The sequence below is a fragment of the Urtica dioica genome, chromosome 2, assembly GCF_054948205.1.
Source record: "Urtica dioica subsp. dioica isolate 48M chromosome 2, U.dioica_male_clone48M_v1_H2, whole genome shotgun sequence".
Taxonomy (NCBI): Eukaryota; Viridiplantae; Streptophyta; class Magnoliopsida; order Rosales; family Urticaceae; genus Urtica; species Urtica dioica.
The window spans coordinates 40,928,670-40,991,514 of record NC_142757.1 but is presented as its reverse complement, the minus strand read 5'-3'; the positions used below and the strand labels follow the sequence as shown (position 1 = coordinate 40,991,514).

Below are 62,845 nucleotides of genomic sequence, written 5' to 3'. Positions count from 1 at the left end.
ATACGAAAGTTCTTATCCGCCTTTATCAGAGCCGAATCGGGGACTATGGACCTAGTAATAGAAGCTTAACAAATCCGATGAAAAAGACGAAATAGTCATTTCTCTTTTTCCATCGATTCGTTTAATCTTGGTCAAATACTCCACCTTGTAAGCCAAGACTGAACTCTCTTTTATACTAGAATTATATTTACTCATCGTGACGAGTGTCCACTGATATAGTCAGTTTGTGATCAAGATCCTCCAGGTTCAACCCGTGTCAAGAGAAGTCAATTTTTCCGTTATACTTCTCTTGATACATATCAGCCCTAAGCATTGTTGCTTCCCCAGCGAAAGATTCTTTCGAACGTTACTTACTTCGAAAGTGCGCGCAATCTATCGGTTCTGGAATCAACCCTTAGGTGAGAGAACATTAACCTTCTTTCAGGAAGGCTGGATTCCGTATCTGTAAATCATTTCCCACTCGAATTATGCTCTGAGAAAACTCCCAAGACATAAGCTGTGATTAGCATGAATAGCCTTTTAGCAAATGAGTCAAAGAGCTCAGTAACATAACCCAGTGTCCATGATCACTTCAGGATTTAGATCAAGTCTCACTGTGACCATCATAGTGGCCTCGGTTAGTGTGTCGTAACGGTCCTTAAACGATACATCTACACCAGGACCTGTCCGGGTCGTACACTTACCACAAGTGTAGAATGCTCCCACATAGTGATCAGCTTTCACCCATGTGTTCCACATATATGACTTTAGATATAGTTTTCCAGGTGTATATCAATCATCGACCATGTTTTAGCACACCGCCCGAACTCAGGTGCCCAACACGTGACTCAGTTAGATACGGAGGCTATGGAATAATGAATGTTTAATAAATCTCATTAAATAAGAAATAACGCTTTCAATTCAAATAGATAATAAATGCCAAACTTTATTTTATTAATAATTTCAACGAGAATTTACATAAGTATCTTCTCGTTGGCAAGAATTTCTAACACTTCAACTTCGTGATTCCAACCGAGCTGCTAACATCTGCCCTCATCGGCTTACAGTTGTTCGGTAGGGATGTGAGCAGAATGAGAGCTCGCACCTCATCATCAAAATCGACTCCAACAATATTGGAATAGATCTAGGGTTAAGAAAAGTTTTATCGCTTCTAGCAAGCGGCGGAATATAAAAAATTTCTTTAAAACACGTAAAACGTTTTACAACCTAGACAAAGCGCATGAACATATAATTTAAAATTTTAAAACTACATTTAGTTTTTACTCAGTACCAACCTCGAATGGAGCTTGAACGTTGAGAAGCCTTTGGAAGGTTGAAATGTTCGTCTCCCCACGCAGCTCGCCTCTCCCACTAGTATTCTTGAACCTGTTAAGCAACCACGAAAGTTTCTACCACTAGAGTCTTAAGAGAATGGTTGGATTTAGTGTGTAGACACTTTTAAACACGATGACTCAAGAACAAGTCTTTGAGCCAAAGAGCTAAATAAATGCTAGGTCTAATGAGGACCTTGGTGCCAAAACAAAGAACAAGAAGGGATTCTAGAGAGAGAGAGGGGGGGCGGCCAACTTAGAGAAATAGGCTCTCAATCTCAAAATTGTGTGTTGTGAGTTGTGAATGAGGTGAGGTATTTATAGGAGGAAGATTACCTTCAAAAGGTAGTTTCCTCTTTTCTATTGAATATCACATATTCATGAGCAAATATTTTCTTCCCCTTTTCCTCATGTCACACGTCCAAATTGAGCTTCTAGAAGCCAATTTGTTTCCTCTTTTGATTGTCTTTCTCCTTGCCTTGGTTGCCGCTCATATCCTTTCCCACTACTACAAATACAGTTATTCGGTGCGGATGACTTTTGGGTGCGACTTTTCGCACCTAAAAGTCGCACCAAAAATTACTTTCGGGTGCGATTTTTCGAACCCAAATGTCACTGAAGAAACCAAAAAATTTCGCTGATTTTTTTTAAAATTTGGGTGCGAAAAGTCGCACCCAAAAGCTCATCATACCTTTGGGTGCGACTGTGTTGCACCCAAAAGTCCAACATCATACCTATGGGTGCGACAAAGTCGCACCCAAAAGTCCAAAATATTTGATCTTTTTTTAGCGGGATTTTGTTCCCTCTTATTTCACTTCTAAAATTTTGTTGCCTCTTTTGCCAAATTCTATGCGATTAGAAGAAGAAGAGAAAAGAAAAGAAGAAGAGAAAAGAAAAGAAGAAGAAGGGGGTTGAGCGGCCGAGAGAGAGAAAGAGAGATTGAGGGGGAGCGAGAGAGCGAGACTGAGAAGGAGAGCGACCGAGGGAGAGGACGCGCGGCCGACAGCAGCCACCGAGACCGAGCATCACCTCGCGCGCGCGGCCGAGAAGGAGTGAGCGCCGCCGCGAGCACGCCGAGGACGCCGGGAAAAGAGGGAGACGGCGCCGAGGAGACTGGATTTCGGGAAGCAAGGTAAAGAAAATCTTCTTCCCCACTTCTTAATTCGGATTCTAGGGTTCGTTTTAAGAATTTGGGGTTTTTTTTTTTTTGGTGGTTCATCTGTCTGTAACCCTTTTTTGGTTTGATTGGTGTAACTTGTAACCCTTTTTTTTTCTTTTTTTTTTTACAGGCGGCGAGCACTGCAGAGAAAAGCACAGGAGTCTCAGATATCTGCTGAGGAACAAGAGCAGATGATGAGGAATCTAGAGCGCAGAGAAACTGAGTATATGAGACTGCAAAGGCGTAAAATTGGAATTGATGACTTTGAGCAGTTAACTGTGATTGGCAAAGGTGCTTTTGGCGAGGTATGAGAAAAAGTTGATTCATTACGTGAACATTTTTGGTGGTCAAACTTGCTGTGTTAGAGAGCTAATGACTATATCTTGTTTTAAATGGGATGTAACTCTCTTGTGGTCCAGCACCCTTGTGTTTGAATTTTCTACAATAATTGTTGATCATAGAATTTATATATTGATCTTTTTAATTATGAGATTTATTCATTTCATGCTGTGATTCAGGTAAGGCTTTGTCGTGCGAAAGGGACAGGAGAGATTTTTGCAATGAAGAAATTAAAGAAATTAGAGATGCTTAGCCGTGGACAGGTAACACAGAGATGCCTTTTTATTTATTTGGTAAAGCAGTTAAAACTATAATTTAAATTTTTTTCATGCTGTAGTTTCAGTTTGTAATCAAAATAACGCGGTATCTCTGGCCGAAATGTTATTAGAATCTTAGCGAAATTATTTTGTTCTTGTTTAGCATTCAGACAAAAAAGATCAAGACCTTAAAATCAATGTGAAGCATCATATTATGTAGAGCAATTAATTACTAAATGGTAGTGGAACAAGTCTGACTGGTATCTTTCATTCTTCGTTTATCTTCTGGTTCATTTTCTTATTTCAATTAGGTTGAGCACGTTCGGTCAGAGAGGAACTTGCTTGCAGAGGTTGATACCTTATTATGGAGTATTTACCTGGTGGTGACATCATGACGCTATTGATGAGAGAAGACGTTATCTCTGAGGAAGTTGCACGTTTTTACATTGCGGAAAGTATCCTAGCTATTCATTCCATTCATCAACACAACTACATTCATAGGTATGAGTATCGTCTGTTGTTAACACCCAATCTCCCAATAGTTCGGATCTAATAACTATGTATGTGGTCGATTTGAAGATAGGAGAAGTATTGGATTCTACCTCCCCGAACATCCTGATCTGTTTTTCTGCCAAATCGGGATTATTTACTTGGATGCCTGTACATAAGTTGTCTTAACTGCATGATTGAAGTGGACATTAGTTACTTACATGTGAGTTTGGTTAGGGTAGTAGAATGGTCAAGAACTTTTAAATAGATGAAGAGCAGTAAGAGGCGTTTCATTTATCACCTTGAACTTGATCTTATGTCCATTTTATCATAAAAACTCTTTCTCCACATGCCTTGCCAAAAAAAATTAAGCAAGTGTCTTTATTTCTTTGAAGTTTAAGGTTGTTGACAAATCTTAGCTATTTGCTCTATATGAACTTCCACACGTATGCCATGAAAAATATATTTTTTAAGAGCATTAAGTACTCGCTGGCTCACTCTCTAGTATTCTTCTTTCAGGGACATAAAACCAGATAACCTGATCTTGGACAAAAACGGCCATTTAAAACTTTCTGATTTTGGATTGTGTAAACCTCTTGATGACAAGTATTCAACAATGCTGTTGGAGAATGAAGATTTGGAAACTCAGGAATCCATTTCTGAAAATGAAGGACAATCTGCCGCTGATAGACCCCCTTGGATGATGCCAAAAGAAAAATTGCTGCAATGGAAGCGTAATCGCCGTTCATTTCTCACAAAATCAAAATCTATGGTGTCATCATTTGTCTTTACCAGATTAAGTTTCATCAATTTTTCACTCAACTTGAAATGGTGTCATCAGTTTTTCGCTAATTAATTGTTATTCCTATGCTGTAAAGCTATGTATGTAAGCTTGCGGTTTGATCTGAAATTCAAACTCTCTTTTTTTCAAAGTTTGAGGCTGAATGTATTTAATTGCTTTTTATTTTTATAAATAAATTAAGAATCGAAGTCACTTTTAAATCAGGTGACAACTAAAGCATTGATAATAATTACATTTTTCCAAAGATTTAAAGTCACTTTATAATCAGATGACGTCTAAAGTACTATTTCTTGTCATGGCGGGAAAGTATCGGGTGCGACTTTAAAGTATCGGGTGCGACTTTGTTGCACCCAATGCTCTTTGACCAGCCTTTTCCACGGATTTTGGTGACATTTTAGGTGCGACTTTAGGTGCGGAAAATCGCACCTAAATGTCGCACCCGAAAGTCAAGACTTTTGGGTGCGACTTTTCGCACCCAAGACTTTTAGGTGCGGACTTTCGGGTGCGAAAATGTCGCACCCAAAGTCGCACCTAAAAGTATCTTTGGGTGCGAAAATTGACTTTTGGGTGCGAAAAAAGTCGCACCCAAAGGTCTTTTTTGTACTAGTGTCCTCATAGAGGAAATTTGTTTCCTCTTTTTCTTTTGGCAAGTATATTCATACATCAATGCACAAAATAATCTCTTTTCTCTTGCTATGTTGGACGAGTAAGGCATTCTAGAAGGAGCTTCTAGATGTTTCTTCATTTGTTCATGACAACATAAGAAAAGCTCATTAAAAATTTTCAAATAAAATTCCATGAAATGAAATTCAATCCTCAAGACCCAATTAATACATTATGGCTGAGTGACATGAATTTATTGACATTCATTCAATCTTATGTCCAAAAAGACAAAATTACCCTTTAGACAATTTTCGTAAAACTTGTCTAGTTCTTGTTTTGACTTAGCTTCTAATTTCACTAATCCTAGAAGTTTCTTCATTTGTTCATGACAACATAAGAAAAGCCCATTAAGAATTTTCACATAAATTCCATGAAATGAAATTCAATCCTCAAGGCCCAATTAATACATTATGGCCGAGTGACATGAATTTATTGTCATCATATAACAATGGAAAAAAATGTATTTATTGACATTCATTCCATCATATGTCCAAAAAGACAGAATTACTCTTTAGACAATTTTCGTAAAACTTGTCTAGTTCTTGTTTTGACTTAGCTTCTAGTTTAACTAATCCTACTATAATGACTTGTGGTAGTGACCTCATGAATCCAAATGAACAAAGCTTGAGCTAGCATACTTGGACTCAAAAGTTCACAAACCTTTTCCAAGTTCTAGCTTAATGTCAACTGACTCCACTAAAAAGTTGACACTGAAATCTCTCGGTTCAAATGAATTTATTTTCTACTCAAGAATACAACTTAATTGTGATGAGTGGATCCACTGAATATTATCTGTGTTTACCCTTCATAAATATCATCTACTAGATGAGATTTACAAAATTACCATTTTATCTTTCTAGCTGTTATTTCCTCAACTCCTTTGTCGCTTGTGAATAAGTTAGAAACAATGTATTGACGAGGAGTTAACAAGTCACATTGATTCATCCAAAAGAGTCATGACTCAATTTGGACAATTGCCACTTCATTTATTCACATTCCAAGGAACAAAGCATGAGGTGATATACATTGCATTTCAGCAATCTTGTACATGAATTCCATATCTATAAGATCTTCACAAACTTACTCATGACATCTTCATAACTTAGTACTTCACCAATAGGTCTTGTCTATATCACATAGTGAATCTAGAACTCTGACTTTCTCAAATGAGAATACGTAAGCTATGAAATGACATGTCTCATTTCTGGTTGAGGTAAGCACGATGCAATTCATACGTGGTGACTTCGAGACATAAGAGGTTAAATGATTTGTTCTTATTCTGTCTCTAGAAGTGCACTGGTCAATTCAGTACCTTCAGAAGATACCTAGAAGAACTATAGAGTCTCCAACTCTCAATGTCCCATAACCAGACATCATAGATTCTCCTAACAATCATACTGGGATCAATAGCCCTTTGACCCTTAGATTGCGAATATACTGTTTTAAGCAAACCATGAAGAGTTTGTTCATGCAAATCTATATTTGACTCGTCATTTGTTGTTAGGTTTGTTTATGGACTAAAGACTATAGTTTATCATAAAGCTTTAAACAGACAAGGAAGAATGAGTGAACGTTTCAACTTTTATTAATAATTCAGCAGTTATAAGCAAGAGTTTTCGTGAGACTTTATTACATCAAATGTACATAAGTAAAGACTACTACTCTTCTTGTAGGCACCATTGACAACAAACATATGACAATTGGTTGACGATCGTGTTGAACTCGTTCACTTGTGTGGCCACCCTAGCTACATCCTCCATCTTCAAGCGGAAAATTTTATTCATGAGAAAGATCTTATTGTTCGCCGAAGGTTTCTCATACGTGTTGAACAAAACCTTCATTATGCCCGCCATGGTCCTCTTATGATCATTCTCCACGTTGTGGGTGATGTTCTTTGACAACATCAGCCGCATGACTCCGAGCACCTGTCTATCAAGGAGAGTCCACTCTGCATCATCCATCTTCTCCGACTTCACGCTAGAGGTTGATGAAGTTTTCTCCCATACAGATAATCTTCTATATGCATTCTTCAGAATGCATAGTCCGACCCGTCGAGCTTCCCGATCCCATGCGTCGTGCCTTCTTCGCCTCACATCTTCTTCGCCACGATTGAACTTTAGAAGCTCTGATATCGATTATTGGGATTTAGTTGCCGAAACCTCTCTCACAATCAGAAAACTATGTTCACTTTGCCGCTACAAATTCAGTATAAACCCAATCGAGAAAGGTGTTTACAAAACTTGTTCTCTCTTTCTCTATGTACCGATTCTCTCTTTTTTTTCCACGCACACAAAAGTGACGGCTACAAACTATTTATAGATAAACATCTAGGGCAACAGACAAACCTGAAATACTCTTGACCTAATTTCCTGACCAAAACGTCATACACACTATTGTCTGATCTGCAGCTCGATGCGGTCTGCTCGGCGATCAATCTTAGCTCGGTGATCGAGCTCGATCTTCAGCATTCCAACTCGTCAGCTCAGCGTCGGTCTTCAGCTCGTCAACTCGACGACCAATTAGGCTACACACCTTCGACACAAATTCCACAATGAAATTAGAAAAATAAATTTTAAGGGAAATGTAGTTAATAATTCAAAATTAAGGAAATAATAAAATTAAAATTTACAAGACCAAATTATTAAAACTCAGAAGTTCAAATTGGAATGTATTAATTGAAGAATTAACTTGCATCTTGGTTTTTCAAACTTAATGTGTAAAATACCAACAAAAAAATTGAATTCCATAAAATATGGATTGTAGTTTTTCTCACAATTTGGCTTCTTACAGTTTTTTTTTTTTTTTTTTTTTCGTTTACCATTTCTTTATTAATATTACAGTTTACAACTTATTTTAGAATAAATGTTTCATATGTATGTGGGAAACTTTTTGGAATACGATAATCTTGGAATGAACGTATAAAGAATCCGTTTACCATTGAAATTCAGAAGTTCAATGATCATTTTTTAATGCATCAAACACAAGTTTTTAATGCCATCGCCAGATTATAATCGATTGGAAAATGATACGATGAAATATTTATAGTTGCTGTAAATATATACATGTATATATATAAATTGGAAAATGATATGAAGAAATATTTATAGTCGCTGTAAATATATACATACATATAGTATATATTTATAGTCGAATAATTCAGTAACCAAGTTTGCAACAAAACTCAGTTTTGAAATGGTTGGACTACTACTCAAAATTTCTTATTTCAAACCATAATCACAAGAAAAAACAACCATCATATGAACCAGAAAATCAAAGATCATCCACCAACAGAAACACAAACACTTGGATCGATCAACAACCTGACCTTCAAAGAACAAGAACCACAAGGAAGAACCACCGATGCTGGCAAAGCATCCACGATCCGAAAAGACACCATGCTCTCATTCTCATTCCTCGACAAAACATACCCCATTTTTTCCAGCTCGAGAGAATCGACGGAGAAGCAATCTCCGCACCGGCACTGATAGCAAAGCTCAACCCAGTCTCCGGCGTCTTCGACCCCCATATCTTCCAGCCCCAAGTCTTCTGAGGCAGCCATGTCTTCTCGCCTGGAAGCTCGGAGCTTGTGGTCATAGAGAGCCCGGGAATTCGGGTCCCCGAGTACTTCCCAAGCCCTCTGGACCCTAACGAATCTGTCGTCCGATCCGTTTTCGCAGAGTGAGTTGGGTCTTCGGAGCTTGTCGGGGTGAGAGTTTAGGATGGCAGATCGATAAGAGGCTCGGATTTCTTCGTGAGTTGCGTCCTCTTTTGCTGATAGGACTTCGTAGTGAGTTTCTCCGCTGTATCTTTTGCTGAGAATCATTTTTTTTTGTCAGCTGAAAAGTGAAAATATGGTCAGTTGTATTTCTTTCAAAATAAATCAAACTCGGGAAAGGAACACAATGTAGCTTCTGCATTATATCCGTATCGTTTTCGAAAATCTTTCAATTGCACAGTTATCGACGAGCATAATCCCCCATTGTTACTAACGTCAAACAATCTAAACAAATCTCATAAATAATTTTTAAAATAAAAACTGACCCAGAAATCCACCAGACACTAAGAAAACCTCGGGTTACCATTAACGTTCCCTTTTACTTCCAAACCAAAGTCATGCTATCACAAGAATCATTCACTAATGCACATATTATGCATGTGTGAAATTCAAATCATCTAAGCACATAAAGCGTTAGTGTTCTTTTGATAATGAGATTTGAAGTCTTATAATAAAACTTAAATAATCAGAGTCTCGCAGCCTTGAACACACATATATCCAGAAAGCTGACGGATTCGAACAGGATTTAGTTTTCAGAATTTGCTTACAGATTAGCAATTTCATGGAAAGGGTGATTAATTTTGGCTTACCGTTTGTAATGAACTAACAAGACTCATTTGACTCGCCAAATCTTTACCACTTAAATTTACACTCCCTTTTCCAAATCCACAATTCTATTAATCCTAAAATTTTTGCAAAGTCTCCACTATTTTTCTACAAATCAAAACAACTATTTGTCCCAGGAAAAAGTTACAAGCCACAACACAATCCAACAATGCTCAAATTTATCCAATCATTTTAATTTACGAAATTTGATTCCACGATTATCGATCTTGCAGTTTCATCGAATTTCCTCACACTGCTGACATTAAACAATTATAACAAGGTGAATACAAGTTCACCTACCAACTAGTTTGAACCGAGAATTCCCCTATTGGAAATTTTCAAACCACGCAGCTGAAAAATAAACTCCAAATAATTTATTAGAATTCTGTGGACTCACTTAGATTGTTGCCAAATCAAAGTTCGCGATATTCGCGGTCTGGTCTCTAAGGTTCCCGGCTATTTCGGGACCGTCTTTCGGTGGCGGCGATGATGACGGAGACGGTGAAGATGACGGTCACGGCGACGGCGACGGTGTGGATGGTCGGTGTTGGGATGTAGAGACAGAGAGCGAGAGATTGAGGGAGAACGAGGAAGGCTTTTTTTTTTTTTTTTTTTAGGGCCAAAGAAAATTGAACGAAAGGAATTTGTCGTTCTATAGCTGTTTACAGTTCACGACTTAAGTTATCCTTATTACAATCAAGTCCCTCCTAAATATCTAATTAAAATCCTTTCTGATAAGTTTAATTTATTAAAATCCATATTTTGCTATTTTGTTGTGAAAAAATTACAAGGTTCGCTTTACCGTGACCGTTATCGTTACTGTTATCGTACTGAAACTTCAATTTTGAGGGTAAACCGCTTATCGGAAAAGAAATCGATGGGTATTCGGATAAAAAAAATCGGCACTAGTAGAAAATCGCTTACTGTAGAAGAAACCGACAAAAAATGTGAGAAACCGAAGGATATTCAGACATATATTTTACAAAGATGATAAAGCATGGCGACTGTGAAGGATAGAGAAATTTGACCGGGAATTGAGCAAATCCCTTCTCGGAGAAACGAAATTCGTCAGCCAAGGGTTTCGTCAAAATGAGAAACGGGAAGCTAGGTTTTCCCAAAAATGAGATCAAATTAGTCTTTTCATAAAACGGAATCTGGTTCGGTTCGATCGGGTTCTCCCCGGTTTCTAGGAATGAAAATAGTTCTTGTGTCTATCCTCTCAGGTTCGCCAGTTTCCGTCCGGTTTCCGGCCGGTTTCTCCGGAAAGTCGATCCTTGAAAAATTAGTCCTACCTGTCATTGGAAAAAATATTTTTATTTTCAAGAATACCTCGCTTTTTTTTTTTTTGTCTTCTTATCAAGATGCCTTATTTTATTATGAAAATAATTAATTTTTATTACTTACACTTTTATCATATACAGTTTTAATTTAATTTATATTTACAGTTTACAGTTTCATTAAAAACATCAGGCAAAATTATTTGAAATAAAAACAAACGAAGTAATTATGAAATGTTGTAAAAGCCAAGGAATTACTATCTTCAAACAAGGTAGATATGGAATTTTCATGTGGACTAGGCTAATGAACCGTTTGGTCTCAGAATTGGGCCTAAACTTGAAACGAAGCCCAAACTGCTACCAAGTGAGTCTGACGCCACGTTCCCTTTCGCGCCACTACTCTCTGATTTTCCCTCCCAATTACAGCTTTGATTGCTTTACTGTTTAGGGCTTCAACGATTCTCTCGAGTATCTTTGACAACCGTGAGCTATGGAACTCGCTGACGGCGATGAGGAAGAATTCGGATTCTCAAGAAACTATTTTCTCGCCAAGGAATCCGCTGGCTCTGGAAAAAAATCAACCCACAAGCTCTCCGACATCGACCTCGTCGACGAACAGGTTCGTCCATGGATCTCGATTTTCTTTCAGTATCATTGATTATTTTTCTTTCCATTGAAATAAAAGGTTGAGGGATTCGTGTTTTGCAGGAACTGAGAGACGCTGTGGATAAACTTGAGCCCAAGCACGAGAAAGAAGCTCGAAAATTGATGAACAGCTACAAGAATTTGTACTCTAAGTGGGTCTTCGAGCTAAGGTACGTTACTTATTCCATTGATATTATTATAATCTTTCTCTTGTCTGCGTTCTACTATGTTTGGATCATGATGAGTTGAATCCTATTTTAACGTAATAGGTGCGGATTTGGCATTTTAATGTACGGATTTGGGTCTAAAAAGACTTTGATTGAAGATTTCGCTTCAACATCGTTGACCGAACATTCTGTCGTTGTGATCAATGGCTATCTTCAATTGATAAACATAAAACAGGTTTGTATCTCGATTGTAGACTCAAAATAGCTCCGATATTCTCGAGAAATGGCTCAAAGAGATAATATTCCTTTACTGAGAAACTTTCCCCTGTGTTAAGTGTAGGTTTTGGTGGCATTGGCCGAAGTTCTTTGTGAACAGTTAAAGAACAAAAGGAGAAATACTTTGGGGTCTTTGCCCAAGGGTCAGCTACCTTATAATTCTAAATCGACGGATGATCTCCTTGCATTTTTGAACGGCCGAGATTTGGACGAGAACGAGGACAGTTTTATATGCGTCGCAATTCACAACATCGACGGACCTGGATTGAGGGATTCCGAGACTCAACAAATTCTCTCGCGCCTAGCTTCTTGTTCAAATATCCGCATCGTTGCCTCTATTGATCACGTTAACGCACCTCTTTGTAAGTCCTTGACCATTCAATATATTTAGTTTGTTGTTGCATTTGTGGGAATGTCTTGTAGCCAGCTTACTAATTTCTCCTTATGGTTTCTGAAAGTACCCGTGTTTATCATTCTTCTAGAGACAACAAAAACTAATAATCTCTCAGAAAAGAACTGCAATCTTGTAATATCGAACGTGATAATGAAAGTGTTGCACCCTTAGGGGACGATTTATTTAAAAAAAAAAAAAAAACAATTGTTAGTTAGTAGTTGAAGGGCGAGATTATAATTATAATAATATTGTAGTCTGTAAATAGACAGGATTCATATAGATGAATGGACAGGAAAGAGTGAGTGGAACGTAGTGAGTGATTACTCGGGAGAGAACGGACCTCTCAACATTCTTGAAAATTCTACTTCCTATCATAGTGTTACGAGTTTTACATATAAGAGAATCGTGATAATGAGTAGATAAGATTTTTCTAATGGTGGAATGAACCTCTTGAAAGTCTGATATCGTATCCATAACTAGCGAGGTTCATGTCAGAAAAAGGTCGTGTGAGAGGAAAACAAATACCCAAAGTGAATTAACACTATCTTTTACCTGAACGTTGCAAGTGTGGGACAAGAAGATGGTTCACGCTCAGTTCAATTGGTGCTGGTATCACGTCCCTACGTTCGCGACTTACAAGGTCAAAGGAACGGTCTTTCCTATGGTTCTCGCCAACGGAAATGCTTCTCAGAGCGCCAAAACCGCCACCCTTGTTCTGCTGAGTTTGACGCCAAATGGCCAGAGCGTTTTCAGAGTCATTGCCGAGTATCAGTTATCTCATCCCAGCGAAGAAGGTCATTACAATATTTTCTTATTATTATTATAATTATGCTTTTGCTCATCGAGGTCACTTTTGCGAACCGGAAAATGCAAGGGAACTGAAATTGAAATTGTTACAATTTTTCTTGGCCTTGGCTGGATTAAGGAAAATTTCAGGGAGAACAAGGAAGAAAGTATGACTAAAACATGAATTTCATTTAAAAGAAATAATAGCGTGGAAAACCAAAATCTAAGTTAATTCTAATGTACCCGAGATTTTGATTTTCCCATCTCGCATACATGTGTTTTCTTTCTCTCTACTCTGACTTTTCCATATAATTTCCATCCAAAGGTTTCAAAGCTTCCAAAATACACAACAAAGAATTTCAATTCCTTTAAAGATTTCGTTATCTTTTTCAGGTATGCCATTTGATGAGTTATATGGGATTTGCCGGGAGCGCTTTCTGGCGAGCAACCAAGTGACACTGAACTCTCATCTCACTGAATTTAAAGATCACGAGCTGGTCAAGACTAGACGGCATTCTGATGGCCAGGACTGTTTGTACATTCCTCTTGCCGCCGAAGCGCTCCAAAAAGTCTTACTTGAGATAAGCTAATTGTACTTTGTGTCCTATTTTTTCTGCTACGAGTAATTTTCTAATTTATGCTTACGGACGAGAACGAAAATACATCTTGTGGGGTATCACATCTTATAACAGAATCAAGAAATATAGAGAGAAAAATAGAGTATCTGTTAAAAACTGAATAATCTTGACTTGTTTTGTATTAAACTATTAATGACTGATTTGAGTCAGGCCTTAATCACAGCCGTTCATTCATAACTAATAAATTAGCTTATAAAAGGTGCTGAATGCTGATATATTAACTCTTATGAAGGAGGCTCAGTGGAACGTATTGGCAAACAAATCCATGTTATAGATAAACTCTAAAACTCAAACATGGAAAAATGTGTCTATTGTTGGAACTTTAATAAATTCAACATCTATGACTGAGTCCATGACTATAGGAAACACGAGTCATGATTTTTATGTATTCTTTTTTAAAATTAAAATGGCCTTTGTATTAATATTTAAGAAATGTGTATTTGAACCAATGATCGAAATATTGTTACCGTTATCGTTTCGGAACTCGGATTTTACTGATATCCGAAGGTAAGTCAGGGGAATATCGTGGAATTCATAAAAAGAAAAGAAAAATTGTACCGTTGAGAATATTGTTATTGTCGATGAATATTGTCAAATAGCGTACTTACCGAGAGGAATATAGTGAATAAATATTTTAAAAAAAATTAATACATAACATAGGATAAAAATGGATAAAGTCAATAATAATAATTCAACAAAAATTCAACACAAACTTAATGACATAATTCAATACAATGTAAAAAATTAAAATAATTATAATATTCATGTTAAAAATCAATTAATTATACATAAAATTTTATATTATACAACTAATTTAATAAAATCCAAAAACACATTCAAAGCTCAACCATATTTTCTGATATAACAAAAAAATTGAAAAATATTGGATACAAACTCTAATTAAACATAATAATAAAGTTAGATACTAATAATTTGAACTAAATCATCAAAAACTAACGATAAATTTCGTGAAGAACATTAAATAACATCAGATTTTAAGAGTGCAATAGCAATCAGCCTAATAAAAAAGGAAATGACAAAAAGAGACAAATTGTATTGATTTATCTATCATTCAACAATACAAAATAGGAATAAATGAAAATAATAATGACAAAATAGTTGTTCAAGTTTACAAATATATATATAGAATGTATAAAGGTTCCCACGTCTTTTAACATGAGGCCTTCTCATCAACAAGCTAGTGATTGATTCTAATATATAAAATAAAACCACTATATGTTATTATATGTTAGACCAAGGAATAAACTACAAAATAAATTATGCATTGTGGTAAACTTTACCTACCTCATTCTCTGTTTTAGCATAGTACTCTTTTTTCTTCCTTTTTTTTTCATAAAATACAACAGGAGGCCTGTTGTTTGAGCGTCTACGCAATTGTTAGGTAAAATATAAAATGTGATCATAGTATTAATTAAAAATTATGGCGTGTTGAGAGAAATGTCATTAAATTAGTAGATAAGACTTCCGGTTTAACACGGGTGCCTACATTCTGCGATACTTTTGAATAATTTCGAAAAGAAAGTACTATGGTAAAACATAGAATGAGGTATGTAAAGTTTACCACAATGCATAATTTATTTTGTAGTTTATTCCTTGGTCTAACATATAATAACATATAGTGGTTTTATTTTATATATTAGAATCTATCACTACCTTGTTGATGAGTGCTCCATAATTTGATACTATGAACATTTCGTTTGTTAATAGAAATTCAGACCAAAATTTTAGGGAAATCCTGAAAATTAAATAAATAAATAAAGTTTCGAATAGAAAAAAAAAAAAAAAAAAAAAGCATGGAATCTTAGAAAAAGCTAAACAAAAATTATTTAACAAAGTTTCAATAATAAAGTTAATTAAGAAGTTATACAAAATTTTGGATGCATTTTTTTTTTGTATTTTATTATTTATATCATATAGCATACATAGTATGAGATGAGACATGAAATGCAGCTCCAAACTCCATGTATTGCATAAGACATGTTTCCATTAAATTGATCTTCTCCATTTAGCTCTCCAATCGTGTACCTCCTCGATCGAGAATGAGCATGACTGTTGCAAAAGAGACGTTTGAATGACCTACTAATATTGTTATATCACTAACCGAATGCCAAAATCTTAATGAACTGAAAATAAACAAAATCAACTAGCAATATTAACTACATGCAGAAGATTGTATACGGGCATAAAACGTTAGTGTAAGAAACTTGAAGAACACATAAAGAGTTATAGTAGTTCACCCGAAATAGACTAATACACTCACTACAACAAATAGAACAATTACCGACGATTTTTTTCGTCGGTAATAACCCCTTAATCATCGCTAATTTCGTCGGTAATAACTCCTTAATCGTCGCTAGATCTATTTAGCGACGATTTTAGCGACGATTATTATCGTCGCTAAATGTTCGTGCCTAAATATATTTACCGACGAAAAAGTCGTTGCTAAATATTTACCGACGAGATTAGCGACGATAATGTCGTCCCTAAATGTTTAAACGAACAGTTTTTTTTAATTTTGTGAAATATAATCAAGGACGATTTTATCGTCGCTAATTCACGCGGGAAAATTTAGCGGGCGAATTAGCGACGAAAAAGTCGTCGCTAATAACTCCAGTTTTTTAAGAATTAGCGACGACTTTGTCTTCGCTAATTAATAATTTTTTTTTTATATTTTTGAAATTATTAATTTTTTTCGTCGTTAATTATTAATTTTTTTGTTCGTTTATGAAATTATAAAATGAAAAATCAATTAAAAACCAAATTATATTATCCAAATCAAATTATATATAAAATCCGGTTACGATTTCTATTATCGAGAAATATGTAAATAATAATCTACTATACACAAAATATCTAATAAAACATTAGTCGCGACGTTTGCTTTGTCGTCCCGCCGCTCGTTTTCCTCCTCCTCGACGTGAAACGCTCTTCTGCTGGCGCTGAAACTCTGCAAGCTGTAGCGGAACAATGTGTTCATCAGTAGACTGACTTGAACCGTCGAGCGTCGTCTGCTGGCTAGCGTCGGGAGTCCTCTGCTGGCCGCCCGTCGGAGTGTGGACGCCGGCCGTCGGAGTCTGCTGGCTGTGGGATGACGGAGCCTACTGCGAACTCTACGGAAATTGGGGCATAAACGAGCTAAGGTTGAGGCCGGGCACCTGACTCTGTATTGCCTCGGCGAACGAGGCGATGGTCGACGTGAACACCTCCTGCGAGATATATCCTGGTTGCGACGTTCCAACCTCCAAACCGTAGACTTCGGCGACTTCAGTCGCCATCCATGCTCCCTGTGGCACCAAACGTCCGACGCCGGTCAAGTGATCAGTCCGCGAACCCATAATATCGCGGATCGCCTGCTGCTCTAGGACGAAAATATCAACGTCCGCTCCTTGTTGCTCAGCCTCTGCTCGCAACGTGTTGAACCTATCGACCAGTCGATCCTGAGATAATTAACTAGTTAGTATATATTAATCGAAAAATAAGACAAAAATAAATGTAAACTTACATAACGTGCGGAGGCTTCAGGAGTCAGCCATTCGGACTTGTCGGACTGATGTTGGCGCTTGTAGTTCGCAAACAAGCTCTCGAAAGCGCCTGTCTCGGCGCTCTTCTGCATGTAAACAAAATTTCAAGTGTTAGATAATTTTAACGATTTGATGTATCATATAAACATAAAACTTACGTTCTTCATGCGGTGGGTCAAGAATCCAATCGTCCCCTGTCGACTCTTCGTCTTCTTCTTCGCGCGATTCGCCTTGTTCTTCGTTTGTATGGCCTGAAATATAAGTAAACGTACACGTAAATAACAAATCGTATAATAAAAGAGTAAACACATATTTAATGTAAATGATTTGATTACCTTAAACTCATCGCTCGTATATCGTTGTATAAGCGTCTCTCATTCGGTGTCGAGCTTAACGGTCCTCGGTTTCATCGACCGCGCCAGCTGTACGCTGCTCTTGCAGTCGATGTCGAACAATGACCCCAAGGTATGCCTCCAATCGCGAAGACGAGTTTTCGCGTCTCGAATGATTGCCGCATCGACAATCGCCTTCTTCCTCCCGGTTGCGTCACCATCGACTCGAATGTCGTACTTGTCTCGAATCGCTGCTCGGATCTCGGCCTCCTTCGCCGGGCTCACGTTCGCATTCGTCCACCTTGGGACCGTAGGCGAGATCTTGCTTCGGACGACCAACCCGAGCGTGTTCGCGAACGTCGCGAGATCCGGATCCATCTCTCGCTCTGGCTGCAATAACGACTGAAACTCCTCGTTATAAATAACGACTTCCTTCACCCCGGGGCGCCGTGCACGCTCAGATCGAATCCCGAGCGTCGGCCCACGCACGGCCGGTTCGATATCCTCGTCTTCTTCTTCGACGCCATCGCGTACGGGCGCCGACTCGCAATAATTCGGGAGACGAGATAAGTAGTCATCCCCGCCTCCAGCTCATGTAGCTGCAGCCATATGAAATTCAAAATAAACTGTATTTAGTTATGCATTCGTAATAATTTAAATAAGTTAATTTAGTAAGTAAATGGAAAACGTTATATACTATCAATCATCGTCGTCTGACAAATCATCTTCTTCCATCAAATCTTCGTCCTCAGTTTCTTCGTCATCGATAAACTCTTCTTCTTCAATATTTTCCAAGTTTAGTCCTTCGTTGCTCACGGGCTCTGGTATCGCAGACTGATGACGCGTCGACAGTGAATCTAAATCTGACGGTTCTACCGACAACTGAACTGAAGACGAAGATTGACCAAGAATGAGGTCAATATCAGGAAGATCCCACACATTTCGATGATTACACTTTTCGACGATTCGCCAATCAGGACTATTCAAGTTATCTTCCAAGTAGAAAACTTGTTTCGCCTGAGTTGCCAAAATAAATGGCTCGTCTTTGTACCATTCTTTTGCCTCATACACGCTTGTCAAGTTGTTGTCGTTGTGTGTCCTTTTCCTCGGATCTTGGTCACCGAACCAACGACATTGAAATAAGACGATTATGACAATCGTTCTGATAAGTCAAGACAATGACGTTTTCTACTTGACCGTAGAAGTCGTGACCTCCTTCACTTGGTACACATACCCCGCTATTCTGAGTCGTTCTTCTGCTATCACGTTGACGGGAGATAAATTTAACTTCGTTCACTACACAACACGGATACGTCTGTGGTGCGAAATGTGGTCCCAATGCCAATGCATATAATTCGGAGGATACGGGTAATCCGTCTTGGCTCATGCGAAATACCTACATATAACCATTAACGAGTCGGTTAGTGTCGAAGCGAGTTTAATCATATTCTTTAAGTTAGTGAAATACCTTTTCCCAAAACCATTTTGGGAACTCAAGTCGATGCGCTTCTTCAACATTTGGCCGACCTTCTAATTCCATGAGATCTATGTGTTCACTGAAATAATATTCATGTTCATTTAATACATCATTTCGTATAAATAATTGAAGTTCATTTATTTCACTCATTTACCTCATGAAATCGTCAATTTCGGGACAATTTCGTAAAATGTACCACTCAGCGAGCAATCGTATATTCTCATCTAAGCGTATCGTGGTCATCTTCCCGTAAGGCCGACAACTTGATGACTGAAACACCGATAACTCCCTTCGACACCTTCGAAGTTAGACGCGACGTCTGTTCGTTGGGGCATGTTGAAACGATTCTCAACGCCTTCTAGATACCTTGAGCAGAATGTCAATGCTTCGTCTACAACATAGGCTTCGGCAATTGAACCCTCTGGTCTAGCTCGATTACACACAAAGTTCTTGAGCGTTCCAAGGTATCTCTCAAATGGATACATCCAACGCATATGAACTGGACCTCCGTTAATTACCTCATCCGGTAGATGCATTACCAAATGAACCATGATTATGAAGAAATCAGGCGGGAAAATTCGTTCCAACTTACACAATATAAGCTTCACATCCTCCTGCGCCTTTTCAATGTTTGAAATTACCAGCGTTCTTGAGCAAATAAGTCTGAAGAAGTTGCAGAGCTCTATTATGGCATCTCGAATGGTTCGATCCTGAAAAGGACGAATAGCAGGAGCCAATAGGCGCTGCATAATCACGTGACAATCGTTAGACTTCAAACCCGTCAACCTCCCGTCCGCGGTAACATTCTTCTTCAAATCCCCCGCAAAACCATCGGGAAATCTGACAGATCTCAAGAACTCAGTAATCCGCTTCCGTTCTGAAGGTGTCAGAGTGTATGACGAAGGCGGTTTCATCCATCTATCTCCTTCTTGGTACAAATGAAGCTCGTGCCTTATGTTCCAGTCCGCCAAAGTCAACCGCGCCTTATCTGTGTCTTTCGTCTTCCCCTCGATGTTCAGCAAGGTACCCAGAAGATTGTCGCATACATTCTTTTCTATATGCATTACATCGATGTTATGCTTCAGCGCAAGACTCGACCAATACGGCAACTCGAAGAAAATACTTTTCTTTGTCCAATTCAGCTCACTCACATCGCGCTTTCGTTTCTTCCCGCCGAAGTCAGGGTGCTTCCCCGGGGTTGCATCTCCCACTAATTGCAATTGTCGAAGTATGTCGCGCGCTGATTTTCGCACTGGTGGTGGTCGTTTCTCATTTCGTACCTTGTATAGTTTGCTCTTCCTCATCGGGTGTAACAACGGCAAGAATCGATGATGATCGCAGTAAATAATCTTGTTTCGAGCCTTGAAAGATGATGTGTCGTCGGACAAGCAAGGTACCCTTGACCACTCCATCCCGACAAACTGCTTCTCGCTGAAAAATCATTCACTGTCCATAGAAGTACGGAAAACAACATGAATAGCTCACCTGTCGAACCATCTCTCAACAAAACACCGGTTTCCCACAATTCCTTCAGCTCATCAATCAGCGGTTGTAAGAAAACATCCATGTCTTTTCCCGGCGCACTACGACCTGGTATAAGCAATGTTAACATCAAGTACGATGTTTTCATGCACAACCACGGCGGTAAGTTGTACGCAGTCAAGACTACCGGCCACATATTGTACGATAAACTCATGTCACCAAATGGGTTGAAACCATCGGCGGCAAGTCCAAGCCGGACGTTCCTCGGTTCTGCCGCAAACATGGGATATTTTCGGTCGATCTCCTTCCACGTTGCTCCGTCTGCAGGATGTCGCAGTACACCATCCTCCTTAATGCGTTCATTCTCGTGCCACTGCATCTCTAGAGCTGTGTGCCGACTCGCGTACAATCGCTTAAGCCGATCTTTCAGTGGAAAGTAGCGCAACACCTTATGCGTTACTTTTTTTTTCCACCGTCTTTCTTCAGCCACCGGCTCTCATTACAAACTGGACAGTCGTCTAGATTGGCGTTGTCCTTCCAAAACAACGCGCAATCGTGTTTGCAGACGTGAATCGACTCGTAACCCATACCAAATTGACGCAATTTCGCCTTTGCTTCATAGTGTGACTCTGGAATCGTGTTTCCGGTCGGATGAGACTTTTTCAGTACTTTCAGTAGCTGATCAAACGACTTATTCGTCCACTTTTTCATCACTTTCAAATGCATCAACGTGACAACAAAGGAGAGTGACGAATACTCCGTACAACCCGGCCATAATTCTGTGTTCAGGTCGTTGAAAAGGTCATCGAACTGTCCACTCTGGTATTCTGCATTCGGGTCAATACTGTCATCGTCACCGTCTACGTCGTTGTGATCTAAGATATTGTGTACAGCATCAAACATCCCACCTCCTATTCTGTAATCCGTCTGATACTGCATTACGTCATCTTCTTCCTCCCCGTGAAAGTTCCACCTCGTGTAATTCCTCTTAAATCCTCTGATAAAGAGATGATTCTCTATATCAGAATTTTTTTGCATCAACACGTTGTTACACCTCTTGCATTGACACTTAACTCGTCCTTCGATGTTTACGTGTTGTCGGGCCATGGCCATGAACTCTGTCATGCCAGCCGCAAACTCAACGCTTAAACGTTGGTCCTCGATTATCCAATTCCTATTTGAATAACTCATTTTACCTATAGATTAAACATTTCAAAATTTAGTAGTTTTCGGATTTTATTTTATAATTTCACGATCCTACCGAAATTTCGGCAGAACCTCCCCTATAAACTTAACAACCCGGCATCAAGCCTTTAACTTTAAAACCTGCATAGAAACATCCTAAAACTAACAATAAATCGAAGATCAGTGGTTCGATTATTAAAATACATAATCCATAACCACCTAATTAAATTCACATTGTTATTCATTTTTAAATCCGTAACCAACTAATTAATTTCACATTTTTATTCATTTCTAAATCCATAACCAACTAATTAATTTCACATTTTTAAATCCATGACCACCTAATTAATTTATTCATTTGTAACAAAAATTAAATACAATTTCAATTAATCCTAACAAAATTACATTTTTTAATTTAATAATCTCTAATTTACTAATCCAAACAAAATTTCATTTCATAATATAAATATTCATATCTCTAATCCTAATTTATATATATATAAATATATATATATATATATATATATAAATATAAATAATTATACCTAGCCTATACATAATTTAAACATTTATGAATATATGTAAGCGTTCCTCTTCCTCTTCCTCTTCATCGATTTGATTTTCATAATTTTTTAGTTGTTCGTGGTACACTTGGTATGGATCTTGATATGGTGGTTGGGGTTGGGAATAATAAGGTTGTTGTTGTAGGGTTGTTGTGGATATTGAAGTTGTGTATAATAGGTATATGGATAATATGGTGGTGGATTATTCGGAACATATGGAGATATTTGGTCGAATTGGCTTTCGGTTTGATAGAAACTTGGTTTTCATAATTAGGAAATTGAGATAAACCGAGCCAATTTTGAAGATATTGGCTCATGGGAGACTCGTGAGTCGGTTGTGGATCTTCGGGCGGTGGTGTATTTGAAGAACTTGCTTGTGAGAAATTTTGACGAGAAGAACTTTGATGATGAGATTCGGACATTTTAAAAAAATTTAAATTATATATAAAAATATATTTGAAAACTATACATAAAAAATATATATGAAAACTAATAACAAAAATAAATATTTGTGAAGATATTTTGAGATTTTGAGTAGTGGGAGAGAGTATGAGAAGATTGTGTTGTGAGGTGTGAAGAAATGTTGTGAATGTGAGTGATATTTATAGGAAAATGAAAAAGATGGGTTAAAAATTAAATAAAAAAAATTTATTCAGCCCAACGGATACATTTTTTACCGCTGCTAAACAGTCCTTCAACTAAACAGTCCTCCAACGTTACAATTTGCAATTTATTTTAAAATCATACGCTACTCAAACCAATTTATTTTTAATGGGTTTGTACCTGGATAAAACCCTAGAGGGTACAGAGTAACCTGTGGGTATTTTTTTACCCCTTTAATATTAAATTTATTAATAAAATAAAATATCTAAAAAAATACTTAAATTAATAAATAAGTGCACTAAAATTTACTTAGAATTCATAAATATAGTAATAATTTCAAGCGGGTAGGGTATGAGTATGATACTTAAAACCATACCCTACTGATACACATAATTTTTAACGCATTATTCATTTATTTGGATAAGACCATACCCGTAGCGAGTATGGTCTTGTCTTGCGGGTACGTGAATACATAATTAAAATTGTCATCTTTACGTAACATTATTTATCAAACACTAAATTTACTTCTACTAACTGCTACAGTTATTTTATAATAATTTCTCAAACATTTATTCGTTTTTTAAAATAACATTTTTTTAATAGCATAATTGTTTTAATGATCTATTAGGTAAACAATCATATTTACAATTTAACATTGCTAAATAACCAACGTTTCGTGAATCTTAGATAAATAATCAGTTTCATATATTTACATACATAAATCTTAAGTAGACCACTTTTATTTACTAGGCCACATCATCGATTATTTATCTAAGATTAACGAAACATTATTTATATAACAATTGCAACCGTTTTACTTAGTTATTTATCCAATTTATATATATATATATATATATATATGTATATATATATATATATATATATATATGTATATATATAATGGAGCTGGAGTCAGAGAAATAAATTATGTTTGGGTTTTTCTTGCGTAAATCGTAGTTGTTTTCTCCTAATCTATATACCTCGTCACGATTGAAGCTTTTTCCACGTTTCCGATTAAGGGGCACGCATGTCGAGGCAAAAGAGTATGACGTACCGTAATGAAAATCTGTACATGACCGCAGCGAACCAAAACCGCGAAAGGTGATCACACTCTCTCCATACATTAAAATAAAAAATAAAAAATGAAATAAGAGAAAGACATAAATAATTCAAGAAAACGAATATCCACGAACGAGACAAAAATATATAAATAAAATTAAAAACAACTAGTCTATCTCTTCTTCGATATATGCCCATTCTATTGATTCAATCCATTTTCGATTGGCCTCTGCGGATAGCTTTGATCAGATTCTGAGACATACAATCTGATCTGGTTCGTGAAGAGAAAAGGTTTGAATCGTTGGAAATAGAAGTGCTTTGAAGATGTGGGGGTTCGGAGGAAGATACTACTGGGGAAGGAAGGAGAGAGCTGGGAAAGTTGAAGGAATCGTCGTCGTCTTCGCATGGATGTCGAGCCATGAACGACACCTGAAGAGCTATGCCGACCTTTACTCGTCCCTCGGTTGGAATTCTCTCATTTGTCATTCTCAGTTCCTCAACATGTGAGTCTTTTACGGTTTGAATTTCTCGAAATTGCTTGTTTGTGAAGTGAAAGTAAAGGCCTTTGATATTGATCGATTATCGTGAGCTTGTGCTACTTTGTGCGGATACAATTAAGGAAATCGTTGATTGCGCTGAGATATTCTGTTGTGATTGTGAATGAGACAAATGAACGGAAAGTAATTTGGATTTAGAAAGGCACTTTCTAGTTCCAGAAATTAAGAACCATTCTAGTTTGAACACAATCTCAAAATTTTAGCAAACTACTTATTCTAATTTAACTATATTTTATGAATTGGTCGATGAAATTATATGATAATTGAAGAGCTTGACTTGGATCGCTTTGATGTTATTACTTGTTAGATTTGACTTAGGTTTCTGTATTTTTTTGGCGCAGGTTCTTTCCTGAGAAGGCGACATCACTGGCCACCGACATTTTGAATGAGCTTGTTCAGGTTGGTGACATTTTAGTATAGAAACATTTGATTTGAATTGAACCGGAATTTGTATTGTCATTGAACTAGGATCTAGGCTAACCAGAAACTGGGGTATGGTAATTTTGATGCTAGGAACTGAAAATTAAGCAGGTCCCGGTAGTGTTTGCATCGTTTTCCGGTGGCCCAAAAGCATGCATGGCAAAGGTTCTTCAGGTAAATATGTGATATTATAACACGTACCGAACTTCGAACGCGCTAATAACCCTTGTTTTTTTTCCTTCGCCAGATAATTGAGGGGGTTTGTGAAGAACCTACTAAGGTATGCCCTTTTCTCATTTCGGAGAAAATTGTTGCCTGTTATGCTGGCTAATCGATTTTCTTATGTGGCTGAAGAGTGATTATCGGCTCGTCAAGGACTGTATATGCGGTCACATCTACGATTCGAGTCCAGTGGATTTCACGAGTGATCTCGGGACTAGATTTGTTCTTCATCCGACTGTCATGAAAATGCCTAAACCGCCGAGGGTTGTGTCATGGTTAGTCAACGGAATCGCTTCTAGTCTCGATGCCCTTTTCCTCAGCAGGTTCGAACAACAGCGCGCAGATTATTGGCAGACTCTGTACTCCACCATCGTAAGTATATCAGCAAGTGTATAATCAGATTCTACTCTGGTCCTCGATGATGTTTCTGCACGGTTTTAATCCTTTTTTTTTTTTTTTTCCATTATCCACCATTGTGCTGTTCTCGCAGAGCTTTAAAGCCCCGTATCTTCTCTTATGCTCGGAAAACGATGATCTCGCCCCTTACCAAACAATCGTGAATTTCGCTCAACGACTTCAAGAACTCGGCGCTGATGTCAAACTGGTGAAATGGAACGGCTCTCCCCACGTGGGTGAGCGACGCGATCCTTGCAACTGTCTAACACGCTTGAAATGATCGAAAAATTTCATTTTCGTCTCTCTTTTTTATGGAAGGAGACACAGAGACATGATCTGTATTTCCTTTTTTTTTTTTTTTTTTCTTTTCTTTTCATAACTTAACTTTTACAAGTCTCTTGATATACAGAGCACTACAGGCATCACAAAGTCGAGTACGAGGCCGCGATAACAGAATTCCTTAGCAAAGCATTGGAGATCTATGGCCAAAGAACACGAGGGCTCAGCAGAGAGGGATCGAGTTTCACAGACGCTGCAAGTCGTGATGGGATAATCGAGCCTACAGAGGCGTCGCTGAGAAACCGAGCCGCGAGCTCGAATGGGTTCCAGGGAATGTCTTTGGCGACCGGCGACGAGTTGTTCTTGCCGAGCTCGACGTCACAGTACTACGAAGGAAGAGATTCGCAGAGAGAGGATATGATCCGCCGAATCTCGTACCCACCGCGCATCAACGCCCATGGCGTTCTCGGCCAAATCCTATTCGATATCTGCGTTCCAAAAGACGTCGAGGATTGGGACGTCGTTCACTCATCGGCCAATAGGAGAGGAGCCGGAAGGAGACACGTTGCCCACTTCAACCCCATCAAATGCATACGACGTTCCCGCCTCTAGACGAGAAAAAAAAAAAAAAAACGAGACGGAGGCTCTTTCCGTGTTTGACTTTGACATGTGAAATGTACAGCGAATTTATTTATTTATTTTATTATTATTAGTTTTTTTGAGGGGTGTTTTGTAAATGTGAATAAAGACTCTCTCTCCGGGTGTTGTACCGGGTGTTGTACGTGTAATTTATTATCACCATGGCAAAATCACAACAAGGTTTCATGGCCAAACTCCAAAGGACTTGCGTGTATGATATTATTATTTATTTTTTCTTCCAATCGAGATGCCTAATGTCTTAATTAAAAAGCTTTCTTGGACATCGATGCTTTGCTGTGAAAACCCATGACTTTGATAATCCGAATCAATGATATCATTTTCAAGTAACTTAGTACATAGCGCAGAGAGAGAGAGAGAGAGAGAATGAAGAAGAAGATAGTGTTGACCGGGGCGTCAGGTTACTTGGGCGGGAAGCTGTGCCGAGCTCTGGTGCGAGAGGGCCACACCGTACGCGCGCTGGTCCGACCCACAAGCGATCTCTCCTTCGTTCCTCCGCCCACTCCCAACGGCCCTTCCGTCGAGCTCGTCTTCGGCGACGTCACCGATTACGCCTCGCTCATCTCCGCCTTCTCCGGATGCCATGTCATCTTCCACGTCGCCGCGCTTGTCGAGCCTTGGCTTCCAGATCCTTCCAAGTTCTTCTCTGTAACGACTAAAGCTTACTTCTCGCTATTGTGATCGGCTATGATTTGATTTTTGTCGGTTTCTCTTAGGTCAACGTAGAAGGACTAAAGAATGTTCTACGAGCCGTTAGGGAGACGGAGACCGTAGAGAAGGTCGTTTATACGTCGTCGTTTTTCGCCCTCGGCTCCACGGATGGCTTCGTCGCCGACGAGACTCAAGTACGTGCTGTGTTTAGTCGATGTGACTTTTTTTTTTTTTTTTTTTTTTGCGGTGTTTGTTTCTGTTGAGGAATCGAAGTTCAATGGTCAGGTTCATCAAGAGAGGTTTTTCTGCACCGAGTACGAGAGATCGAAAGTGGAGGCCGATAAGATCGCGATGAGAGCCGCGGCGGAGGGTTTGCCACTTGTGGTTGTTTATCCCGGAGTTATCTACGGTTCCGGAAAAGTCACCGCCGGGAATTTAGTAGCTCGAATGGTATCAAATAAATCTATCTATGCATCTTCTTACTTTTTTGCCCCTCGTTTTGTTCCTAATTATTTGTGAAAAGGATTATTCTTTTAGTTGCTTTGCTGATCATTCCAAAAAAGAAAGATTTTAGTGTGCGTGTGTGGGTTTTTATTTCTATTTTTTTGAAGGAGTGAATGAATTCACAAGCACAGTTCTTCGTCAAGAATGAGATCTTCCCTTAATTTTTATTGGCTTGCTGTATCTGTAATGTGTCGTATTACTGTAATGGAATTTGTTTCGGTTCCAGCTCGTGGAGCGCTTCAACGGACGACTACCCGCGTACATAGGGCGGGGACTCGACCGGTGTTCATTCAGCCACGTGGACGACGTGGCACAAGGCCACATCGGAGCGATGAACAGAGGCCGATCGGGCGAAAGATATCTTCTGACCGGAGAAAACGCATCGTTCAATCGAGTTTTCGATTTGGCCGCCGAAATCACCGGGACGAGTAAGCCCAAATTCAACCTTCCCTTGTGGCTCATCGAGGCCTATGGATGGTCCTCCGTTTTCTTCTGCCGGATCATCGGAACGCTGCCTCTTATTAGCCCACCTGTACGATTTCTTTATTATTTTATTTTTAATATTTATTTGATTGCAGTGTCTAAGTTTTAAGGCTTTGATGAGTAATTTAGATGTTAAAAAACGCAGGCGGTTAGTGTGTTGAGACACGAGTGGGCGTATTCGTGTGAGAAGGCCAAAGTCGAGATCGGTTATAAGCACAGAAGCTTGAAAGAGGGACTAGAGGAGATCCTACCATGGCTCAAGAGCTCTGGCTTGATCAATTATTGATGAGAAATATGTCTCATTTACTTCCTCTGTTTTACGCGCACTTGAGCGTTGTTTTACACTGTTTCTTTTATGCGTATGATCTTATAGGAATTCTTTAACATGTCCTTTTATCAGAGAAAAATCTTGTGTTCGGCTCTGAATCTCCTGCTCATGTTGTTGCTCTTTCTGTTACTTTGATTTAGATGTTTCAGGTAGTTATTCAACGTGTCAATGAAGATTATAGATTGAATCTTAATGGGTGCTCAATTATTGGAGTTCAATATTGTATCATGCTTAGTATCATTGATTCTATATTTAGATTAATTACAACGGCTCATGACATTTTAGTCAATATTAGAAGGCCCGTCCGGTTCCCAGTTAATCACAAAATCAGTAAGAGTTTCCAGCATAAAAAATTTCTTTTTCTTTTTGACATTCCGGTGACTTAAATTTTTACCGTTTTTTGTTATCGATCTATTAGCACAAAGATTGATTTATAATTTTTTTTTTGTTAATTTATCGGTTGGATAAAAACTTAGCCAAGCTTGCATCAGATACGACTTTTTATTATTTATTTATTTAAGCACACTCCATTTCTACCAAATATTTACTCTAATTTTAGCTAAAGTATTATCAATATTATAGCAAAAATTCCATATAAACAAAACTTTTGAGAACGAAAATACTGATTACCTTTTTTGTTGAAATCTTCTAGAAGAATGTTTATAATTTGAAAAAGTCCGAGATTTTAGCGGTAATTATAATAGTATAATATTACTAGCCAATTCGAGTCCATACTCCACTGAGGCTCAGTGACTATTGAAAGGACGGTAACTCCTCGAATATAGTGGACACCCCAACGGTCGACTTTTACACCATTTGAAACCAAAAAAATCCTCTGCCTTTTCCACTTCATTATATTTCTTCTCAAAACTCAAGAAAAGAGATTAGCGCTCAGTTTGTTTCGGAAAAAAGCTCAAGGTAAAAAAACAATGGAAACAAGTCCACAAAAAGTATCGGCTTACGAAGAATGTCGCCTCAAGAGATTGGAGGAGAACAAGAAGAGAATGGAAGCCCTAAATCTCCCCAGTCTCGCCCAAGCTCTTCGTAACTCTCCCTCCCCAGCTTCTCATCTCTCCCCTGTACATTCTCTAAACCCTAATAAATCAATATCCTTACATTTTTTTTTTCCTTTTTCACGGAATAAAAATAAAAGCTCGCTTTTTTCTCTCTTCATGTTCGATTAATCCACAATTCTAAAAATAATAAAAAAAATCGACAGATCAAAACCGTGAAGAAACCTCGCATAACAGAGAAGCAAGTGATCGTCGTTCGAAGGTCCGGTCGTGTGGCTAACAAGCCAGTCCCTTTTTATAAGGAAGTGAGTCCCAAATCCCCTCTCTCTCTTTCTCTCATAAAACGACAGTCTTCGCTGCCTTAGGGAAATGTTGATTTATATATTTTTTTTCTATTTCTCAGGTCGAATATGATCGTGTGGTCATACCTAGAAGGTATTATTTTGTTCTTTCACATCGAGTCAACCGATGTATTTATTTTTTATTTTATATATCTGTTTGTGCGATAGCTTTACTCTGTGTGATTTTAGGGTTTCTTCGAGTACAAAGCACAGAGATTTATCAAACCGGGTATATGCTTCGGACGAAGCTAGAGGAAGAGCGATGGACAGAGCAGAGAAAGTTTTCAGTGATCTGGAACCAGGATACCCAGCTTTTATCAAATCAATGCTTCAATCCCATGTCACTGGTGGTTTCTGGCTGGTAATATATGCCTAACTTCATGAACAAAACCCAAGTACTTTCTTTTTCTGAACCATTTATTTTAATGTATAGTTTTCTTGTATGTGGAAATTTGATGTTATGAATAGGGACTTCCAGTTTCATTCTGCAAAAAGAACCTTTCGAAGCGGGATGAAGTTATGACATTGATAGACGAGCTCGAGGAAGATTACAAGACTGTGTACTTGGCTCGGAAAACTGGTCTCAGTGGTGGTTGGAAAGGATTCGCAGTGGCTCATAACTTGGTCGATGGTGATGCATTGATTTTTCAACTGATTCGACCTTCGACGTTCAAGGTGGAGTGTATTGAAAACCGAGCAAGCCTTTGCTCTATTTGCTATGGAGTTGTTGTTTCTTTTTTTTTGTTGTGTATTTTTTTCCTTGGCTAAAATGCGTTTATCTGTATGTTTGTATTTCCATTTCCAGGTATTCATTTTCAGGGTAAATGGTTCGGACCAAGGTGACAAGCCTTAAAACTGCTATTGGACTCGGCTAAAGTAGGTAATAAATTGCTGGGGTTTCTATTCACGTTCATGCTAGAAAGCGTCATCTATTTCATTTCCGGTTCAGCTTCACGGTTTGTGTAAAACCAAAGTTCTCTTGCAAGTAATATTAGAACTTTAGACAGGCTGTTTAGATGATTTATGCGTAGGAGGCCAAAATTTATCTCTTATCTAACTGTTTCTTCATTTTTTTAATTTTTAATTTTTTTTTAATTTAATTTATTTATTTATTTATTTTTTGTGTTTAATTGAATGGAACACAATTTATATGAATTTTGGGTAAGATTTTCACTTTTAGTATGTCAATAAGACTGATAGTTGTTGCTAAGCTGGCTTTTAGACGCATCACCTTGAGTTTTCAAGCATTGAACTTTGATTCTCCACTAGAAAATGTTATTTCTAAACACCACGCACTACTAGTGTGAAGTGAATGTTGGCCACATTTTATATTTTGTATCTATTACATAAGGTTTTTGAGTTCCAAAAAAAAATATATATCTCTTACATGAGGTTTTGTTTTCTTGCAGGTTAGAGAAAAGGGGAAAGTAAAAGAGGATAGTTGGATTAAGCAAAAAAAAAAAAAAAAAAAAAAGAAAAAAAAGAAGAGGATAATAGGTAAATTAGTTATTTATTATCCATATGATCTAGCCACGAGGTGTTTGATTTAATGGGAAACACTTGTTTTTGGTCAGGCTTTCTTGTAAAGTGTAGTAGCTTTCCGCAAGCTGATTTTGTCATGGTTTAAGATGTTTATCGGAATTCAATGATTCTCTTATATTAAAAGTTTTATTAACATGATACGTGCTAGTGAGAGCAAAATGACATCAGTACACAAAAATGACTCGAACAAAGAAGAGTTCGTAATTCACTGAATCTTTAGTATAGAAGTTCTATTAAATTGAGCACCGTTTCAGTTGCAAAATGACATCCACATACAAAAATGACTTAAAAAAAGAAGGCTTGGATCCACATCATGAACAAGTCGCGATTCGCGGACCAATCTGCCATAAAGTGTCGGTTTCCACATGAGTCTGCGCACTTAAGTTACCGGGCTTCTCAAACTTTCCACGCCTTTGAACCTTGTTCCAAGTCACATGAACTTTGGATTTGTCAGCAGTATTGTATAATAACTCCATGCATTGATCCAGGGCCGGCTAGACACGTTTGGAGGCCTAAAGCGAATTTCAAAATATATGATACATTTTAACCCAAAAAAATTGAAGCATGTACAATTTGAATTTTATATATGATGATAATGATAATGATTTTATTAAATAATAATATAAGTCTAAAACAATTTTTTTGTTTATGATAATAATAATGATTCTATTAAACAATAATAGAAACAGTTAGCAACTTTTTTTCCCTATACAATAAAGAATCAATTTTTTTTTTTTATGAAGAATGGGTGTTCAGATGTGAGCTTGTGCATGATAGCTTTTTTTTACTAGTTGAGTATGTAAATTTGGCAGCGTGCTAATTATTATTGTATTATTATCATTATTATATTATTATTATTTGTGTAAAAACAAGTCAAAGTGAGTAAAAAAATGGGCCTTTTTTGATCAGTGGGCCTAAAGTCTTTGCTTTAGGTCCCTAAAGCAAGAACCGGGCCTGCATTGATCCCCCGATCCTCGCATGGTTGATCCTCGAAGTCGTATACCCTCAATCATATGACTTTGACTTTCATAAAGTGCCTTTGAAGTTGAAGATCTCCAAATCCAGTGTTAGGAATCCCACATGAAAAATAAAATGGGAACTAACAAAGTTTATAAAACTCACGAGTTACTTCTCTCATTATCAATTGATTTTGAAATAGAATTCCATGATATTTTCACACCTAAGGCCCCGATTCGCGCATCCTAGACCTTAAGTCCTCACGCACATTCTAGGACTTTGTATATCGTTAACTATCCTCAAAGTCGGACTTCTTCAAACCTAGGACATGTTGCATAAATCCTTACACAAAGATCTTTTCTGCGTAGATCCCACGGGACCCCTCCTGGCAGTCTCTTACGTTCCATGCCTTCATTGCCTAATGTGGCCACTTCTTTACAAAAGCTAGGCACGACATAAACATTATGAATACGTTGTAGTCGTTACATACAAATGGGATTATGCCAAAAATCTAACTTGAAAGTCAAAATGCAAGTGAAGGTCAAGAACCCAAGAGAAAAAGTTAAACGAAACTTTTATTCTAAATTCGGTGTTTAGAACATTCTATGATTTTTTTAACATGAACAAAAAGAAAAGAAAACTAGGAATTAATGGAGAAAATGAGAAACCAAGAGACACAAATTAGCGAAAAAATATCGATGCCCGAATACTAACTTGAGGGGGACAACAAACACTACTCAAAATGCACGACTAACATGTGAAAGTTTAATTAACACGAGAAAATGATACGGACTAGTATTTAGGTACATACATAAATATAAACAAAATTAAATATAATGGCTTTCGAGAGCATTTGATACGCACTTGTATTTTTTGTATTAACTAAAATAGAAACAAAAGAAAATGACAATAAATCGATATTAGATTTTCGAGAGGTCCATGCTCTCAAATTTCTTCCTCACTCAAATTCTCTTACCATTTTCATCCATTTCCCTCTCAGTCTCTCCTAGTTACAGGCTTTTAGAATTTTGAAGTAATATATACTAGGACAAAATTGATATCTTTGGAGTGAATGCCAGGCATAAATCCCTAATGTTTTCGCGAGCAGACACTTAACTCCTGAATATTTTTTTTTTCGTAGTTAAAATACCTAATGTGCTTTTTCAGTTGCACCATTAGAGATTTGGCTGTTAGGTTTAACTTGATCCACGTTGAGCAGTTAGATTCAAATGCTCGTTTTTATTTACAAAGAATGGCTTAAAACACTACTACAAATATAGGCATCGGGTGCGACCCAAAATATCACACCCGAAAGTTCTTCGGGTGCGATATATCACACCCAAAGTCGCACCTATTTGGCTTCAAAAAATCTAAAAAAACGAGTATTGGGTGCGACATGTCACACCTAATACGTTATTTTAATTAAAAAAATAAATTTTACAAATTTATAGATTAGAAACGGCCGTCGAGGGTGAGGCCGGCGAGGGAGGAGGGGGAGGAGGGCGGAGAGCAAAAAAGGTCTGCCCTCGCGGTCTTGTACATCGGAGGTGCTCGGTGGCCGGGGTTGAGGTCGTTGACCGACATATCGGAGAAAGAGAGTGAGTTAGCTAGTGAGAAAGAGCATGGGAAAGAGAGTGATAGAGCTTACTTAGGCTCGGCGGCGAGGAGGAGGACGGGCGGCGAGGAGGAAGGGAGCGTAGAGGCGAGAAGGAGGGGATCCGGCGCGGAGGAGGGGCGGCGAGCAGAGGGACGAGCATGCAGAGGGACGAGAGAGAGAGAGAGAGAGAGAGAGAGAGAGAGAGAGAGAGAGAGAGAGAGAGAGAGAGAGAGAGAGAGAGAGAGAGAGATGAAGAAGAAGAAGAAGAAGGATCAGTATTTTATAATTTTAACCTAATACTCATGTCGCACATGTTGCTCATATTGGGTACGACATGTCGCACCTAAATGAGCATTAGGTGTGCGGATACTAAAAAAAAACTTTTCAGTTCAGGACAGTAAAAATAAGAGGAGAGATTTTAAGCCCGCCTAAATTTTTCAAAACTTTTAGGTGTGACATGTCGCACCGGATAGTATCAGATCGATTCTCTTATTTTCATCTTCTACTTGTTTTTCCCAATTCGTAACCCTAGATTGTGGGTCTATTCTTCGTCATCCAGAATAAAAAAAAAATCGTCATCATGGTAGACGAATACTCATGTTCGTCCAACGGGAGCAAGAAAAATCGTTGCTCATGTCAGAGCGATTCTTCATCGAGGATGAGAAAAGAAATGGCTAAATATAGGTCTGAAGAGTGTTGTAAATGTGGCATAGCAGTGGTAGAGATGACTGTTGGTGATTATTGCACCTTAAATAACCAATTAAATACGGAAAATAATAATTACGCTATCAAGAGCTAATTATAGACATGGTTATTAAACAAGATCTAGATCATTTAATTAATTAATCATAAGAAACTTCATCAAGCAACCATATCAGATAAAAGACGAGTTTAAGAAAACTTACAGGTTTTGGCTCACGAACCGAAAGCTTTCACAATCCATCTTCATCTTGAACGTACAAGCCTCCACACGATCAGATCTAGAACTCCTTCTTCAAGGACTCGATGTGATGACACCAAAGTCTTTCGAAACGTAATCTTCGAGGAAGATAAGATAAAAGAGTGGGCTTCGTTATATCTCACTAGATCTGAAAACGGGCTGTTTCCGATCTTTTTCTCTTATTTCTAAGAATAGAATTGAAGCAATTCCGAGGGGAGGAAGGAGAAGCAAGCACACGGCCACAAAGGAGAGTGTGTGGGCGTTTTTAGCTAGGTTAAAATTTGCTTCTCATTAGTCCTGTATTTATAGCAGTTTAAAAGGTATCTTTATAGAATATTCTAGAATATTCCAAAAAGATATTATTTCCTTTTATTGTGTTCACACTAGTGGATTAAATCTCAACCCTTGGATCTCAACAAGTGAATCCTATTTTTCCTCTCATCTATCATATCGATATCTAGGATTTTATTTTATACAACAGTATAAATTATTTTCTGTTAAGAAAATCTAGGAAATTATATTCTCCTAGATATTCTCCTAAATATCCTCCTAATATTTAGCCTAAATATTAGGAGAGAATATATGAAAATATATCTCCTATTTATTCTCCTATATTTTAGGAACAGAAAAACAAAAAAAGTACTGGTTACCACACCAGTGCAAAAAAGTCCAACACCGTAGGGGGTAGACGATTTTTTTTTTTTTTTGCTTTTTCAAGGCCCAATAGATTTAAGCCAATTAAACACTTATTTACTTGTCCAACAATAAATAATAATTTTATTTACTTGATCTAGCAATAAATAAACAGCTTTACTATAAATATTTATTTAATTCCCAAAATACCATTTTTGGAATTAATGATGTCAATCACTGTTACAGCAAGTGAGATAATGATAATAATAATACATACTATTATATTAACGTTCTTATCTGCCTTTATCGAAGCCGAACTGGGGACGATGGACCTAATAGTAGAAGCTTAATAAATCCGATTAAAAGACGAAATAGTCCTTTCTCTTTTTCGATCGATTTGTCTAATCTTAGACAATACTCCACCGTGTAAGCTGAGACTGCACTCTCCTTTAATACTAGAATTATATTTACTCATCGTAACGAGTGTCCACTGATTTAGTCCGTACGTGATCATGACCCTCCAGGTTCTGCTCGTATCGAGACATGTCAATTTGTTCTGTTATACCTTTCTCGTTGCATATAAGTCCTAAGCTTCGTTGCTTCCCCAGCGAAAGATTCAACCAAACGTAAGCCAACTTCGGAAGTGTGCACAATCAATCGGTTTTGGAATCAACCCTTAGGTGAGGGAGCATTAACCTTCTTTCAGGAAGGTTGAATTCCGTATATGTAAAACACTTTCTTCTACAATCATGTCCCGACTTCCCAAGACACCTATTTGATTAGCGTATGACTAGCCTTCAACGTGGTGAGTCAAATAAACCGGTAACATGATCTAGAAGTCCATGATTACTTCAGGATATTAGATCAAGCGTCACTGTGACCATCATAAGCGGCCTCGACTAGTGCATCGTAACGGTCCCTAAACGACGCATCTATCCAAACCAAAGCTTGTCCAGGTGGTACACCTTCTGCAAGTGTATAATGCTCCCACTGAGTGATCAACCCTCACTCATGTTCCACATATATGACTTTAGATAAGGCTTTCCAGGCGCATATCAGTCATCGACCAAGTTTTAGTTCACCGCCTGATCTCGGATGCCTAATATGCTATTCAGTTTGATACAGAGACTATGGATGATAGTTGTTTTTGATTCTGAATGTTATCAGACCTCAACCCACTAATCATATGATGCTAATAAAGTAATTTCTTATCTTATTTAGTAATCATCATATTCCAGTGGGCAATATTCCTAACAATGACAGCGTGGGCGGATCTCAATCATGGGATAAGATTTTTGGGTTCCTACAAGAAACATGTAAGTTAATTTGGTTTCTATTTTTGACCTTCAATTTCGTGTTATTTTTCTTTTCAAATTCGTGTATCATTTACAATTAGAAGGTGGATGCACGTTCTTTAAGTGGGTAGACCCAGAGATTTGTGAAAGGTCGAAAAAATTATACCTGGTTTGCTTCGGAGAATTAACGACTTACAATTTGAAATTGATCAAATTCGAGCGACTGGCTGTGTGGAAACGAAGAAAGAGCCAACGTCGGGTTCGAGACTTGTAATGGTTATAGTTGTAGTTCTTATTGTTGTTGTGTTGCTATTTATCGTCTTTTACTGAAAACGAGGTGAAACAATTTCTTTCAAGAACACTTTGATATGAAAGATATGGGTGAGGCATCTTATGTCATTGGAATTAAGATCCATAGTAAAAGATCACGAGGCATTTTGGGTTTGTCTCAAGAAACCTATATAAAAAAAATTCTAGAGAGATTTCGAAAAAAAATTCACCAAGTGTAGCACCTATTGTGAAGGGTGACAAATTCAACTTGGATCAATGTCAAAAGATTGACCTTGAACGAGAAAAAATGAAAGATATTCCATATTCTTCCATTGTAGGAAGCCTTAAGAGAACATGTTAAAGATGATAAAGTGGTCATCCAACGCATTAGCACATGACTTGATGATTGCCGATCATTCGACTAGGCATGCCACCAAAGAAATTGAAGGATCATGTAGAAATCATGGGACTTGATTTCATGATGTAATATTTTGTTTTACAGTATATTGTTTCTAATAAATTCTTATTCAGTTTGATATTTTTCATATGGTTGTTCACATTCATTTTAATTTATTGAAAAATATCGTTTAAGTTGACCTAGAATAGACAGATGGTTTATTAACTAATGAATATAATGACTATTGAGTTGAGAGACTTGATATATTGTAATACATGGAAGATGATACTCACTCTTAGAGAACCTATCGCCATGATTCATATATTTTCTTTCTTTTATGTTGAGTGTTCCGTTATATGGACCAAGTGGGAGGGTGTAAGAATATTTCCATATTAATTATGATATCAATGGAAATAATCTCTCCATTAAAATGGTCCATTAAAAAAACGATTTTAGACCAAATATAACGCACATTTGAGGTCCCAAAGCTCACTCACACATTCAGAAAACCAACACCATCTCCGGGTAAGAACGAGAGCTTAGAAGAACCTCGAAATAACTTGTCGGAGTCGGAGTTCGAAACTCTTCGGACAACACAACAATGGCCGGAGGTAACTCGATCCTTTTCGCTTCCGCTTTAACGTGTTCATGTCGTGTATGTGGCCAGGCCTCCCGGACGCTCGGACCAGCTCCGGCGGGACTGCCCAGAGCAGCACCGACGTGGCCCGCGGGTCCTTGCGGTGATCACCTAGACCATCTTCAACGAAATCCCACAAGCCTTGCACTTGCAATTATACCTTCATGAGGATCGCCCAATCCACGTTATTTTTGCGCATGAGGAACGTAAAGTGCACCGTAATGTCGCTCTCATTGACGACCTGCTCCACGATGCGCAACTCGCCGTTGCCACCACTGCTAAGCCGTACCTTCGATGGAGACGAACGTGATCCCTTATTGCTGTTGTCTACTTATTCTCCTTTACCTGCCATTGCCGAAGCGGATTGAACACCAAATAGCTACATAGGTTTGGATCGAACACCAAATTTCTCTGATACCATTTGTAGTTGCAGAACCTTGAAGAAACACGCGCCACAATAATAATGACATGTAGAGAAAAATGAATTTGTTGGTGCTGTTCAAGCTTTTCTAATGTTTTTAATTATCATATTAATATTGAATAAATAATAGCAAAAGAAGGTTCATGGCCACGATCCACTTCTTTCGTGCCATCTAACTATCATCTTACCACTATCTCCACTATCCTAACAAACACCTAAAGACTTGATCATGAAGCAATGTTCACAGACCGAACGTGCCTTATTTTCTACGTGGAGCCTAATTGATCGATTTGACGCTGAAGAACTTACGATGATGATTCGATGGTATTTTTGAGAATTTCAGGCTTGTCTATTAGCTCTAGCACTACTACAAATATAGGCATCGGGTGCGACGAAATTCGCACCCGATGCCCAGAATGTCGCACCCAAAGTTTTTCGGGTGCGACTTTAGGTGCAACATTGTCGCACCTAAAAGTCCGTCGCTAAAGGCTTCGGGTGCGACATGTCGCACCCGAAGTCACATTTATTTGGTTTAAGAAAATATCAAAGAACGAGTATTAGGTGCGACATGTCACACCTAATATGTTATTTTAATTAATTTATTTTTACAAATTTACAGCGAGGGCTGAGCTGGCCGGCGAGGGCGAGACCGGCGAAGGCTGAGGCCGACGAGGGCTGATGCCGACGAAGGCGAGGCCGGCGAGGGCTGAGTCCAGTGAGAGCGAGGCCAGCGAGGGTGAGACCGGCGAAGGCTGAGACCGGCGAAGGTGAGGGAGAAGGGGCAGTGAGGGCGAGACTGGCGCTGTGACGAGGCAGACACGGCCGTCGCGGTCTTGGATGGCGGAGAGCAAAAAGAGGTCGCGGTCCTGGGCGGCGGAGGTGTCGAAGGAGGAGCTCGGCGGAGGTGGTTGAAGGAGGAGATTGTGTTTGACGACGTGTGAACGGCGAGCTCCGGCGCGGAGGAGGGAGAGAGAGAGAGAGAGAGAGAGAGAGAGAGAGAGAGAGAGAGAGAGAGAGAGAGAGAGAGAGAGAGAGAGAGAGAGAGAGAGAGAGAGAGGCTATGTGAAGAAGAAGAAGAAGAAGAAAGAGCGGTAGTTTATAATTTTAACCTAATACTATCAGGTGCGACATGTCTCACTTGTTGAGTGTAATGGGTGCGGCATGTCGCACCTAAATAAACATTAGGTGTGACATGTCGCACCAGATACTAAAAAAATTTAATTTAGGACAGTGAAAATAAGAGGATGGATTTTAAGCTCGCCTAAAATTTTTAAAACTTTTAGGTGCGACATGTCGCGCCAGATAGTATTAGGAGTGAGACATGTCGCACCCAATGCTCATTTAAATACCCTATGGGCCGATTATCTTTGTAGAGTGCAAGAGAGTTGTAAAACTCATTTTCTTCTGAATTTGGGTGCAGTGAGAATTTGCACCAGCAAAGTTGATGTAGCTTTCGCATTAAAAGTGAATCACTATAAATCTATATGTACTATTGTTCTTTGTAATCGTGTGTTTTGTTATCTGATTTTAGGTCGGATTTGAGAATAAATCCTAACATGCTAAAATAAATACTAAATATTGACATCCTCGTGTACCGAGATTAACCAACAATATCTTTTATGGTTATGGGACACATTTGAAGTTGATTGATCCAAATTTTCATTTCGAAATAATAGATATCGAGTCGATTATCTCGCCTCAGCACCCTTCAGAAGACGAGGATGAGGAAGACGATGATGCCTACGATTAGTTCCGAATATTGTAATCTTTCTTTTTATCTCCATTATCTACGATTTTTTTTACACCTAACAAAATGCGATTGACGATCTTAATTAAGCTTTCAAGATATGTTCTTGTTACTTTGTTTAATATTTTCAAGTGTGAATGATGAGGAAATTTCAAGTTCGCCGAGAATATATATATATATATATATATATATATATATATATATATATATATATATATAAGAATACACAGTAACATATGAGGTTTTCCAGATCCTCTTAACTGGTTTATTTATTATATTTTTCATTTCCGAGAGGCATGAAAAAGATTCAACAAAAGACATATATATATATATATATATATATATATATATATATATATATATATATATATGCACGTTAAGAACAATTGTATAATTTTCATACTTTAGAAAAGTGAGTATAAATATTCTTACTATATAAAATCAGAGTATAATAGAAAGCTCTGTAAGAAACGTAAGGATGATCTAGTAGACTTGGACTTAGTACGAGGGTTAAAAAACAGAAAAGTATAAGTATGCGGTAATATTAAGAATAAATATTACTTTTGCCCTCTGAATTTTGGTGGTACTGAGAATACAGTACTTGTACTATAAAAACTCAGTTTTTTGTCCTTAATATAAGATGTTATAATAGAATTAGGCCTTCCGTGTATTATTTCAAGCAAACGTCAGTTAAGTTTACCATTATTCCAGAAGTTATGAATATACCCTTAGTTTATACCATTTCAAAATATAAATGAGATATTTTATGATATCAGTTATAAATGATATACATTTTATAAAAAAGGAAAGCCCCAAATCTTGTTCGACAGACAAAATGATGAGCTAGGGTTCGAAAAAAAAAATACCCAAATCGTGTTTGTTTCTTCACCGAGTAAATTGAACATCGTTTCGCCTTCATTCCCTATTCGCGATGGATAGCAGTGCGAGCATCTCCTCAAGTCGCAAGAAACAACACAGCTCCATTGATGAACATCGACACCCATATTGTAAATGTGGTATGAGTGAAATCCAGACCGCATGGACAGGGGATAATCTAGGACGACGCTTCTTTGGATGTTTGAAATATAAGGTAAGTGAATTTGTGGTTGTTTAGGAATTTTTGGACTTTAATCTGGATTTTCAGTATTTTAATTCTAAAATTCTTATGTAATTTGTAGATTTTTAGTAATTTCCATCTCTTTCTGTCTATGAATTCTATCAGAGTAAGGAAGAAAGAGGGTGCAATTTTTTTCAATGGATGGACCCGCCAATAATGTGTCCGAGGGCAAAGAAAATTATTCCAGGTTTACTGAAGAAAATCAACAAATATGAAAACGTTGGTGAAGAATGGGAATTTGAAGAGTCGATGGATAATGGACAATATTCTGGATTGAATGTATCAACTGATGAATCAAGATTGAATCTCTCAATTGAAGATCTTATGGCCGTGATGCATAGTGAATCCAAGAAAATTAAGTTATTGCTCTGTGTTGTTGTATTTTTTGTTTGTCTGCTTTTGTTCAAGTAATGCAGTAGTGGTTATTAGAAGATTGGTATTGACCTTAGAGACACTATTTTGGTATATGAAGATAATATATGTTGTGTTGTTATTAGAAGAAAATTGGTGTATTTTTTGTGCATCTTGCATTTTGGTTGACACTGAATGAAGATAGGGAAACAAAATGAGATAGGTAACACATTCAAAATACATAAAACATTCAAAGTACATAGGAAACTGTTAACATATTCAAAATAGTAAAACAGTATCAAAAGGACTTGGGTTACATATTTAAGTCATATTCTACTATTTACTTTTTTAACTTAAAGACTCCCTAAATGACTTGGTTTACACATTCAAGTCGCATATACATCATTCGTAATCCAAAAAAGACTAACAACATAGCCATAGCAATAAACCCGGGCTTCTAATCTCGGAATAAACTGCGCGGCTCCATTTGTCCTCCTCGCAAGCCGGTGTGAGTATGGAACTAAGGGCTACGTTGTAAATACCATGTATAATTTCAATCTAATATCAATTACTATAATTTTTTTTACCCTAAGCATGTCCTCTTGAGTTTGACCCTGTGTTGGCTGCGAAGTTTGAGGTCCTTCACTTGTGTGAGTTGTCTGCGTCGATTGTGTAGCTCCTCTATTTGTACGTATTGCTCGTTCATTTCTCTGTAAGAATAATATTATAAAAATTAGTAAAATAACGCTAAAAAAATAAAATTAGTCAACACAAATACCTATTGTTCCTGCTCTCTTCTAAAGCATGTTGTTTTGTTGTGACCATGTTTACCATATCTTGAGAATTTTGTGGTTACATACTGCCGAGTCAACCTTGTGCCTGTACGAGGAATGACCTCGTCATGTGTAACTCGTCTTAGCTTTTTAGGTATGCTAGGCTTAGTTCTTTCGGGTGGCATCGACATAGGATTCAAACCGGTCATCGGCCATTGTTTGATTGGGTTGATTGGTTGGATCATGTTTTCATAAATCTTAATTTGGCAATCCTTTTTATACCAGTTTGACACGTAATTCACTGGCTCTCCATGCTTTTTCCATATGCAACTAATGGCATGTGAACAAGGAATTCCTGGCATGGTTACTACGTTAGATATTGAAGACACATAATTAAGTTAGGCATAACCAATTGCACTAACTCATTACTTGATAAGTCCCAACGGCGACATGAACATGTTCGGTGTGCCAAATTGACACTGTACATGGCACCGTACATGTTAGTAACTTGAAACAGTTGACCACCAGCCCAGTAAGCTATATTCTAAGCACTGTGGACTTTGTTTTGCTCAAGAATGTTGTGAAAGCGTGGTCCCAGTGCACCGGTCCATTTTTCACAGGTCTTGCGCTGTTTTGAGAAGCGTTGCAACAGGTACAGTCGTATGCGCTCGAGCATTGATAAAATAGGCTTCTGTCTTGCCATTAGGATCGCTCGTGTACTGTTGAAGCTCTCGCAGAGGTTGTTCTGCACGATCTCACATTTAGGAGCAGTCCTAAAATTACATCTCGCCCATTGTTGATATATGGCCTTTGCTAATAAGCCAATCGTAGGCTTCCTGGTCTTCTCTTTTAATGTCATCCATCTCTGATTCAAACCTACCAGTAGAATAACTATCGCCGCCGCCATCATCTTGGTCTTCATAAATTGTCCCCTGAAAACCTGATGAAGAAAGCATATTACCCCGATATTGGTAAGTGTATTATCAGAATAAATATCGTACTAAGAGATAATCACAATTTAAATTTGCATATCTGAATTACCTTGATGAAATTGGCTTGAAAATGTCTAGCACAGTGCCTATGTTCTGCTTGAATGGACCCTTCCTCCCACATATCCGTCAATGCCTCTTGTAGCCCTTTTTGTTTATCAGATATGAACGTCCAGTGATGGCCGTTGACAATACTTAGATCTTCCCTCAAGAAATTTAGAAACCACGTCCATGAAGACTTGCACTCAGACTCAACGACTGTGTAGGCTATCGGAAAAATACCGTTGTTCCCATCGATACCAATTGCAGTTATTAGTTGACCGGTGTGATGACCTTTGATATGGGAACCATCAACACCAATCACAGGTCTACAATGTTTAAATCCAGATTTGTAGCCCTGAAAACAAACATACATCCTCTTGAAAACTGTCTGACCTTCTGAATCAGTTTCAGTTTCAAATTGAATGGTTGAACCTGGATTTGAGCGTTTCAGTTCAGCACCATAGATCCAAAGAGCAGCATATTGTTCTTTATACGAACCCTCGATAGCCTTCTTAGAATTTTTTTTACCCTATAAGCCTTCTCCTTCGAACACGAAGTCTTGTTGGACTCGATTCATGATATCTGCGGCCGTCAACAACTCACTGTCTTTGATCTGCTGCATATACTTCTTTGAAAGCCAGGTTGCAGTGGCGAACGGGTTAATGTTAACCCTAGCGCAAGTATGTTCAGGCCTCAACGTTTTGATTATGAACGTATCGGTGTAACCCAAAACAGACGCGTAACACGTCCACTTGCAGTTAGGGTCCTTGCATTCTGCTCTTACACGGTCTGAATCATTTTTCTTGAAGTATATATTTTTACCGGCTTTGATTGAGTACTCTCTGATGGCCTGTTTGAACAGTTTTGAGCTTTTGAACACCAGTCTCAACTTGAAGCTTGGATTCTGCATATCTGCCTCTTTAAACTCCGTGAACGATGAGAGTTTCTACTTCAAATTTCTAGTCTCTGAACTTATTGGTTCTTGAGCTTTCAGGAATCTCCGGTACTTCTTCTTCTGAGGAATCGGATTCCATGCCAATTTCTGCATCCATGTCCAAGCTTGTGTCCGTGTCGCTCAAAACAGCCGTCCCTTTACCACGCAACACTGAGAGACCAATATCAACGGCGTCTCCATCAACATAAATTTCATCGTCACTTAACTCAAACCCAGATTCTTGTTGGACATCCTCTACCACCTCTTGATCAGATTCAACTTCATCCTGCTGCACATTCTCTCCGACATCTTACTGCACATTCTCTCCCGCGTCTTAACTGCACGTCGTCTTGTGTTTGTGTCGCCATCTCTGGCATGAACTCATGTTGTTCCTGTTGATTAAGCTCTTCTGGATCGGGAGCGTCTTGTGTTTGCTCTTCTGGATCAGGGGCGTCTTGTGTTTGCTCTTCCATATTTGGAGGGTGATCGTCAACGTCAACTTCATCCTGAATAGTGTGGAGCTTGGACAACCTGACTGTCGTTTACACGTACAGGCACATCCACGAGGTGCTCACATAAAATATCAACGTCCCACTTGGTCTTCAATGTGTCTCCAATAGCTTCCAACAAAGCCTCGTCGTTATCAACAACCATTAACTTCTTACTCCGTGGATCCCTCAAGTAATAAAATTCTGCACCAGGATATCCTAGACTCCGATTCAGTGTGTTATTCAGTATGACAATGGACATTTTATCGATATCCACACATTCCAAATGAAGCACATGCCCACCGAGGTACTTCCAGCCACCGGACTCAAACTCCATTTCACCCCCATAGTGCATATTGAGTACAAAGTTGTTTAGCAAAGCTTCTGCAAAATTAAATTTAAAACAAAATAAATATGAGTTACCTTTTATTGGCCAACAACCAACCAACATGACCCACAACCCTTCAAGTTTACTGACAAATAAACAACACCAAAAAGGAAGCGACAAATAAAAATGATAAAAAAACCTATTTCTTTGTTGTCCCCAAAATAAACACCGTCTATAAATATCAATCTTTAAAAGTTCACATACGGAAAACACCTTCGTCATGGGGTCTCTGCGCAGAAGCCTTCGTCGGAGATTTTCTCTTCATTGGCGATTTCCTTTTCGGTGGCGATTTTTTCTTCCATGGCAATTTTCTCTTCGCCGGAGATTTCGAGACACCCTTCGCCGGAGATTTCGATGTTGAACCAGAAGTTTTGTTCTTCAACCGCGGAGAAGAACGCGTCGGAGCAGCATTCCCAGGCGATGTCGCCATTTTCAATTTCGAATTTAGGTTTTTAGATCGATAGTTTGATTTCAAACCAGTTTTTTCCTTTTCTTTTACTTCTTAATTTAATTCTTTTATTTCATTTTTTTTTGTTATTAATGAAATTACCCATAACACCCTTCTCTCAAATAGCACGTCAGACCCATGTTCTATTTTAACTACCAACTTCACAGATTATTAGACGGAAGGACATGAATGAAATTATTTCACACATTAAGGGGAAAACATCGAGTTTTAAAAGTTTGGGGGGGGGGGGGGGGGGGGGGGATTTATTCTAATATTAATCAGTGAAGCGTATTTGTATACCATATACAGCATATAGATAATTAATGTATAGATGTATGTAATGTAAGCATAACATACGTTACTTATTGCATGCGTAAATATTAGGGCTATATATGCAGACTATTGTATTTTTTTTTATCAACGTAGCTGAGCTTCAATTGCCAACGCCAATGTTAACACCAGCAACACTAGGAATAGAGAATCCTACTGAAGGTGAGGGTAATAAGATCCCTAGAATAGCCACACCTACATTGGACGCAGTACTTGGGTTAAGAAGCCCAGCCACTAATCCTCCGATCGAGATCAACAGAAAGGGTCCCAGACCCGCTCAGCGCTTGAAGCTCTCTAGCATCGCACCCCAAATATTCCTACTACTTAAAATCAGGGTATAATAGAAAGCTTTGTGAGAGATGCAAGGGTTATCTAGTAGACTTTGACGTAGTACGAAGGTAATAAACAAAGAAACATGCTAATTATGCGGTAAAATTAATTAGTAAGCATGACATGCAGTTCTTATTTCATGCGTATATGTGTTATAAAAAGGTGTGTTGAAGGAGTAGCATGATAAAAGTGTAAAGTTAAGCTACTCGAGCGTTGTTGAGCTTCATTTGCCGAGGCCAATGTTAGCATCAGCAGCACTAGGAATAGAGACCCCTACTGAAACTGCAGCTGGGGGAACAGTTCCAGTTACGCCTCCCACAGCTCCAGTTAAGATACTTATAATTAGCGCAAGTCCAGCAAATACTCCTGACAGAATTTGATCAAACCCACTTCCGCTCATATTTCCGCTCCCAAGTGGAGCCAGATTAAGAGACCCATTTCCGCTCACCGCTTGAAGCTCTCTAGCATCGCACCCAAAATTGACGGACACAATCAGAAACAAAACAACCACACTACTCAAATTACTAGAACCCATTATATCACAATCTATATATTTTCCTGCCTCTCTTTTTACTCAAGTCTTAGATATGGAGGTATGATGTTGAGATCATTGTGGAAGATGCTCTATATATATAGAGAGAGACACACCAAGAAAGATCCTCCATCAGATATTATCAAGGGTTATTAAGTTATATAGCCACACGGTTATATAGTGAATTGGGATCTAGTCCACTTTTGGTTAATTTTTTGTAAATAGTCAAGTTAACTTATTAACAGATTAGTAAAAGACTTATTTAACCTAACCAAACATGTAAAAAAGGCAGTTAATAGGCTGACACGTATGCAAGTTGTTTATTTACAAAGTATTTACAAAAAATTGGCTAATTTACAATTCCTATAAAGCCGGCCGGTACGTTGGCTTCCCCCACCACCGGGAGTTATCTCCGTCTGCGTTGATGCAGCCATATCCCGGGAGAGGGGCATCTGTGGAGCGGGAGGAATCTTACGCACGTCGGAAGGCTGGGTGGTGGGCTCTTTCATTATGCAGTCCCCGGGTCTTCTCTCACCTCTTTCGGCGGAACTCCTTGCCGTGATCGAAGGACTGCGGGTTGCCAAAGACCTGGGCTGCTCTAGAATTAGCGTCCAGTCCGACTGTGCTATGGCGTTGAAGCTGCTAAACGGGAATAACCGCTGGCTCAAGGAGGAAGGCCTCCTGGTGCACGAGGCTCTGGATATGGCACGTTCTTTCCCCTCTGTTGTTTTTTGTTTTCTCCCGAGACAGAGTAATGTAATAGCCCATATGTTGGCAAAAAAATCTCTCGCTTTTGTTGAACGTACTACCTGGGTAGAGTCTGTTCCCCCAGAAGTGATGAACATTTGCTTGGCGGAAGTGCCATAATATATCTTCCTGGTTTTCCCAGGTTTTTCAAAAAAAAAAAAAAAAAAAAAAATGTCCTAGGTTAATCTTTTTTCATTCACAGGTATCTATAGTCAGTGAATAGCTCACATTAATTATTACGTATCCACGTTTCAAAAATGTACCCTTTTTTTCCCCGAACTTAGAATGTATGCATTCATTGTTGTTTGGGAAACAGCCTAACTTCAATCACCACACTATAATATGCTACTGCAGTCTGGTATTCTACGACTTATTCTTTCATGCTTGAATGAAACATTCAATTCTTTACTTTCTCTTTAGTCCTGAGTATGAAAATTGGTAACCCTTTTGTATTTCATCTCTCATGATTGAACGTACGCTATTCATATTATTAGAAAACTTGTAACTATTAATTTACATCTTCAAGACCCAATAATGAATTTTTAAAAACATTTTCTTTTTTTTTATTAAATAACTGACCTTAAATTAAGTTGAGATTACATTCTGCGTTCAAGATTAACTTTCCCTTTGAACATATATATGAATTACTTGCACTACTTTGGTATTAAAAACTTTATTCTTTTGCATTAACGTTTTTAAAAATTATAATTTAAGATATATTCAGAAAATTACCAATATTTAATATATAATTTAATGGCTTAACCATGAACGCGTCATCATCGCTGGGTTCTCGGCCATCCTTTTCAGCCTTCGCTTGAGGATATGCGGCGGCGATTTCGGGTCATTTTTCAACACTGACCTAAGGCATTGACGAATTTCTTTTGGCGGCGATTGTTCAGCCTTGCCAAATTTTCACCCTCGTCATTGTGTTAGCTGATAGAGACATGGTATTATTGGTGCCAATATACCTTTCTCAATCTACAAAAAATTCTTATTTTATTTTCCTATTTATTTTCGGAATTCCAGAAACAGATTACTATAGCAATCAAATTGAAACACCTGGTATCAAGAATGAAGTTGATTGTTACAGCATACACGCCTCTTTTTTTAAATCGATCTCGCTTCCCTACCTAAATTCTAATCAAAAGAGGATGCTAAACTACATCGCCAAAAAAAGATAAAATACTTTCTTAATTTTACAATGTATCAGAATTATGCTTTCCTCCTATACATTTTTAAATCCTGTGATTTGAAATACGAAAAAAAATATATATGAAAAAAAGAATAATCACATCAAATTATGAGAAGTGTCCGCCGGCGTATAGAAGCGAGGTTGATTCTTATCTCGTTGCAGAGAATCCCCTCGACGAGCCTCACCGGAAGCCACAGCTTAGGCTTGACCGAAAGCGAATACGACAAAACGCTCGACAAAGACGATGTCTCTTGTAGTATCGACCATTTCCCTCGGAAGACCTCGAAATCGCCCTCGACCATCTCGAAGTCAATGTCGCGGGAGAGGACGCCAGCTGGCGAGATCTGGAGGTCCCTCTCGAAGCAGTCGATGACTCCCTCGGCGTTGAACTTGATGCCGAGCCCGAGGTTTTGCTCACCGACTTGGAAGAGCCGAGCGTAGTTTGGGGACTTTATGAGGACCCGGCTCTGGGCAAGGCCCGGTATGAAGTCCGATAGGGCTTCGTAGTCCGTCAGGACGGCCCACACGGCCTCGAGACGGGCCTCGACGCCCACGCGGGCCTCGATCCTCCGCGTGTTCCTCGCCACGTTCTCGATCTCTATCTCCACCGCCTCTGTCTCTGATTGGACGCCGCTTTTCGAGCACCTCAATCGCGGCTTCTTATTTGTTGCATTTCTCTTGCCTACACTGTTTCTGTCTCTGGTCGGAAAGTGGGACGATCGGAAAGTGCCAATGCGCGCCACCGGCGGCGGGTAATATGTTGCCGGGAAATTGCCCGGCACAGATGTTGCCATATAATTATTTTATATATCTTTTTATTTTTCAGATTTCACGAGTCCTCATTAATTCATTCGAACCGCCTTCTTTCTGCTTGACTTGGCTCCTGTAATTTATGTTTCGCAGATTATTCAAACGCTTTAATTGTGTTTAATCGAATTAAACACAGACCAGTGCTTGTTTCATACTCAATTGTGTATGGAAACAGAGGTGAATGTTCTTTCGCGAAATTTCGAATTTTAGTGGGGGTGTAATCAAATGGATTTCTTGAATATTTCATGAATTGCATTCACGGGTGTTTTTCGTGTTAACTGAAAATTGTCCCGAATCAGTGAGGGGTGATTTCATTCAGGTAAAAGTAAAAAGGGGCTGCAGAATATTCATTGCGCCTTGGTATTTTATAGTGGTGGCGTGTGATAAATAAACAAATTAATTGGAATTTCACTGCAATAAAGATGATATTAATAAAAATGTCGATTACAAAAAATTTCCAGCAGATTTCAGGTTAGAAGAAAATGATCTGAAAACGCTTTTCATGTATATAATTTGTATGTAGAGAGAGAGAGAGAGAGAGAGAGAGAGAGAGAGAGAGAGAGAGAGAGAGAGGACCTTGGGGTTGTGGAAGCGAGCATGGAACAGGGAATGCGGTAATGAAATACGCAAACAAAGGTGAAGTGAGAAGACAACGGTGGATGAGCTTTGCAAGGAAGGAATGGTGATGCTTTCTCACCCACCCCATTTGGGCCTTGCTCAAGTCATGTGGGATTTTCTTTACAAAAAGGCCCATCGGATTTGTCGATTTTGTCTTGATCTCTAGAAAGCTCCCGCCATCCTTACGCGAAGACGAGTCATTGGACCATCTGTAACTCGTAACATTACATTGGTGTAATTTTTACAATATATTAGTGCACTTGTCACGTCAAAACAGTGTTTTCATCTCCAACTCACAACACTAAATCTCACACGAAAAAGAATACTCTTGTTGCTGTATAAAAATTCAATTATTTAAATATTTATTTCGGATGGGCTTTGGCCCGACCAAAGCCCAGTATCCATTTGAAGATCGGCCCACGGAATTAATTATGGGCTTAGTACGATCTCGACAGATCGGTACAAGTCCAATAACACTTTCCAGCTCTTTGAAGGACTCCAACTCGAGCACGTCCACCTGGTCAGAAGAATCGGTCACAGTTAAAGAGGCGACCTCGCCGCGAAAACCGGATCTAAGACGACTTCAACCTTGACGAGGAGAACGGATCAAGAAGCACGTGTCTTCAGCGAAGAAGCTCCGCCTTGTCTATAAATAGAAGATCAGATGTCGATTCGCAAAAAAAGAAGAGTACGATTTTTTATCTATCAATCATTATTCATTACGCTTGCATCATTTTCAGTGTTGAGTTCGCATTCGTGAGCTCGTCACTTCGCCCCCCCTTTGTAATTCAGTTTCACGATCAATAAAGTTATTCTTATTTCCTTCTTATGTTATCATTTTCATTTCTATATCGTTTCTTATACGACGTCTTCTGAAACCCTCATTAAATAAAAAATCAAATACAAGTATATTATTATTTGTGATTGTTGATCGACCCAGAATTCGACATCAACAATTCTCTTTTTATACTTCTCAATATTACTTCATATCAATTGTATATAAACCACACTATTAACTTATTATGTCAATAATAATCTTATTAAATATTATATTATTGTTCTATATCAATACCAAATTAATATTAAATATTATGTTAATAATACAAAATCAATATAAAAAAATCACCCTAAAAAACATATTTTGGGATAACATTTATTCAACATAAACATTACATTTCATAGGTAAAATTAGATACTTAAAATATATTAAAGAAAAAAGAAGCACACACATAAAAATACACACAAAAAAACGTTGATGCTCCTCAATCTTCTCCTTTATCTTCCACTGATTGCGTATCCTCATTTAACATAAATTTAAACGATATTGAAATCGGTGGTTCTTCATCTTAACGACCTAATTGGGGTGAAAAAAGCAAAATTAACAAGGAAAATTAGTGAACAATTTTCCAATACAGTAGAAGATGGAGACTTTAGTGAGCTGATTAAAAAAACTTGGAAGGTAGAGACACCGTTATTTCTATTACGAAAGATAATTTAGCGTTTAAAAAATCAAAAGAAGAAGATAAAATTCTCTTAATGGACCTAAGTAAGATAACCGATCCAAACGTCCGTGAGCATTTTCAAGAAAAACAAATGAACATTTAAGAAGTAGAGATGAAGCCTTCTCAACAATCACAAGACCAGTTTCAACAATAAAGTACGAAAAGTTCGGCAATACATCAGCAACATCAAAGCACCCAACTTTGATACACTAGACTACTAAATAATAGTTGTTTTTCAAGTAATTTGTATTTTTATTTGATAATGCATGGACTTGTATTTGTTTTTCTTTCTATTATGTTGTGTGTGGTAAGTTTAATTTTTATTGAAATTGTATTTTTATTAGTATAATTGGTGCTATTTTATTTGGTATGTATTGTGTTTAATTAATGCTATGTATTTTGTTAATGTTATCTTATTTACTCTTTTTTTTAATTATTGATAAGTAATTTATTTTTTTAAATTATTTAAATAGGGTCAAAACTATATATTATTTTTTTGTTTGACGATGAATTTACAATTAAAAATTTTGTTGCACCAAAATGGTGTGGGTGAATAATATAACACCAAATTTAGTGATACACTATTCACCACACCATTTTTACACTATTTTGGTGCAAAAATAGTGTGGGTTCGAGCAAAACCCACACTATAAACATCACTTCCCACAACAAAATGGTGTGAGTTCACTACTACAAACAGTGGATTCCACAACGGTACAGTACCGTTGTGGAATGATTCCACAACGGTTCTGTACCGTTGTGGAATCCTCCGCTGTGTAATGATTCCACAACGGTACTCGTACCGTTGTGGAAAAATTTAACATATTTAAACATCTCGCCGCGGCAACGTGTATAGTTCGCCGCGGCGAATCTTTCCACAACGGTACAATTGTACCGTTGTGGAAAGATTCGCCGCGGCGAACTGTACACGTAGCCGCGGCGAAATTGTACCTGAGAGCTTATTTTGTAGTTTTCTAATTAAAAAACCTGAAATGAAATTATATATCCAAAACAAAATATTCATAACATCCAAAACCAAATATATATAAAAAAAAAATCCAAAACAAATATCTATATCATCCAAAATCAAACTAATATTCACATTCAATAAAAGTTTGTACATAAAATATCCACTCTTCTCGAACTTTTTTTAAGTTATCCGGTGTATATGACTTCTTCAATTCTACGTAAACTTTGATTGACTGTTACTTCGGGCTCCTTGGTTGTCAAGCTTGAAATCCGAAAAAAAAAAATCCTTATACGCACAACAACAAAAAACATTAGAAAACAAATATTCGTGTAAATTCAATACTTCAAATAACATGTAATTAATTTACCTTTTTATCAACTTCCTTGGTTGTAGTAGACATAATCTATGAAAAAATAAAATTAAATATAATCTCAATTCAAACCAATTTCAACACAAACTCAAAACGAAATTCAATTTCAATTCAAACTAATTCCGACATAAACTTAAACCGAAATTCAATTTCAATTCAAAACAATTCCAACACAAACTAAAACCGAAATTCAATATAATATTCTAACTCAATTCCAACTCAAACTCAAGGTAATCAAATATTCTAACTCAAATCCAACATAAACTCAAACCAAAATTCAATTCCACACTCATTTTCTACATAAATATCAAATTCAATATTCAATATCTACATAATTTAGACACAAATAAACAATTCTAACCTAATTTCAACATAAAAATACAAATTAAATAAAAAAAATACTTACCCGGAGTGAAGACGACGAGCATGGGGCGTGGTGAGTCAATGAAGTTGTCGGAGATGTGGGTTGTGGTCGGAGGCAAGGTTTTTGTTATTGTCTACTACAACAACAAAAAACATTAGAAAAAAAAAATATTCGTGTAGATGAAATACTTCAAATAACATGTAATTAATTTACCTTTTTATCCACTTCCTTGGTTGTAGTAGATATAATCTATGAAAAAACAAAATTAAACATAATCTCAATTCAAACCAATTCCAATACAAACTCAAACCGAAATTCAATTTCAATTCAAACTAATTCCGACATAAACTTAAATCGAAATTCAATTTCGATTCAAAACAATTCCAACACAAACTGTAACCGAAATTCAATCTAATATTCTAACTCAATTCCAACTCAAACTCAAGGTAATCAAATATTCTAACTCAAATCCAACATAAACTCAAACCAAAATTCAATTCCACACTCATTTTCTACATAAATATCAAATTCAATTATTCAATATCTATATAATTTAGAGACAAATAAACAATTCTAACCTAATTTCAACATAAAAATACAAATTAAATAAAAAATACTTACCCGGAGTGAAGACGACGAGCATGGGGCGTGGTGAGTCAATGAAGTTGTCGGAGATGTGGGTTGTGGTCGGAGGCATGGTTTGTGGGTTTGTGTGGGGGTCGGTCGGAATGTTTGGTGGGTTTGTGAAGAGTGGGTTTGGTGGGTTTGGAAGAAGGAGAGGCGGAGAAGAAGAAGGAGGGCGGAGAAGAAGAAGGGGACGGAGAAGAAAATGAGGACGGGGGAGAAGAAATGGGCGGAGAAGAAAAAGGAGGGCGGGGAAGAAGAAGAAGGGTGGAGAAGAAGGAGAGGGTTGCGGGGAAGAAGAAGGGCGGGGAAGAAAAAAAGGTGAGAAGAAGAGAAGGTTGGAGGAAGAAGAGAGAAGGGCGGAGAAGAAGAAGAGAGAAGAGAGAGAGAGAGAGGGCGGCGACGGCGGCGGAGGAAGAAGGAGGGGCGGCGAGTGGGCGTGGGTTGGAGAGAGAGAGAGAGAGAGAGAGAGAGAGTGGGTTTTGGTCGGGGAGAGAGAAAGAGAAGAAGAAGAGAATGAAATTTCTGAAATTTTTGAAAAAAAAATCGAGCGGGAAGTTTTTAAGTTCCAGTCTGCGACATTTCGCCGCGGCCAAATATATACGTGGCCGCGGCGAAATGTTTCCACAACGGGTTATTGTACCGTTGTGGAAACATTTCGCCGCGGCCAAGGCTTAAGCTCGCCGCGGCGAAATGTTTGGTTTTACAGATCTCCCACAACGGTACATTGTACCGTTGTGGAAGAGTTTGGCCGCGGCGAGATCCAACAACGGGTCACTGTACCGTCGTGGAATGTCCGGGATTCCACAACGGTACCATAGTACCGTTGTGGAAGCATAAAGATTCCACAACGGTACAGTTGTACCGTTGTGGAATCCCGGACATTTCACAACGGTACAGTGACCCGTTGTGGAATCCCGGACATTCCACAACGGTACAACTGTACCATTGTGGAAGCATATAGATTCCACAACGGTACTGTGTTCCGTTGTGGAATATCCGTTGTGTAATCCAACATTTGTAGTAGTGGTTGGAGATGATCTCAGATTAAAGTCCATTGGGCTAGTTGTAGAAAATGTCGGGCGTAAACAATAACTATTTTCTTTATTTAACAACTTACTTTTGACTCCATTAGATATAGTCACACTGTCATTTTTTAGATGACTATTTAGCAAACTTTTAGTAAATATTTGGTAAATAATCACGTCCACGTAATTACACCCATAAATTGATTAAAATGTTTCATTTTATTTACACACTGGGTGGAAAAAAAATGGGATATGTAAGTTAATTTAAGCGTGTAAATACGTGGACGTGATTATTTACGAAATATTTATTTAAGGTTGGCTAAATAGCAATCTAAGTGTAAATATAACTAGTTTACTAATTATTTGATTACTTTTTTTTTTATTATATTGATTAAGAATAAGGATTTAAATCCCGCGTGGGATAGAGTTTCCAAAAAAAAAATAATGTCGTATTCTTTGAATTTTGTTAAGCATCCACTACTATGAAAAAAATCAAATTATGAATAGTGTTTATCTTTGTTTATTATATAATAATCAAGGTATTAAGACGCGAATAAAATACACTGACACATTATCGATCAAGATACTACTTTAATAATCTTATTTATTGCGTTAAAGGGGAAAATAACTAGAGGATAATAAGATCCTACTCCTAAGTATCATCGTTAACACTTTTTTTTTTTTTTTTTGCATCAATCGTCCTTACACTTGATCAATACCTTGGAGTTATGATCAATCGTCCTCACACTTATCAATACCTTGGAGTTATGGTAGTATTTCCATTAAATCACACACCTCAGGCTCCTCAGAATGCCGAGAACCAAAGAAATCTAGAATAGAGTTCGAGTCGAATTGGCCCGAGAACTCACAAAAGATAAGGAACAATTCGTTCATAAGTCAAGAACGACTCATATCGAGCAGAACTTCGAAGAGAAGAGAAGTCGATAGGTCAAAGTCTAGTCAAACAAATCAAACACGTGTAAATAAACCGAATAAAACGCTCACATCAAAGGTTGCGACCAAGGAAAGGAAGAAGAATAACCACCCATTGAACGCATGAGCAAGGAGCAATTATGTAGTAACAGTCAGAAACGTGGGATTGATCACCCTATGTAATCGACTCAAAGCAGCTATAAATAGAGGGAGAACTCAAGGGAATAGGGACAAAACTTTTACGAGCACACTTACCATAGCTTTTACTTTCTTAAACTCTTCATTATTTTCTTCCTTTTACGAGATTAGTCTGTATATTGGAAAAGTCCTGCCTAGACACTTAATATTCTTGGGATCTCATTCTCGGAATTCAGTGTATTTCATGAGATATTGTTGTACAAATTTTTCAGGTCAACGACCTCTAATTCATTGTATGTTTTAAATAAAGTTTATTGTTAATACTTTTATTACTTATTCTATATTTTTTTTATAATTAGTTGTAGAAAAATGCGGATTGCCATGCGCTCGTAGTCCCTTTAGACGTGGGCGGCTCTCCACAAAAAACACAAATGGATCAGAGGACTTCCGCTACAGGTTTGACTTATGTAAGTTGTCATTTTAGTTCAGGATTGTTTTTCCCTGCCACTGAGGATCAGTCATCAGGTAGTTGATAGATCGGATTCTTTATTAGTGGTTAAAATAATTTATTTAGAGGTATTGGGTTTTTTTTTAATTTATTTATTAAAGGGACAGTCTATTAAAACTTTAATAGAATTCCTTAAACAGTTTAGTATCAAATTGAATTATTTTCTTAACGTTTGTATGCAGGTTCAAATTGCATGGCTTTTCACTGATATACAATGGAAAGTTGAGGAATATTAATTTATTAAACGTGTTATAAGATGATTGTTCAACTAGTGGATAGAACAATTTAGTAAACAACTTATTGTTTAGGCACAATTAAATAAATCAACGATCAAACAAGTAATCATAAACAAAAAGTAATTAAGGAAACATAGATTTGGTTACAGGTGTAGCGCAAAGTTTGATTCTTCCAATGCCTGCTGATTTATACAAATACTAGATTTAGGGCATCAAATCAAAATTCAAACTAGAACTCGAATTTGGGAATAAAAGTGTTTATGAAAGATCAACTCCTTAGAACTGAAGAAAAAGAGGCTTAAATAGTTCTGCCACAGAACCCTAAAAATCCAAACGAGAACAAGAAATGAACGACAAAAAGAAAACGGGAAAAAACGGCAAAAACTTAAAATGGCCGCAAGTGCTTAAAGCATCATAATTTGAGACCAGTCTAAAAAAGGATGTGTATGGTGTAACAATTACTTCTTTCTTTATGTGTATGTTTTTAATTTGATTGCCATAGAAATATGATTTTTAGCATATCTGGATATCCGAAAATAAATAGGATAAAAAAATAAGAATTTTTAGATTTGTGGTGTTATTTAGATTGAGAAAATAGGAGGAAAAGAATATAAGGGTTTTTTTTTTATATTTTTTATATTTTCGGTCAAGGATATGTATAACTAAAAGTAAGATTTCGATATGTATAACTAACAGTAAGATTTCGATTTTCTTAAGACAGATCGGTGGAAAATGAAAATCCACCCAAATTTATACATAGAGGACCTTACAAATGTGCTCTTTGATGTGATCCTAAAGATTTTATTATGAAGTTTGTAACTTATTAGACCATTCTAAACATTATGTTTGAGATATAGTCAACATTTGAAAACTTATTAAAAATTAGCTAAACAGATGAGGTGCCACCTGAATAATAAGTCATTTACATTTTCCATTTTTTCCTTCTATTTTTTTTTTGTTTCTACAGTGATTCGTCACTTTCTCTCTTATACAGTTTTTTTTTCTCATCGAAACTTCAAAAATCCATATATTCCTCATATGAACTCGAAATTGAGTGATTCAAAATCCAACGGATTCGTGGCAAGGATAGCTTCAAAAATAGACCCATTGTGTTGGATGAAAAATTCTTTCTACTACTGTAGAATTCCGTCAGAGTTCACCATTGATACATTAATTGTCGAATTTTTAAATTATTTACATTTTTTTTTTGTTAATTATAACATGTTTAATACAAGGATATTAAAGTCAAATATAATTGTCATTGGCTATTTTCCTAAACGTTTGCAAAAGTTGGCTACATCCAAATTTTATAGTTTAATTTTGACTACAAATCTACAATGCCCTTTTATTATTTTGATTATTTATTATTTATTTTTGAAATTAGTTATCAATTATTTATTATTTTGAATTCGTATATAGCCTATAGAGCCAGTCTTTGGGATTTTCACGGAACTATGACTATTATAAATTCCGAAGCAAATGTTGTATTTTCCATAGCTTTATTTTTCTATTTTGTGGCATTATCATAATTAAACACATTTTATTGAAAGAAAGCACACTTATGGGTTATTATTGAATCCATGAAGATTTCACATATTAGTATTAATGATATGTGTGTCTCATACAAACTTATCCGGTGCTTTTAAGTTTGAATCGAAGTGAGTCCTTAGGTGTTTTTGATTTTTTTTATGTTTTTTTTTTTATTTTTTTTTAGCTTTCTTTATTTTTATAGGTTTTTCATGAGTTAAAAGTGTTTTGAGCACAATTGAGTAATTTTGGGGTGATTTAAAGACTTTTTGCGAAGTTTAGAGAGAAATAATGAAACATGGCACCTTCGTTTGCATGCTTTTATGATTTTGAACTGAGGATTTCTGATGATCAAGTTACTTCATTTGATTATGGGCTAGGTTTTTTTCATAAGGTTGTGTCATTGTAAATTTCATGGTGGTTGGGGGTTTCGCTGCGGTTAGATGCTGTTGGTTTATTTCAATTATATGATTTTCTTGATTCGAATTATACTTAATGCTTTTTAGTGTTTGATAACCATTATAATTGATATCTATGATTGTTTGTTTTTTGAGAGAGAGTAGTTTTTCATGCAAATATTTGTGTCTTCATCGCCGACCTTGGTTAGTAAAAAAAGCTCTAGGTGATTGTGTAATAATTTGAATTCTTGTTTTTATTGTGTGTGATATTTTAATAAGATTATAAGTCGATATGAAACAATCCGTTAACTACATAGTTTTTAATTTTTTTTTTTCATTTCAAAACCACTTCTCAACAGTCTTGGATTCAATTCGCAACAAATTAATTTATTCGTTAATGTTACTAGTTTATATGGGATCGATACTCGTACTTCTCGTATACTTTACTACTTGTGCGACACATACGTTTGCGTGTATGATAAAATTACAACAAGTTTTTGGTGCCGTTAACGGGAACTAGTTTAATATTAGCGAGCAAAATAACTTGTGTTGCAATTTGATTTCTTTTACTTTTTTTTTTCTAACTTTTTTGTTCAGTTTTTGAAGGTTAATGCAAAAGGATGGTACCGCCACCCTTATGAGGTTCAACCCTCCGATGAAAAAGACCTGGAAGAGTAATTGGCCAGACCCGTTTAAAGAGAAGCGAAAGAGAGGTGGCGAGGACAATCGCCCCAACGAAGAAAAACGATGAACGGTATTTCGTCAAGCTATTAATGTTAACTAAAAGACTACGTGGGAGGCAACCCATGGATTCTTCCATCGCATTTGACTCTTTTTTTTCTTTTCGCTCATTTTTTTTTTTCATTTTTCCTAGTTTTCCTTCTTTAATTTAGTTTTCATATTTGTTTAAAAAAAGAAAACGTGAGGCAACAACAATAAAAAAAAATTATTTTTATGATAAAATAAAAAACAAAGGTGAATGTGTTGTAACTAGCCAAGTTTGCTATTCTTATTGGGAGAATAGCCAAAGTTTCATTTTATTAAGCAAATAACCCATATTTTTTGCTCAGACCATAATGCCCTTGCTTCCTTCACGAATCAGTTAATTAATTAACGTACTGGAGTGAGTTATGTTAATTAATTAACTAATTCATGAAGGATTTGAAATTCACAAAAAATTACAAAAATCATAACTAAAGTCAATTGATATTCAAAGCATTCAATTAATTAACCTAATTCCTAATTCAATCATTTAGTAAATTAACTTTACTCACAAAAAATCAGAACCTAAGCTAATATTCCACCAATAAGTTAATTAATTAACCTAACTCACTCCAGTATGTTAATTAAATTAACTTATTCGCAAATTTTCAGTGAATCAATAAAATCGGCAAATCTTCTTCTTCTTCTCCACCTCCAGCGAACCCGAGCCTCAATTTAAAACAGAAAACCCTAGAAAACCTCTAATCATCGTCAGACGCTCTGTCGGAGGCTCGATCGCTGCGTGAAACGCGAGACGGTGGAGGCGGAAAATCTACCGGCATCGTCGTTTGAGTCGGTGGAGGCGGCGAGTCGACCGTCACTATCGTTTGCGGCGGCGGAGGCGACAAAATCTTTTGAGTCGCGTTCGACGTGGCCGGCACCTCCGGCGGAGCCTCCACCGTCGGAGAGATAGTCGGAGAAGTAGACGACATCGTGAGAGAGAGAGAGAGAGAGAGAGAGAGAGAGAGAGAGAGAGAGAGAGAGAGAGAGAGAGAGTGAAGTTGGGTTGGGTGAGTGGGATTTCATGGGTAATTTAGGTAGCGTACAAAATATTGGCTATTCCCTTAATTAAATGAAACTTTGGTTATTCTCTTAATATTAGTAAATTGATTGGGCTAGTTAGCAAAATAGCCCACAAGAGGTAACCCGCTTCTATATCCATTCTCGCATTATGGTGTGAATGGAATTAGAGGAGAAATGCTTACTATAATAGATTATATATTAGTATTTTTACTCCCTATTATATTTATTCCTTAGTATATATATTATATCTAAGTCTATAAATTATACTCTTCTATTTTATATGTCCGTGTATATATATTCAATACTCACTTAAGTATAATTATACTAGTATAATGATATATGAAGTATAAAATATCATATTCAGCAACAAAATTTATTTTGTACACTGCGGGAAGTTCCGCCTTATGATTTATTTTTATTATAAAAAAGGCGAAGAGAAAGACTCATCATTCCATTCCAATGGAGACATCAGAAGCAACAATAAATTTAAATCCATGCGGTGTTAATGGAATTAAAAGTGAAAGTTCAAAATCCCATCTTCCATCTTCTCTCTCTCTCTCTCAGCTTTCTAATATGGTATCTAAGCTCTAGAGTCACTTATGGCTAGTAAGGATAACCCTTCGACGACCATGGAAGGAGGAAATCGTACGGCGATCTCAGCTCAATCGTCGGAGTCTCTGCTAAAGTAATTCTGATCGCGTTCAACAATGCGATTTCAGTAAAATTGGATGTTACAAAATTTCTTGTTTGGAGAAAGCAAGTTTCCGCAGTTGTGAGAGGCTACAAGCTTCAAGGTTTTCTTCTCGGGAAAAAGAAGATTCCTCCCAAGTATCTCTCACCGGAGGACATAGAAATTTTTGCCATCAATTCTGCATTCAGTGATTGGGAGCAGCATGATCAGCTTCTCGTCTCTTGGGTGTTATCATTAATGGCAGAAACTGTTCTTTCAAGAGTGATAAGCTGTGATTCGAGCGCAGAAGTCTGGTCGACGCTCGAAGCCTACTTTGCTGTGCAAGTCCGCACAAAACTCAACTTCAAAATCTAAAGAAGAATTCTCTAACAACGAATGAGTTCTTACTGAAAGTTTGAAATCTGGTTGACCTGTTGAGTATGCTTGGTCAAGAAACAAGCATTAATGCTCATGTAGATGAAATTTGCACTGGATTACCGGTCGAGTATGATACATTTGTGTTTGCAACAACTGCTAGATCAGATGCGTTCACTGTTGAGGATTTTGAGTCTATGTTGTTAGCTCAAGAAGCAAGGATCGAAAGCAGATTGAAAAAAATCGACTATGCGATTCCAATAGTGAATTTTGCAAGCAACACTAATTTTGGCTCAACAAACTGAAGCAGTGACAAGAAGAGATTTGATAATGTTGAGAATCAATCTTACAATGCGAATTCACAGTACTCTCAACCTCAAGGTGCTCGAGGAGATTGCGGACGAAGTCGATCCGGTCGAGCAAATTGGTCTACAAACAGATCTAAGCCAATCTGTTAAGTGTATGGTCGAGTTAGTCATGGAGCTCTTGAGTGCTTCTATAGATTCGACGATTCCTACAGATCTCAAGTTCATAATCAGTTTTATGGTGGTTCTGCTCGTGGTTGAGGTCTTGGAAATCTAGCATATCAATCGGAGTATCTCGGCTCAGATTAGGTCGATGTTGGTAACGGTAAGGGATTAGCTATTCATAATATTGGTCAATCCTTTGTTTCGTCTCAGTTGACGCCTCATAAATTATGTCTATCTAATCTACAGCATGTGCCTGGAATTACCAAACATTTGCTAAGTATTTCTAAAAAATTTCATGATAATAGAGTTTTCTTTGAATTTCACTCTGATTGTTCTTTTATCAAGGATCGGACTACTCTTACTATTCTTCTGGAAGGCGAACTTAGCAACTGTCTATACACGTTTAGTCCAGGTCATATGCCTCTTGTCCCGTCACCATGATCTGTCAAGCCTAAAAGTTCTCATTCAAGTCATGTTCAAGCTTAAAGTGTTTCTCAGCCATGAAATAACACTAATTTTTCACTTCGGCAAAATCGTTTAGGCCATCCTTCTTCTCTAGTTATCAAAATTGTTTCGGCCAAATGTAATGTCTCAAAGTGTAATAAAGGATGACGAGTCTTTATGTTCTGCTTGATGTTTGGAAAAAAAAAATACACAGATTTCCAATTCTTCCTCTGCTGTGTATTCTAAGCCTATATAATTGATGCACATAACCCTTTGGGGTCCATCACATACCATTTCCATT

At 37.5% G+C, this 62,845-nt stretch overlaps 6 protein-coding genes and 1 long non-coding RNA gene across 9 annotated transcripts; 5 read left to right on the top strand and 2 right to left on the bottom strand.

Annotated features, from left to right (window-relative positions):
* Positions 1–3,031: 3,031 nt before the first annotated feature.
* LOC149404766 (uncharacterized) lies at positions 3,032–4,329 on the top strand. The gene is made up of 3 exons (XR_016295514.1): positions 3,032–3,071; positions 3,377–3,566; positions 4,074–4,329. It is a non-coding gene; the product is annotated as an uncharacterized LOC149404766 (long non-coding RNA).
* A 3,895-nt stretch (positions 4,330–8,224) lies between these two features.
* On the bottom strand, positions 8,225–10,075 carry LOC149404765 (DNAJ heat shock N-terminal domain-containing protein). The gene is made up of 2 exons (XM_089605875.1): positions 9,798–10,075; positions 8,225–8,855 (listed from the first exon to the last, which is right to left on the bottom strand). The coding sequence occupies exon 2, from the start codon at positions 8,840–8,842 to the stop codon at positions 8,297–8,299; it is 546 nt and encodes a 181-aa protein (XP_089462001.1). The 5' UTR covers positions 8,843–8,855; positions 9,798–10,075; the 3' UTR covers positions 8,225–8,296.
* A 1,014-nt stretch (positions 10,076–11,089) lies between these two features.
* ORC2 (origin recognition complex second largest subunit 2) lies at positions 11,090–13,742 on the top strand. Its single transcript, XM_089605666.1, has 6 exons — positions 11,090–11,296; positions 11,386–11,492; positions 11,592–11,724; positions 11,830–12,127; positions 12,726–12,953; positions 13,339–13,742. The coding sequence occupies exons 1-6, from the start codon at positions 11,168–11,170 to the stop codon at positions 13,533–13,535; spliced, it is 1,092 nt and encodes a 363-aa protein (XP_089461792.1). The 5' UTR covers positions 11,090–11,167; the 3' UTR covers positions 13,536–13,742.
* Positions 13,743–23,931: 10,189 nt separating this feature from the next.
* LOC149404763 (peptidase, S9A/B/C family, catalytic domain protein (Protein of unknown function DUF829, transmembrane 53)) lies at positions 23,932–26,622 on the top strand. Its single transcript, XM_089605357.1, has 7 exons — positions 23,932–24,329; positions 24,725–24,782; positions 24,897–24,977; positions 25,051–25,083; positions 25,158–25,397; positions 25,516–25,657; positions 25,831–26,622. The coding sequence occupies exons 1-7, from the start codon at positions 24,151–24,153 to the stop codon at positions 26,310–26,312; spliced, it is 1,215 nt and encodes a 404-aa protein (XP_089461483.1). The 5' UTR covers positions 23,932–24,150; the 3' UTR covers positions 26,313–26,622.
* A 94-nt stretch (positions 26,623–26,716) lies between these two features.
* Positions 26,717–28,687, top strand: FLDH (NAD(P)-binding Rossmann-fold superfamily protein). 2 transcript variants are annotated; one of them, XM_089605381.1, is made up of 6 exons: positions 26,717–27,005; positions 27,074–27,202; positions 27,294–27,458; positions 27,739–28,044; positions 28,141–28,300; positions 28,606–28,687. In XM_089605381.1, the coding sequence occupies exons 1-5, from the start codon at positions 26,724–26,726 to the stop codon at positions 28,279–28,281; spliced, it is 1,023 nt and encodes a 340-aa protein (XP_089461507.1). In that variant the 5' UTR covers positions 26,717–26,723; the 3' UTR covers positions 28,282–28,300; positions 28,606–28,687. The 2 variants fall into 2 exon arrangements, with proteins under 2 accessions (XP_089461507.1, XP_089461497.1); XM_089605371.1 differs by lacking the exon at positions 28,606–28,687 and having other exon boundaries at positions 28,141–28,541.
* A 294-nt stretch (positions 28,688–28,981) lies between these two features.
* Positions 28,982–31,357, top strand: LOC149404761 (AP2/B3-like transcriptional factor family protein). Of its 2 annotated transcripts, none has more exons than XM_089604693.1 (7): positions 28,982–29,402; positions 29,543–29,641; positions 29,740–29,771; positions 29,867–30,038; positions 30,146–30,352; positions 30,483–30,553; positions 31,087–31,357. In XM_089604693.1, the coding sequence occupies exons 1-6, from the start codon at positions 29,253–29,255 to the stop codon at positions 30,528–30,530; spliced, it is 708 nt and encodes a 235-aa protein (XP_089460819.1). In that variant the 5' UTR covers positions 28,982–29,252; the 3' UTR covers positions 30,531–30,553; positions 31,087–31,357. The 2 variants fall into 2 exon arrangements, with proteins under 2 accessions (XP_089460819.1, XP_089460811.1); XM_089604685.1 differs by having other exon boundaries at positions 28,987–29,402; positions 30,483–30,557.
* Positions 31,358–48,746: 17,389 nt separating this feature from the next.
* On the bottom strand, positions 48,747–50,396 carry LOC149404760 (Polyketide cyclase / dehydrase and lipid transport protein). Its single transcript, XM_089605449.1, has 2 exons — positions 50,161–50,396; positions 48,747–49,657 (listed from the first exon to the last, which is right to left on the bottom strand). Exon 2 carries the CDS (start codon positions 49,566–49,568, stop codon positions 48,876–48,878), a length of 693 nt encoding a protein of 230 aa, XP_089461575.1. The 5' UTR covers positions 49,569–49,657; positions 50,161–50,396; the 3' UTR covers positions 48,747–48,875.
* Between the last annotated feature and the right edge of the window lie 12,449 nt (positions 50,397–62,845).

Excerpts from the sequence above, each read along its gene's own strand:
- LOC149404761 (XM_089604693.1), top strand. The coding sequence starts at position 29,253 with ATGGAAACAAGTCCACAAAAAGTATCGGCTTACGAAGAATGTCGCCTC. Across the intron at positions 29,642-29,739 it reads CAGTCCCTTTTTATAAGGAA|GTCGAATATGATCGTGTGGT; the intron begins GTGAGTCCCAAA and ends TCTATTTCTCAG. Across the intron at positions 30,353-30,482 it reads TTCGACCTTCGACGTTCAAG|GTATTCATTTTCAGGGTAAA; the intron begins GTGGAGTGTATT and ends TTCCATTTCCAG.
- LOC149404760 (XM_089605449.1), bottom strand. The coding sequence starts at position 49,568 with ATGGCAACATCTGTGCCGGGCAATTTCCCGGCAACATATTACCCGCCG.
- FLDH (XM_089605381.1), top strand. The coding sequence starts at position 26,724 with ATGAAGAAGAAGATAGTGTTGACCGGGGCGTCAGGTTACTTGGGCGGG. Across the intron at positions 27,203-27,293 it reads TCGTCGCCGACGAGACTCAA|GTTCATCAAGAGAGGTTTTT; the intron begins GTACGTGCTGTG and ends TTCAATGGTCAG. Across the intron at positions 28,045-28,140 it reads TGCCTCTTATTAGCCCACCT|GCGGTTAGTGTGTTGAGACA; the intron begins GTACGATTTCTT and ends TAAAAAACGCAG.
- ORC2 (XM_089605666.1), top strand. The coding sequence starts at position 11,168 with ATGGAACTCGCTGACGGCGATGAGGAAGAATTCGGATTCTCAAGAAAC. Across the intron at positions 11,297-11,385 it reads TCGACCTCGTCGACGAACAG|GAACTGAGAGACGCTGTGGA; the intron begins GTTCGTCCATGG and ends CGTGTTTTGCAG. Across the intron at positions 12,128-12,725 it reads TCACGTTAACGCACCTCTTT|TGTGGGACAAGAAGATGGTT; the intron begins GTAAGTCCTTGA and ends GAACGTTGCAAG.
- LOC149404763 (XM_089605357.1), top strand. The coding sequence starts at position 24,151 with ATGTGGGGGTTCGGAGGAAGATACTACTGGGGAAGGAAGGAGAGAGCT. Across the intron at positions 24,783-24,896 it reads TTTTGAATGAGCTTGTTCAG|GAACTGAAAATTAAGCAGGT; the intron begins GTTGGTGACATT and ends TTTTGATGCTAG. Across the intron at positions 25,398-25,515 it reads AGACTCTGTACTCCACCATC|AGCTTTAAAGCCCCGTATCT; the intron begins GTAAGTATATCA and ends CTGTTCTCGCAG.
- LOC149404765 (XM_089605875.1), bottom strand. The coding sequence starts at position 8,842 with ATGATTCTCAGCAAAAGATACAGCGGAGAAACTCACTACGAAGTCCTA.